This window comes from Tachypleus tridentatus, chromosome 8 (genome assembly GCF_004210375.1).
Source record: "Tachypleus tridentatus isolate NWPU-2018 chromosome 8, ASM421037v1, whole genome shotgun sequence".
In the NCBI taxonomy this organism is placed as follows: Eukaryota; Metazoa; Arthropoda; class Merostomata; order Xiphosura; family Limulidae; genus Tachypleus; species Tachypleus tridentatus.
In genome coordinates this window covers 132,877,474-132,942,195 of record NC_134832.1, presented here as the reverse complement: position 1 = coordinate 132,942,195, position 64,722 = coordinate 132,877,474, and the positions used below count along the sequence as shown (strand labels likewise).

Here is a 64,722-nt window from a genome sequence, read left to right as displayed (position 1 = left end):
CCAATAATCGTATGCAGGATGCTGATGTTCTATGAGATGATACGTTTTCTTTCTACTTATGGTATAGGAATCATCTGTGGCTATGGCGGGTTAATGTTTACAATGGTATTTAAATAAGAACTGACAGACTTTTTTTGCTTAACCTTATGCCCAGTCTCTACTTTTTCTGTTTAGGCTAATTTACACATATTCCAGTGGTACCAGATGCTTATTCAACATGAGGGATACTCGATTGCTAGTAATTATGTCAGTAAAGACTGTGTGTTCACCTATAACTTCTCCTGAAGTACCTTTCAGATAATCCCTTGTTTAGTTAGCTTCTATGGGATCTTGTGAAAGTGTAGTGTCTCAAGTAAAAATGGCAGTAATTTGACGTTAGAGTATATAGATAGACCTTAAATTAACAGGCATTCGTGAAAAACTTTTGTTTGTGACTGCTGTTAGTGTTCTGCAGTGCTGCTGTTGTTTTGGAATATAATAGGGCCTTGATATACGTGGCTAAGTTACATATTGTGACTACTTCTACATAGGTTTTCAGTTTTATCTACCTGAATAGCACTTATATCAATATACGGTAGTGCATAATCCAGGTAAGGACAAATAATGGTTTTGTGGAACATATGCAGTTGTTATTCTTCAGATTTATTTCTTACTGCAACCTCGGTGGTTCTGTTTCTCATGGTGTTAATGTGGCTGGTGAAGTTGAGTTTTCAATCAAAAGTCCCTAAGGTACTTGAGTGATGGTGTTTGCCCTCATAAGCATGTCTGTTTTTAATGTGCAGAACATAGTTGTGGCTTTGTCAGGATTGATAGCCATCCTTGTGTCAGTGTATCTGTTTCATTATCCTGTTAAAAATTATTGTAGCTTTCTTTCAATTTCCGCTTTGCCAGTTTATCTGCTGTATACCAGATTGTCATAAGCAAAATTTGTACATAATATCTTTTCGACTGTCAATGCAGGTTAAATTCATAGTGTAAATGTTGAAGGGGGCGGATGAGAGTGGTGTTCCCTGAATTAGATTGCCAGCTTCTATGCTTCATGATACATACTTACTAGTTAGAATTATGACTTATTTTACACATGCTACTCTGGAACTCATTCTGTGAATTTTATGTGCTAGAGAGACAACTGAAGTCTGTTGTAAACATCTTCCAAATCTAAAGCTATTACTAAGGCGTCTATACCAGCAGCATTGGTGATTTCTCGCCACCTTATGACGACATTACTAATGGTACAACTTAATTACAAGCTTTCTAGTTAAAACCTTCTCTGGGATAATATCAATATGTTCTGTATGATGATAATCAAATAGTGTTTAAGATGAGAAGAGTGATTTGTTATGGATTTGATAAGCTCACCAGTACGTAGTTCTGAAACTACCTGTTTTATAACTGTGATACTTTGACAAACTACCTGTTTTATAACTGTGATACTTTGACAAACTACCTGTTTTATAACTGTGATACTTTGACAAACTACCTGTTTTTTATAACTGTGATACTTTGACAAACTCACCTGTTTTATAACTGTGATACTTTGACAAACTACCTGTTTTATAACTGTGATACTTTGACAAACTACCTGTTTTATAACTGTGATACTTTGACAAACTACCTGTTTTATAACTGTGATACTTTGACAAACTACCTGTTTTATAACTGTGATACTTTGACAAACTACCTGTTTTATAACTGTGATACTTTGACAAACTACCTGTTTTATAACTGTGATACTTTGACAAACTACCTGTTTTATAACTGTGATACTTTGACAAACTACCTGTTTTATATACTGTGATACTTTGACAAACTACCTGTTTTATAACTGTGATACTTTGACAAACTACCTGTTTTATAACTGTGATACTTTGACAAACTACCTGTTTTATAACTGTGATACTTTGACAAACTACCTGTTTTATAACTGTGATACTTTGACAATAACTTCAATAAGTTAGACTGTAATCTTCTTAAACATGAACATTTATACACCATCTGACCTTAACTCTATTATTAGATACAAAAAGGCTCTACATATTTTATCCAAGCTAAAATAGTTTCCATATTTTCACACAATTGATCTCAGACATGGAGAGGCTTAGAGATGAGACTGCTGGAAAGTTGCAAAGGCAAACCAACGTTTTGGAGACGCTACACTGATAACATTTGGGTAAAAGATAAATATTCATTACTTTCCTTTCATAGACATATTAATACCTTCCACAGTTTTATTAAATTGATTCCAGATTATTCCACTAACCAAATAAGTTTCTTAGAAGTAAATCTAAGATTAAAAGATGGTGTTCTACATACTGATTGTACCTAAAACCAACGGATAAACCAAACTACTAACATAACCAAAGCTGTCAACCCTATATACAAATAGAATATCACATTCAGTCAAGCACTTAGATTAAAAAAAGGTATGTTCTGACAGTAAAAACTATGACAGTCACATTAATTTCTTAAACAGTTGAAATTGATCTTAATATTTTATTAGATGGTCATTAAAACAAATCAAATGTAGCAGTGTCCATAGAAGTTTAATTAAAAAAACAAGCAAACGAGTTTATTATATGTAAAAGTTGAAAAATAATATGGAATCAATATGCCTAGATTTTCTTCAGGGAGGCTGGGCCGCTTTCCTCCCTCTCTCTCCCTTACCTACGGCTCTGGTTTGATCTAGTACATTCCAAATGATTTTGGCCAACTTTTAAATTTCACCACAAGGATACAAGGTTTATATCATACTTTAAAAGTTTTATTTTTCAGTGCCAAACAGCTGTTGTAAACCAAGGGTTAATCTTGATATTAAAGAGGGAATTATAAGACAATTACCAAAAACGTTTTTTTGTTTAAATAAAGGTTTATTTGTCTAAAATTTCATTTGGAAAACAAGAAATAAATATGTAGGACATAAAACTTAAGGAAAAATGGATGCCAAAGAGAACATCAAAATTAAACTTATTATAATTCATGTTTCGTTTTGAGCAGCAATTATAAACAAGAATAACGACTGGCTACTATTTAACATTCACACCTTATATATATGTCATAACCATAACATGGACACACGCACCTCTTTTATTTATGGATCTATGAGTTTAAAATTCAGTATTTTGCATAACATACAGTTATTTTTAATAAAATGAACATTATTTCCTGATTACATAAGGTTTATAAATTGTGAGCATGGAGCTTTTCATTCCTTACTAACACGTTTCTCACTTCATTTAACACGTTCCATCGTTGGAAATAAAAATAATAAAGAATTAACCTGTTTTTTCTTCTGGTCGTTAAGAATGTAACTATGGAAAAATTATGAGTTTTTCTTTACTTTCCAGTTTGTATAGTATGTCTTTTCATATAACGTGCCCCCCGCTAGTACAGCGGTATGTCTACGGATTTACAACGCTAAAATCAGGGGTTCGATTCCCCTCGGTGGGCTCAGCAGATAGCCCAAAGTGGCTTTGCTATAAGAAAACACAAACATATAACGTACAGTCTTACTTTCACTCCCGCCACCTGTCTGATTGTTTTGTATTTAAACATAGGTAAGTAACAAGAATACTATAAATGACAGAGAATTAGAAACATGGTATTAGATTTAGTATAGTTTTGACTCAGATACAGTATGATTTGCCACTTAATTAAGATCGTACCCGCACACGTTTTACTTATTTAAATAGAGAAAACAGACTAATCGTGCAATGTTTCATCCGATAGTTCCGACTTCATAAACGTTAGATTGTAATTTTTGTCATCAAATTCTAGTTAAAGCACACTACTTAAATAAATCAGAGTTAAAAATGTATATCCAGTAATTAATGATCTAATTTAACGTCCTTCAATAAATACGTTGGTAACTCTAGGGACGTCCAGCGTTAAAATCGGAGGTTCAATTCTCTGCATTGGATACCGCAGATAGTTCAATGTGCTTTTGCTATAAAACGAATAAACGGACAAAAACATAATCTAACATGGAGCTGCAACTGTATACTTTGTCATTTTATGGTTAATCTGTGAGACAAATAAAAGACGCAAACATTTCTCTGACTTTGAAAGAGGTATGAGCAGGAACGCTATTAGTAAAGACCAACCGTTTCTAAGAGACTGTTAAACGCTACTTAACGTCATAGCCTACAGCTTCTTTGTTTCATTGTTAAACACAAAGCTACAAAACGAGTATCTGTACTTATCTAAACCTAGCTTTTAGCATCATAAGCCTTAAGACTTAACGCTGAGTTAATGTGGGCCGAAGATTATATACGGCTGAGCATGTTATATTAAAACGATTTTGGAGATATATTTCAGCAAATCATGTGACATCCACAGCCGAAATAAAGTTGTGACCAAATAAGAAATATATTTAATGTTATTTGTTCTACGTAGTAGTTCGTGTGATTACACCAAAAATTATTCTCTAGAATATGATTGGTTAGTTCTCAAGGCTAACTCTCATTGAACATTTGGTTTACGTGACGTTGAAATCTTTGCCAATGTATTTTACTACACTTATGAAACGTAACCCTCTATTTTCCTGAAGAAGAACTACTCGAAACACCTCGAATTTTCGGTCTTATTTGAAAACCATTACAACTTTTGTATGTGATTCTGTGTACTCACTTTTTAATCAGAACTAATAAACAGTAATGATATACCCTAGCGGTGACCTTAAAATAGACTTGAACTGATAAACAGTAATGATATATCATAACGGTGAGCTCAACAATAAATAAAAAATACACTCAAAGGTTGATTGGAAAGATTATTCTTATTATTAAACACAAAGCTACAACGGACCATCAGAGTTTTGCTCCCACTGGTATCGAAACCCAAAGCCTACAGACATTCAACTTAATCATTGGAGGGGTTTCAACATTGAGGAAGAGCTCACGCAAAAGAAAAGTTGGAAAAAGTACTCAAATATAAAACTCAGAGTTAACATAATTAACAGACAAGAAAAGGCGCGTAAATTGTTATTACACACATATGCACACATGTATATGTAATAAAAATTGACGTGCCTTTTTTATACACATGTATAAATAGAAGTATATCTTAGTAAAACCACAGAATACAAAGAGCTATTTTACAAAAAAGTATCCTGGAAATTACCATGTTTTAAGAAAATGACTTCTCTAATGAAATCTACCATTATTCTGAAGTAGAATTTACTGAAGAATGTGGATCAGAATCAACAGTACCTTAGTAATAAACCGAGTAAACAGTAGAAGTTACTGAAGAATGTGGATCAGAATCAAGAGTATCTTAGAAATAAACCGAGTAAACAGTAGAATATTACTGAAAAATGTGGATCAGAATCAACAGTACCTTAGTAATAAACTGAGTAAACACTAAACGTTACTGAAGAATGTGGATCAGAATCAACAGTACCTTAGTAATAAACTAAGTAAACAAAAGAAGTACAAGTTACTGAAGAATGTAGATCAGAATAAACTTTACATTAGTAATAAACTAAGTAAACAACAGAAGTACAAGTTACTAAAGAATGTGGATCAGTTCAACAGTACCTTAGTAATAAACTAAGTAACCAAAAGAAGTACAAGTTACTAAAGAATGTGGATCAGAACCAACAGTACCTTAGTAATAAACTAAGTAAACAAAAGAAGCACAAGTTTCTGAAGAATGTGGATCAGAACCAACAGTACATTAGTAATAAACTAAGTAAACAGTAAAAGTACAAGTTACTGAAGAATATGGATCAGAACCAACAGTACCTTAGTAATAAACCAAGTAAACAGTAGAAGTACAAGTTACTGAAGAATGTGGATCAGAACCAACAGTACATTAGTAATAAACTAAGTAAACAGTAGAAGTACAAGTTACTGAAGAATGTGGATCAGAATCAACAGTACATTAGTAATAAACTAAGTAAACAAAAGAAGTACAAGTTACTGAAGAATGTGGATCAGAATCAACAGTACCTTAGTAATAAACTAAGTAAACAGTAGAAGTACAAGTTACTGAAGAATGTGGATCACAATCAACTGTACCTGAGTAATAAACTAAGTAAACAAAAGAAGTACAAGTTACTGAAGAATACGGATCAAAACCAACAGTACCTTAGTAATAAACTAAGTAAACAAAAGAAGTACAAGTTACTGAAGAATGTAGATCAGAATAAACTTTACATTAGTAATAAACTAAGTAAACAACAGAAGTACAAGTTACTAAAGAATGTGGATCAGTTCAACAGTACCTTAGTAATAAACTAAGTAACCAAAGAAGTACAAGTTACTAAAGAATGTGGATCAGAACCAACAGTACCTTAGTAATAAACTAAGTAAACAGTAGAAGTACTAGTTACTGAAGAATGTGGATCAGAATAAACTGTACATTAGTAATAAACTAAGTAAACAGTAGAAGTACAAGTCACTGAAGAATGTGGATCAGAATAAACTGTACATTAGTAATAAACTAAGTAAACAAAAGAAGTACACGTTACTAAAGAATGTGGATTAGAATCAACAGTACATTAGTAATAAACTAAGTAAACAAAAGAAGTACAAGTTACTGAAGAATGTGGATCAGAATAAACTGTACATTAGTAATAAACTAAGTAAACAGTAGAAGTACAAGTTACTGAAGAATGTGGATCAGAACCAACAGTACCTTAGTAATAAACTAAGTAAACAATAGAAGTACAAGTTACTGAAGAATGTGGATCAGAACCAACAGTACATTAGTAATAAACTAAGTAAACAGTAGAAGTACAAGTTACTGAAGAATGTGGATTAGAATCAACAGTACATTAGTAATAAACTAAGTAAACAAAAGAAGTACAAGTTACTGAAGAATGTGGATGAGAATAAACTGTACATTAGTAATAAACTAAATAAACAAAAGAAGTACAAGTTACTAAAAATGTGGATCAGTTCGACAGTACCTTGGTAATAAACTAAGTAAACAAAAGAAGTACAAGTTACTGAAGAATGTGGATCAGAATAAACTGTACATTAGTAATAAACTAAGTAAACAGTAGAAGTACAAGTTACTGAAGAATGTGGATCAGAACCAACAGTACCTTAGTAATTACCTAAGTAAACAATAGAAGTACAAGTTACTGAAGAATGTGGATCAGAACCAACAGTACCTTAGTAATAAACTAAGTAAACAAAAGAAGTACAAGTTACTGAAGAATACGGATCAGTTCAACAGTACCTTAGTAATAAACTAAGTAAGCAAAAGAAGTACACGTTACTAAAGAATGTGGATCAGAATAAATTGTACATTAGTAATAAACTAAGTAAACAAAAGAAGTACAAGTTACTGAAGAATGTGGATCAGAACCAACAGTACCTTAGTAATAAACTAAGTAAACAGTAGAAGTACAAGTTACTGAAGAATGTGGATGAGAACCAACAGTACATTAGTAATAAACTAAGTAAACAGTAGAAGAACAAGTTACTGAAGAATGTGGATCAGAACCGACAGTACATTAGTAATAAACTAAGTAAACAGTAGAAGTACAAGTTACTGAAGAATGTGGATCAGAACCAAGAGTACCTTAGTAATAAACTAAGTAAACAGTAAAAGTACAAGTTACAGAAGAATGTGGATCAGAATCAACAGTACATTAGTAATAAACTAAGTAAACAGTAAAAGTAAAAGTTACTGAAGAATGTGGACCAGAACCAACAGATTATCAAATAAAGAGATTTTTGTTGAGAATGATTAAACTACAATGTTACAATGATTGGATCTTTTTCGAAGTGAATTTATATGTGTGTTTGAGAACGAAGCACTGAGTGTCAGTAAAGTAGGTATCAACCATCCAAGATTGGTAGAACACTGAGTGTCAGTAAAGTAGGTATCAACCATCCAAGATTGGTAGAACACTGAGTGTCAGTAAAGTAGGTATGAATCATCCAAGATTGGTAGAAGGATATTTAGCATTACTATGAAAAACGGTTGGCTATAGAAATGAAGGGCCTGGCGTTACTTAAGGGTCAAGCTGCGAAGTGAGATGTCATATGTTCAAGACATGATACCTCTGAATATGCTCTACGTTTTTAGCCGTTAAAGCATTAAAAATTTAAGCCTACGGTGCTATTTGATTTGATTAAAAGAATCTACCCAAAGTTCTTAAGTGACAGGTGGTACTGACTAATTGTATTACATCTGGTTAGTTCGTCAAAATTAATGATGGATAAATGAGATTAATAGTTTCTGTCGTGTACATAAAGTGGTATTCAAGTTGAAAATTCTAACTTACAACTATTAAATGATAAAACATGTGTAAATATTTCACACAAGCATACTGTGTGATAATCAGAAAAAATGCGAAGTTTAAGTGTCATTAAAGCCAAATTTCTCTGTTCATGATATTCATTTCTTACATATTTCTTTGTTTTTCATTCCCTGCGTATTCGATAAAAAAAATCGTTCTTATTCAATGAATAATGGAAAAGGCATCAATATTGAATTCCAAAAAAGTTAGTGTTTTTTTCTGGTTAACTTATATCTTGTTTTCTGGACTGTAAATTGTCAGTTAGCTATCGGTATGATCATTTATCATCAGAATGAACAGGATGTGAGAGTGAGTGTGCTTTCTCGTAACTCCTTCTCTTTAGTGACACATAGAACATGAACTAAAACCTGAATGTATCCCAAAATGCCACTCTTTACATCTGGTAGCACTAACGTGAAATGATTAAATATCACGGACTATGATAAACGGTACAGCCACAAATTAACCTTCAGTTTCTGACGCCTATACAAGCAAAGTGCGTGCCATTTCAGCCATAATGTATTTGTAATTAGAGTCTCTGCTTGTTCTAAAGAATGATTTTGGAAATTAGAGCAGATCTATCTCTAGTATGTCAAGCTCATTTCACAGTATAATGCCTAATAGAATTTCTAACACATTTTTTTGTATATTTGTCATAATACAGACGAATCAATAAAAATAAGAGTGTTCTGAAAAATATATGTAGTTTGTTGGCCTGTAACTGTAAAGACTGGATTTTAATCCCAAGATAGACAGACAGACAGACTCGCGGAGAGATAAATTCCCATCTTCTTAGAAGTTTGTTCATTGTGAGAATATTTTAAAAATACATCCATGGATATTTTTAAAGTATACTAAACTATCAAAAAACTCTTGAGATTTGACGACATGAAACTAGATGTTGACAGGTATTCAATTACCTAGGATCTGCTCAGGTGTTTTTTTTTGTCGTCAAGGTTAAAATAAATCACTATCATATTTTGTCTATGCTTAATATTATTTTTTGTTTGAAATAAAGTTTCGTGTTTTCAAACTTGTGTCATATTGTTTTCTTTGACCAAATTATTAAAAGGAATTAATGATAACCAATGACAAAGCAGTAGTTAATATTGCTTATCAAATTAGTTACAGATTATTTTGTGAGAAAAGTAAGATACGACTTTACGAGTTTTGGATTTTTTTTATTGTATATACCAGAAAACGTAGCGCTAAGTACTGCTAGAGTGAACATTTTAAACGTGTCAGATCTATCTGCACTATGTTCTTCTATCAATCGATACAAAAAGCGCCAGTGAGCTAACGACAGGCAAAAAAACACAAAGAAAACACAAACCACTTTTTTAATATTTTGCAAGTAATAACGTGTTTTCTAAAGTATTTTCATGACGTATTTGGTACTTGTTATATATTTATTTTTTACGTCTGATGTATTGCATGAGTATGTTTTTTAGCACAATACAACACAATGAAGTATCTGTACTCTGTTCATTTCATGGAATAGAGCCCCGGATTTTGGCGATGCAAGCCAGGAAACTCATAACAAATCCACCAGTACTGATCGGTTCTTTGGAATAAAGGCAAAAGGCACCAAGAAAATTTGCTACACTTCCTCAGGAGCACCCGTAGAGGCACAGCAAAATGCCTAAGGACTTATTACAACACAAGAAATTGTGTTTGCTTAACTGCAAACAACAACAATCCTTGTAGTGAAATATTTATTAATATATATTTTTTTATGTGATGATAATAATTATAAATCTGAAAGTAGGCTTAGTTCAGAAAAGAGATTTGCTCTGATACCATTCTACAGCACTCATCATTTTATTATTATTATTTTAAAAATAAGTATTGGTATTTTCAACCTGAACAGCATCTGATGCGACAGCTGGGAGAAGAAACTAGTTCAAAAAACATTGAGTTTTAAGCATTCGTCCCTAATTTAGGACTGCTGACTGTAGGAAAAGCAACAAGTCAGAAGCTATCGCTTCCTTTGAGACTACTCTTAACTAACTAAAAATGGAATTAACTGTCACATGTATAAGTACGAAGCGTGTTCAATGACACAGGGCGGCTGAAAGTGGGACTTCTGAAACGCAGCCCAGCACGCCAGCCATCAGATCACTCAACATTCTGCTGTAAAATATTTTTTCTTAGTTTATAATTATTATAAATAAATGATAGTTTCATGTATTTTAGGAGTTTCTCACTTTCTACTGAAACGTATCCAGAAAAATTAATGTTATTTTAATAAAAATTTACAGAGTTAACAAATACAATCTCATGCTTCAATTTCGAAACAAATTGAACGTTTTATGGAAATAAAAAATTAATTTATGCATTGTGTAAAATCAAATGGTAAAATAGAGCTAATACACTCAAGATGTCGCTTTTATTATTAGCTCTCTTTTGATGACAATATAAAATTCCCTAAAGGTACGCTAATTCGTGTCTTATAAAAATCTTTTTAAAACATTCATTACCCGATAAATATTTTCAATTACAACATCTTGAGATTAATTTATAGTTCTAATAAATTAAATAAATTTGATAAAAATTTTCAACAACAATAACAAATATTCTTGTTTTAAAATTTCTGCCAGATGGTTATTACACTCAACTCGTAGTCTGAAGGCCGCGAATTCAAATCACCATACTAGCAAACGTGTTTGCCCTTTTAGCTGCGGGGTCGTTATATCTTTCACTCAATCCTACTGTTCGTTGGTAAAAGAGTAACCCAAAGAGTCGACGGTGGGTGATGATGACTAGCTGCCTACCCTGTAGTCTTACACTGCTAAATTAGGGACGGCTAGCGCAGACAAACTTTTTGTAGCTTCGCGTGAAATTAAAAAACAAACAAACAAACATTCAATTTAGTAACATTTTTCACTTTGTTTTCAAATACAATGAAGTTTTATACTTTAAAACTATGTAAACTCATTCCCTGTTTTAGCCTTTCGAATAAAAAACATATTATCACAAATATTACAACATCACTGAAATAATAGTATCTAAAACAGTAATTCATTAACTAACCATATCATCGCGATAGAAAGATTAAGACATGAAATACAGTTATTCGTTTTCTCATAGTGGCACAATAGTATGCCTGAAAAACCTGCTGGGCGGAACAAAATTAGCCCATTGTAAATCTTTGTGCTTAACTACACACACAAAACAGTTCTTATAATGATTTGATGTAAACGACCTGTCTCCCCAGTAGATGAGTGGTAAATTTAAGGACTTATAACACTAAAATCCCGAGTTCAATCCCTCGTATTAAAACAATCAAGCTACATTCAAAATAAAAGAAAATAGAAAGCACCAACCAACGAGCACTAAATAACAAAAGTATTGTAAACGTGCTTACTGAGAATGGCCTATTAAAAGGCGGAGAGTGGCGCTATGTTCGCGTGGCCATACAGTGAATCTGAGAGTTCAAGGTTCGAGATATATTACCATAAAAAAAGCATTACACACTCTGGGGATGTCAGCGAATTATAAATAAGAGTGACGTCAAATACAACATTTCAATTCATGCAAATATAGCCCAAGGTTTGGCAGTGCTTGTATTTTCTTATAGCAAGGCCATATCGGGTCATCTCCTGAGCCCACCGCGGAAATCGAACCCCTGATTTTAGCGTTGTAAATCCATAGACATACCACTGTACTAGCGTAGGGCAGAGGGTACTGTTTGCTAATTGCCTTCCTCTTCTAGTTTATCACTTAAATATTAGAAAATAGTGTGCACAGATGATCATTGGGTAGCTTCAAACAAAATTTTGAAATACAGAAACAAACCTTCTGAGAAACTTCTCAAATATTCAATTATTGCAACGCCACCTATGCTTTTGCTAGATCAACTAAATATAATACACATATTCACGTTGAATTTGTTCTTAAAGAAAATCAAATATTGTATTTCCTTCGGAATGTAAATAAATTTAGAGGAGTTAGAAACAATATACAGCGCTATCTACTAAATAAGAAAACGTCTTAAAACGCGTTATCTGCCTGATTATGAATAAAAAACTAAAGATGTGCGTATACATTATAGAACTCTTCATCGAGTGTAAAAAAAATAGCAAAAAATATAAAAGACATATATTTATATGACTCAACTTTTTTTTAATGGTTATTACAGTAACATCAGCTCTACTTATGACACTTTAAATCAGAGTGAGCTAAACATTTATATTATTATTATATTTTCGGAAAGTTGATAATTAGTTAGTCTGATATTATTTTAAATCCTCATTTGCTCCCAGTAAAGATTTATTGGTCTTCACTTAACCAGATGCAGTTGGTGGTAATGGAAATTAGCTGTTATTTCCTCGAGAGGAGGCTGATGGTTGCCTGCAAGGGTCCCATGTTTTAACCATTGTAAAGTAGCGTGTTGTCTGTCATCCAATTGGTAGACAGTAAAAAAATGTCAGATAAGATATTTTAAAGTATTTTCCGTTATAACCCCGTAATTATAATAAGTTTTATTATACATATGTGTTTGTGTGTGTGTATAAATGTAAAATATATAAAGGATGCATTTTATTCATATAGCAAAAGTCCATAACAAATTTCTAAAAATATATTAGTGAGGATTGTATCCATATAGTAAAGACTTCCAACTTGCGTGGGCTTAATAATACAACAGTACCAACAGTGCAATTTGTACTGTGCTGACGTCAGTAAGACGTACGCATTCAATTTATAACGTGAAAAAGTATGCACTCTATGGCCTACAACATAGCATGTTATATGATTTTCAAGCTTAAGAAATAAAAATATATATTGCTTTTAATTTTGATTTTATTTTCTCTAGAAACAGAACACTTTCGGGGACGCTGTGGAAGTGCATAGTGCTGTTTTCATTCTGAGTGGGACCTAGACGTAGTCTAGACGTGAGCATGTCAGGTTGCGCATCAAAAACGGACTATTTGACATTAAGATATTAAAATGTATCTTTGAATAATATTTAAAGACATAAAAGTATTCCGTCTTAAAATAACAACATCCATAACGGTAGTGCTCAGTGTAAAATCATAAAATTTCATTATTTCATGTAGTAAACATTGAAATGAGTAGAAAAAAGTTATAATTTTTTTTTGCTACCATTGTTAAAATTGGAGTGAGTGTGTGTTTTTCCTTATAGCAAAGCCACATTGGGAAATCTGGTGAGTCCACCTAGGATGATCAAACCCCTTATTTTAGCGTTTTATAATTCGTAGACTTACCGCTGTATCAACGGCAGGCGAATAGGAGTGTATAAACATTACCTTTTTAATGTAAATAAATGTGGGGAAATATTACTACAAAGAAATAAGATGAACTGAAACGTTACATACTCTTGTAACAGAAAACAAATATGGGAGTAAAGTTACCATTCAATTGACAGCTTGTTACTAAGTCACTATATCACTCCATCTCACTTTCGCTGGTTAAAGAGTAGCCCGAGAGTTGGCGGTGGATGGTGTTGACTAGTTACCTACTATCTAGTCTATCACTTCCAAATTGAGAATGGCAGACGTAGCTAGTCCTTAAGTAGCTTTTCGCGAAATTCAGAAAAACAACAACTAATATTTACTTATTTATTTTAAACTGTTTAGTCACCAAGTCGTTTCAGTGCTTTTCTCTGCTGTATATTATTATACGGATATGAGATGACCTCTTATGCTTTATCATTACTTTTCAAGAGAATCCTTTGGTTTTTTCATCCTTGATGGTACTCTGGAAGCGGGTTTCTTCAGCAGATTCACTGAATTTTAGCAAATTCTTCTGTGAAGCCAAACCTTTGGTCATTTTTTCATTGGAATGCATCTAAAGACAAACTTGACGAATAATCTTTAGTTTGGACCACTTGTTTTCCTTGATTATTTTCTATTCCACTTTAGGTTAATTTATTTAGTATAATGCGTTTTGATCTTTGTTATTACAAAGTTTCAGCCATTTTTGTTGAATTGTCAAGTAACACAAAGGGTTGATTGGTCATGGAGCGTGAAACTACTTGAATCGAGTCTAATCTACATTCCAGCAAGAATTCAAATCCTGATATGCACAATTCCTCTATGCCATGTAGAGAAGTTTTCATGGTAATAAGAGTGATTTTCAACGTTCTTGTTATTAGAGTTTTCTAATCACTTGTTGTTTGTATCAATCCACCCTTTTGCTTCATCTCTGTAGACAATTTCACAGCTTTTATTAAACATCCAGATCGAACAAGAGTAGGGTAAGAAAACCAGTGTCAATAAACACATTGAGAAGCTTATCACAAGTCAAACCATTGACCAATTTGTTTCACTAATAAACTCATCTGAAAGGTGCAGATAAAATATGTCCCTTTTCAGGTTTATCATCAGTGGTTGGATCATTACAGTCTCACTTTTTTATCGATCAAATCGATACCTACACTTTTAACACTCATACTAACAAATATGAAAATGAAAAGCTGGTAATTAGGGACTTAAATGAAATATTTGACGAAGCCAATTTTAGATTTTCCAAAGAAAGGTCAAGTTGTTTGTAGATTTATTTTAGGTCTAATATTTTTGTTGGAACTTATTATTAATATGTACTATTGTTTTAATTCTTTAAGAAAGTTACAAGTTATAAGTTGCTTATAGTGTCCTATAGATTGTTTGTTTTGAATTTCTCGCAAAGCTACACCAGGACTATCTGCGCTGGCCATCTCTAATTTAGTAGTGTAAGACTAGAGGGAAAGCAGCTAGTCTTCACCACCCACAGCCGACTCTTGGGCTACTTTTTTTACCAATAATTAGTGGGATTGACCGTAACTTTATAACGCCCCTACTGTTAAAAGGGCGAGCATGTTTGGTACGACAGGGATTCGAACTCGCAACCTTCAGATGACGAGTCGAGCGGCCAAACCACCTGGCTATGACAGGGCCGACTTGTAGTTATCGATTTTTAGTGTATTTGTTACAGGTCTAAAATATTGAACCTTTTATTTTTTAAGCATAATTCTCTCACTGGGGTGCTTTATTTTCATTCGAAAAACTATGCTCTTTTCTTCAGTTTTTCTCTATAAAAACGGCTTTTTCAGGAACTAAAACATTTCTAAATAACAGTGGTTAAAATAAGTAGAACAAGAATATAGAATGATCAAGAAAAAAAAGGACGAACTTTGTTCGCTTCGTTTTTCTTATGTTTTACTTTCCATTTTAAACTTGTATCCATCTAAAGGGACTTGCTGACAAAGCGACTTCTAGAGGCAACCTCTTTAAATCAGTTGTACAGCTATATATCCTGTCCGTACAGATCTTATCTACAGAAACAGGAGTTAATATTAACAACGCAGTTCCTTCTAACGACTGGCCGAAATAAAATGAAAAATGAAGATGTTAAAGATTGCCACATAAGCCCTTTAAATTCTATAATAAAACATAGCAATTTGTAAGAAATGACTTTCTTTCCAAATCAATAATGAGAAGAAAATTCAAAATATAAATATTTCTTTCAAATATTTAATATTTTTTATTAATATTTAAACTGTGATTACCTTGGTATTTGTTAGTTTGCATCTGAGCGACACCTTTTGTCACATGTATGCTAAACAGCTGGGTTCAAGCAACATACATCCCTTATTTCTCAGCTGCTAACTTGAGAGACAGTAGTACCCGCTGTCTACTCTGCTACTATTTTATTCTTAAGGTAAGATTAACTTTCACAGTTATAACTCTCACAGTAATAAAAGTGTTTGTTTTTTTTGTTGTTTTTTTTAATTTCGCACAAAGCTACTCGAGAGCTATCTGTGCTAGCCGTCCCTAATTTAGTAGTGTAAGACTAGAGGGAAGGCAGCTAGTCATCACCACCCACCGCCAATTCTTGGGCTACTCTTTTACCAACGAATAGTGGGATTGACCGTAACATTATAACGCCCCCACGGCTGAAAGAGTGAACATGTTTGGCGCGACGGGGATGTGAACCCGCGACCTTCAGATTACGAGTCGCACGCCTTAACGCGCCATGCCGGGCCCAAAAGTGTGGAACGTCTTCAGTAATATGTAGGGACTCAAATCTTGGACCATTTTATCCACTAGGTCACGCCTATTTCAACTATGATTACCAGTGAATTGTCTAAACATTGATTTTTTCTGGTGTCCCTTTTCTTATTTTAAAATTCATTATTTCAGATTCAAACGCTTGTCAAGATAGTTGTACAACTAACTAACTCATCAATACATTTTTCAAATAGAAGCTTTTTCATATCTAGGCCAGACATAGCCAAGTGGTTAAGGTGCTGGACTCGTAATTTGAGGGTCACACCAAACATGCTCGACCTTTCAGCGTAGGGGCGTTATAATATTTCGATCAATCCCACTATTCGTTGGTAAAAGAGTAGCCCAAGAGTTGGCGGTGGGTGGTGATGACTAGCTGCCTTCTCTTTAGTTTTACACTGCAAAATTAGGGACGGCTAGCGCAGATAGCCTTCTAGTAGCTTTGCGCAAAATTCAAAACAAACCCAAAAACCAATCTTCATGATTAATTCTATTTTTCTTTTATGCGGCACTTGATAGTCTGAATATTATGCTATGGTATGAAAATGTTAATTTCATCGATGTTCCAATATAGTTTACCAAGCAAAACGCTACACAATGGAATTTTTGTGCTCTACCCATCATCGGTATTGAAACCCGATATTTAGTGTTATAAGTCAGTAGAGAAGCCGCTATACCACTGGGGATAAAAATAAAAGAAAATACATATCTACATATTGTTTTACACAGCTTTGAGAGCTTTTGAGTATTTTAAATTGTGAATAAAAGCGGTGAACACTGAAAAAAATGTCTCTCGGTTTGGTATGTTTTGAATTTCGCGCAAAGGTACACGAGAGCTATCTGCGCTAGCCGTCCCTAATTTAGCAGTGTTAGACTAAAGGGAAGGCAACTAGTCATCGCCACCTATAGCCAACTCTTGAACTATTCTTTTAACAACGAATAGTGGGATTAACCGTAACCTTATAATGCCCCCATGACTGAAAGGGAGAGCATGTTTAGTGTGACGAGGATTCGAATACGCGACCCTCGGATTACGTGTCGAGTGCCTTAACTACATGGCCATGCTGGGTTTTCTCGGTTTGGAGGCCTGGCATGGCCAAGCGCGTAAGGTGTGCGACTCGTAATCCGAGGGTCGCGGGTTCGCGCCCCCGTCGCGCTAAACATGCTCGCCCTCCCAGCCGTGTGGGTGTATAATGTTACGGTCAATCCCACTATTCGTTGGTAAAAGAGTAGTCCAAGAGTTGGCGGTGGGTGGTGATGACTAGCCGCCTTCCCTCTAGTCTTACACTGCTAAATTAGGGACGGCTAGCACAGATAGCCCTCGAGTAGCTTTGTGCGAAATTCCCAAACAAACAAAACAACTCTCGGTTTGAGTTTACGCTAATCACATTCTAAGCTTGTGGGTCATTAAACTAATGATAACGGGAGTTATATCATTTTATAGCTATAGTGAGTAAAAATTACATATAAAACAATAACGGTTTCTTGATTCATTGTGTTTAAGAGTGGAAAATTTGTTGGTATTGCACAACATAAGTTAAAACTATATTGAGCATTAATATTAAAACAGTTATAACGGTAATAAATGTGATGATTTAGAAATAAATTAATTCCTATAATGTGGCAACGAATAATTTCTTTTTTGCATTCAGTTTCCTACGGAAGTTAACCTTTGCCAGTTATGTCTTTTCTCTTGCGTCACTAGCGAACATAGTGACGGCGTGATGAAACAGTTCAGAGAATTTTGTTTAAGACGAAGTGTTTGTTTAAAATTCGCTCTAAGCTACTCGAGAGCTAGCCATCCCTAATTTTGAAGTGATAAACTAAGGTGAAAGTAGCTAGCTGATGAACACTACCCACCGCCAAACGTGACCAATGAAAGGTTATAATGAGATGTCTCTCCGGCCCCAAACGAACTGGCCACTATGATAAAAATGGGATTATTTGTGTGTGGGAACATAATCAGCAGCTGATTTTAATTTTGCAACCTGCAGATTGTGATACAAGTGCCCTAACTACCACATTATGTCATATCTATGCAAAAAGAACGCCCGCTTTATTCAAGCATAGACTGGGTTAAAAGTGAGAAGACATTTTCGAGTTTCCTTCCACAAAATGCTGCCCCATTGTTATGCCAACACATGCCATACTAATTGAATTATTCTACATCAACAGGTTTTTAAAGTTACTGTTGTTTTATTTCAGTTAAAAGAAAGTATAATATAATAACTGTGGGATAGTCAAACCAATAAATTCTGTAACAAGCAAAACTTTAGTTGTCGCTCAAATGACATGTCTCTTTTTATTCATTTTAACATCACGCGTGTTTCAATTTCGCCAAAGGAAAACAAAATTTCTTGACACTATAGTTTAAAAAAAGAATTGAACGTTAAAGTTGTGAGAAACCTTTACACAAAGCTGACAGATGAATATCAGTATCTACTGCGTATAAGCTGTCTTTCTTCCCACTAATAATCTTCCTTACTGTTTGGCTTTAAACTACGACACATTTACTCAGACTCTGACGGATACACAAATATAAATCTATTATAATATAGATGTGTATTCAAGTTAATTTATATTTAGAAATATAACGCTTATACTGTTAAATCAGTATCGCGAAATTTCCGCCAATTCACTGAAATTGTAGAAGATTATCGACCGTAAGAATCAATAATATATGTGTGCACATAAACATTAGTGTATCGTCAATATTAATATACAGACTAAAATTTCTAGACTCTCCTTATTCCTATAAGTGCCACCAGCGCGATCCTCCAAGAGATAGTATATATTATTGGTCTGCTACAGCTTGTATACTATACTTGTGAAAAATGGTTGTTAACCGGGAACTTCAGATATATTGCCCAGTGCCTTAATTTGTAGATTTCGAACATTACACACCATTTAACTCCAGTAGATTCACACCATATTTTTGCGTTTTCACGAAAACATTGTACAACTTCGTCAGCATAAAACTCGACGCAGAGCTAGCTAGTTTCTTGTTAAGTGAATTACACCCATATCGAGTCAAAATTAGTTCGCTCATCGTGAACCCTCGATAATATATCCAGTTCCAGACCTGATTAAAGATTCAGTATTGTTTGTAAGTTTGTAACACTTTTATATTGTTCCTCAGTAGTACAGTGGTATGTCTGCAGACTTACACGCTAAAAACCGGGTTTCGATAGCCGTGGCGGCCAGAGTACAGCCCATTGTGTAGCTTTATGCTTAATTCTAAACAAACAAACAAACTCTTTTATAAATAAATCATTGTGTGCAATAACCATTGTTATAAATATATCATTGTTTGTACATTAAAAATATTTGTATTAAGAATGAAAACTGTGTTTATGAATCTTGTTGGCAAATATTAGAAATTTGATACATATTAAGATTTAATCAGTTTTAGGCTATTTGAAATTATAATATGTAACGTAATAAATTTGGGCGAGTGTCAGAGCTTTATATATGAGACAAAATTTTATCTAAATTCAAATCATGATTCAGTTTACATTTACCAGTGACAATAAGGTTTAGTCATTTCTGATTATCAATATTTTCCTTCATCACAACTAGAAAGACATGACAAAAGTGAGTTGCTCGAAACTGCCAAATTTTAGAACTAGATGTTAAAAAATAAATGAGAACAAATGAACTAGAAAGGGTATTAATGAAATACTAGTCAATGATAATTTATTGTCTGAGATAGCATTAGGAGAACACTCTAGAGTTCCCACTAACCAAGTTGGGTTGAGTGATAAAACCAAGTTAGATATCCTGTTGAAACTCAAACATATGAAGCTTTAACAAGCTCGTTTCGAAGCCGAGAAAGAACAAGCTCATATCAAAGCTGAGAAAGACTAAGCTTGTATCGAAAGCACGAAAAAACAGGCCTCTATTGAAGACAAAAATGAACAAGCTTATACTGAAGCTGAAAAAAAGAAATTAGGCTGAACGAAATGGAAATTAGATTAACTTCGACAGACCAAGGCAAAAAGACAACATCGTTGAACTGAACTGATATATTAAAGTAGCACCATTCAATGAAAGTGAAGTTGATAAATATTTCCGACATTTTGAGAAAGTTGTCCAAACCATGAAATAGCCCACCAAAAATTGTTATTATTATTACAAAGTGTTTTAACTGGTAGATCACATGAAGCTGGTGCCGCTCTCTCTCTAGAAGACTGTATGAATGATGATATGGTTTAAGCAATATTCTCCAAGCGTATGAACTAGTACCAAATGCTTATTGCCGCAAAATGTTTCAAGATTTTCACAAGTAAGATAATTAAACTTATATGGAATTTCCCCCCGAAAAATGGGTTTATTTTGATCGATAGCATAATTTTATGAAAACTGGCAACAGTTTCGACAAACTACGACATTTAAGTCAAATTAATTGACTTAAGCATTTTGCACGTGACGATTTCAAGACTTACATAAATGAAATGAAAGTGTAAACTCTCCAGGAAACACTTGCTCTTTCCAATGACTACACTTTATCGCATAAATCCACTTTTCATATAAAGAAATTCCTTTCATCTTAGCAAACACCTGTATCTGTTCAATCCATTAAAGCTGAGGATTGTTCTAAAAACTCTAGTTCCTTTAATTCGAAATAATTTAACATTCAGGATTAAACGTCATCAAAAGGATCAAGACCTCTGATATTTTTCATAAAGTTGGTCATTTTATATCTGCCTAAGACAACGCTGGGTCGAAACAAGGCGATATTGCAAGACGATTTGGTGTATCCAGGCAGACCGTCAACAGAGTTCTCAGAAGAAGAGCTGCAGCCGGAAGTATGAGTCCGAGCAGAACCACGGGCCGTCCACGTGCCACTACAGCACGCGATGATCGCCGGATCCTCACCATTGCTCGTCGAAACCGTACGATGTCCTCCATGTTGATTGCTTCTGAGTTACATGCGCAACAACTGATCTGGATTCAAGGCCAGACAGTTAATCGACGGTTAGTGCAAGCTGGATACAGAGCAAGACGGATGATCAAGAAACCTAAACTGACAGCTAGACATCACAATAGCAGGCTGCAGTAGGCTCAGTGATACCATAATCTGACGATCGCACACTGAAATCAAGTAGTTTTTGCTGAGGAATCCAGATTTCTGCTCTACCCCACTGATGGACGGATATGAGTTCGCAGGCTTCCTGCAGGACAGCTTAATGATGAAAATGTTCAACCCAACATCGCAAGAGGTGAAGGTTCAGTGCACATCTAGAGTGCATTCTGTTCTACATCACTGGTGTTGTGTATCAGGATATCCAGGATCGTCACTTACTGCCATTTGCCCAGGGTATTTTCCAGAACAATTTCCAACTGCAGCAGGACAATGCACCGGCTCATAATGCTCGTAATATGTAAGATTTCTTGCAACAACAAGATGTGTTGGTCCTTGAACAACCACCTGTAAGCCTGGATACCAACCCGATAGAGCATCTCTCGGATGAACTTAGCTGTGCAGTCAGGAATAGGAACGGTCCCCCTACAGCAGTTACACCAAGCACTGACTGAAGAATGGAACAGAATTCCAAATCAAACACTCGTAACGTTAGTTGAGAGCGTGTCACGTCGCCTGGCGGGCATTATTGCAGCACGTGGGGGCAACACACGTTGTTGAGTTTAAATATTCTCATGTGAATGTAATTGTTGCACGTTTACTGAAAGCTTCAGATTGAGTCTAAATAATTTTACAAAATGGCGGTCTTATTTGTTTTGACTTAAAAGTTGAGAAAAAAGTCCATTTCTGATGGTACAGATCTTAAATTCTACAGAAATTTCCATAAAAAAAACATAATCATGAAATATTACACGAATGTTCATGTTCTAAATATACCAATAATTATCAAAGAAAAGATATTGCACTCATTAAAAACACAAGAAAAATAACAAATAAGCTGAAAATATCATATGTAACAACCTTTTTGAGGAAGAGTGTATATCTATGTGTTAAACGATGTAAATGCTTATTACAAGTGCAGGCAATCAGCATGAATGTCACATCTTTCTGTTTTACTTCCCTATATGTCTTACATTAAGGTGTACACACAAATTTATAATCACTTTGAAAGAGTATTTTATGTTTTTTTTTGCCGTGGTTTGAGATTCTGGTTTTTCAGAATTTGTTTCCTGAACATATCTTCGTATTAACATTTAGCTATTTGTTTGGTTGGATTTTGCGCAAAAGTACTCAAGGGCTATCTGCGCTAGCCGTCCCTAATTTAGCAGTATAAGACTTGAGGGATAGCAGCTAGTCATCACCACCCACCGCCAACTCTTGGGCTACTCTTTTACCAACGAATAGTGGGATTGACCGTCAAATTATAACGCCCCCACAAATGAAAGGGCGACCATGTTTGGTGCGATAGGGATTCGAACCCACGACCATCTGATTACGAGTGAAACGTCTTAACCCACCTTGCCATGCCGGGCCAACATTTAGCTATATGAACTTTGTTTTTTCGAACTGTGTGTTTATTTACTTTAAATTAAAGTCCATAAATTTATTTATCTTATTTAAATGAACTCCTTTTCTAGTCTTAGGTGTTTTATCAGTATATTGATTCTGTTACTTACAATTATGCATATCCCGGAACATCATAAACAACTGGAGTTTTAAGCATATAAAACTTTTCAAATGAATAAACATTTTAATACTTTATTTACGGGGCTTGAAATTCGTTTGTATATATTTCCAAGTAATATAAACGAGTTTATTTTGTTTTTTAATTGTAGTTTTTAAAAGTACACAATTTTCTTTGGTTACAAATGAACATAACCACACGTCCAAAGCATTTTCTAAAGTTCTTCAAATGTGGTGGTGCTGGTATGATGTACTGACTTGAAGTTATTTTTATTTCTTTTTTACTAACCTACAACTTCCACACTGATGAATTGCATAGTGGACAACCTGTACCAAAGAGTTTAGTAGTTAATCCAGATTTGTCAGGGCTGGGTGGAGCTTGGTATAAACTGAAAAGAATACAAGAGGAAGAAACTGAGTTCCTGGTAGGCACAAGAATGGTATAAACCTTTATGAATTTTGTGATATTTCAAGTGTTCACCCAATGAATATTGACTTCATTTAGGCAAGCTGCGATATACTAAAACATTAAAAAAGGAATCACACCTCTGACTCAGTCTAGGAGGAGTCACCCTTAGAATAAAATTAATAATTTACAATTTCAGATCTGGAATCGATGCATGGATCCTGCCTATAAATTTACCTGTGCACTGGAAAAATTACTATTCCACAGAAGACTCATCCAATACCATCCAAATCGATTTCAGTAACAGTGGACAACATAAGTGTATACAACCAAGGGAAAACTAGTATCTCCCTTTAAAGAAACGGCAGTTCACTTAATCTGAGCAGTTCAGATGTGTTGGTGTCATAAATCAAGGACATAAAAATCACGCGTGAAATAAATTGTTTCTTCCTCCAAAAAATCGGACACCATTAGCTCAAGTAGTGATCGTTCTGACAAGGCATAAAGTACCAGTATTGATTTGTACTTTAGGACAACTGGCTAACCAGCTGGACATTGGATTTGCCATAGATGTGGTACATATAATGGAAGTAAATTATTCCAGACATAGTGCTAGGATTACATCTGTTGCACTACAGCCAAAAAACAAATGCGAAGCTACCAACACATCTGAGGCAGTGGTTGATAGCTGTACTAATAATCTATATACCTGATGTAGTTAAAGCAGCTCATTGACTTGTTGGGTGAATATGCCAGTGGTTTTTTGAGATTAAGATGATCAGCTGGGTTGAAAAATAATGACCCAGAATCATATAGGTACAGCCAATGCATTTCTGATAAAGCTCCTGCTACAACGATTTATTTAGAGTACGTTGCTGAGAGGATAAGTAAAATTTACAAATTGGATAACAGCATTGTAAGATCCACTATCTCACTGCACAGTGAGACCATGTGAGGGTTGAAAATATTGCCATTTGAACCGCAGAAAGGCTGGCGATAAAACAGAATACTCTACTGAAGAATAAATGCCAAAATAATGTTTCAGGAGTTTCAGGGCAAGCAGTTGAAGGATTCTAACCTACATGTGGTGCTACAATAAGCTCAAGCCTGGCCAACAATAGTGAAGAAGCATAACACAGATATACATGACAGTGAGACCTGTACAAGTAGGTACAAGTGTAAGAAAGTGGGTTGCTATCGACTCCTAAAGCATGGTGCAAATACGCATACTATATAGAGCTCGAATAAGAAATACTCTGGACTTTGCATAACACAAAAACTGGGAGGTACCAAGGTATAACCTGCATTTGTGCTAACATTTCACGGCAGTCGTATGTGTACATGAGTTATGATATTCACTGCTGGCGTGAATGTTGTACAGTGTGTATGTAGGGAGAAAACTGGTAAAAACAGGATAAACGCGAACAGAGACTTACTGGGTCTCCTCTGCAAAAGGTAGCTCTCGATATTGCTGGTTCGCTTCCAGAAACTGCACTGCTACATATAAATACTTCACAACGTGAACCAAAGCTCATTCATTTACTGATACATGTTAGATGTTAAGGTTTTGGTGCTCACCAACTGTCATTTAAACGCTTTTACTTATATGTACGTCTTTATGGTATATCTATATACTATGTTGTTGTTACTGGGCTTAGGACTCTTCTACGGTAGGTGTCTGTGATTCCTTGGCGATAAATTCAACTCAGCTTGTTACAAAATAATATACGTATATATAACACTATGTAACAAAATTTTTACTTTTTCTTGTTCTTGGGCAGAAAGTGTTATTTTCCAATTGTTTATGCCAAAAGTAAATGGAAAAAACCTATTTTTCTCTTCAAATTTTGCGTTTGATGACATGGGTAATGAATTTTTGAAATGTACCCATTTTCCAGAACATCCCAGTTAGATTCACTGCTGAGTAGCTGATAGAGAATTTTCTCGAACTTATTAGAATTTTCAAGAACTTTCTAGAATGTTGTGGAAGTTACAAGAATTTTCAAATGCAAGTCGCAAGTCAAAGGAAGCATCACCGACATTTTTCAAGTTACTTCGCTCGTCAAGATGGGCTCTGCTTTTGCCACAATATATCTGGTCTGTGCGAGGCAATAGGAATTGTCTGTAGCCCGAACGAGTGGCGCCTCTTTAATCTGTTGGCAACAGATCAAACTGGAATAGTGTGTTTGTTTGTGTTTTTCTTATAGCACAGCCACATTAGACTATCTGCTAAGCCCACCGAGGGGAATCGAACCACTGATTTTAGCTTCATAAATCTGTAGACATATCGCTGTGCTAGCGGGGGGCAAATAGGAGTAGAAGAAATGGGAATAAACTGAAAATATATACAATCATCATGTTGCCAAGTATATATAGAATAAGGTTTAGATATAAAGATCCGTTTTGGTACAGTTTTGGAAACAAAGTATTTTTTTTGTATTATTACTGTTTGCAATACGGTAAAATAGACTTTTAAACCATTCACAGATTAATATTTTTCTGGCCTGGCATGGCCTAGCGCGTTAAGGCGTGCGCTTCGTAATCTGAGGGTCGCGGGTTCGCGCCAAACATGCTCGCCCTCCCAGCCGTGTGTGTGTGTGTGGGGGGGGTTATAATGTGACGGTCAATCCCACTTTTCGTTGGTAAAAGAGTAGCCCAAGAGTTGGCGGTGGGTGGTGATGACTAGCTGCCTTCCCTCTAGTCTTACATTGCTAAATTAGGGACGGCTAGCACATATAGCCCTCGAGTAGCTTTGTGCGAAATTCATAAACAATAAACAACAATTAATATTTTTATGTACGTACGCATATACACCACAAATATACCACATAAAAACATAACTTGTTCTCAAGAAATTATAACACTGCTTTACATTTTTTACTATTAATAAGGGAGTGGCATACCAAGTTTAGAGAAAAATAAAATAAAGCATTTATTTTAGTTATGATTATATTACAGTAGGCTTAGTATGAGTAGACGAAACGGGAATAAACCTAACAGATATGGTGTGGTTGCTATACGTTTTTCCTAAGATCTTTCACTTAGAAGTTCTTAGAATAGCATTGCGTTTTAGGATACGAATGAACTGAAAAAAAAACTGGCATATTGGTAAAATTGAATAGTTAAGAATTTGTTATTTGCTAAATATTTTATAAAAACCTGAACGTGTATTTGCTAATTACCAGTTGCACATAGCACATCATGTGATTATGTATACTAATGAATTCTGAAAATAGCTGATCATTCCATAGGTAGCGCTCAATATACTTGCGGAAATACATGCATTTGTTTCCGGATTTGTAAAAGTGGTGTATAAGTAGTAAGGTAAGAAAGCAAATTGGAAATTATTTTTATATAAAAAATATCTTAGTAACCGGACAATTTTTTTTAGAAAAAACAGCAACAACGAACGCGCGAGGAAGGTTTATAGATTGACAGTTTTTATTTACTACTGATCATACCCAAAAATATTCAGGATAGCAACTTAATAAAGTTACAGAAACTTTTAGATTTTCTTTTATTAGTTTTAAATGTATGTTAACTAGAGGACAGTATGAGACCTAATCTGTTCTATCCACTAAAGATAAAAACTTTCAAAGCCAGTCCATATAATATAGATATTTATTAAACCTTTCCTTAAACCCCATTAAATTAACTGCATACATCACATGTAACTGAAAGTTTCCATGCAGAGACTAAACATTTAGTTTTGTGTATGTAGAAAGTCATTTCCATAGGCTATCATGATTATATTAAAACCAAATTTTGACAAACAATTTATTGATTATATTAAAAGCAAAATTTGGTAACTACATTTGCTTTATTTTATGAATGAAATTCAAATTTTTCAAATTAACATTTTAAAGTCGATCAGTTGCATGGTAAATAAAATTCCAAATATACATATTTAAGCGTAAAAATTGGCTAATGGAAAACATGCTGTTGTTAATGTTATTGACAATTATAAGTTTTCTTTATTGAACCAGTGTACTGCTATTAGACTAGTATACTAAATAGTTGCTAGGTTGATTTTAAATTACATGGAAGTAATTAACTCTCAATTGAATTTATAATTCCAAAAATAGGAAAAAGATTTGATCAAACCAAAAATGTATTACTTGTGTAATACATTTATTATACATGTATTACCTAGGAAGTAAGAATGTGGGAAACATCAGACACTTCCAGTAAAATCAAGCCTAACTTATTAGAAATAACTTTATTTTAAAGTTTAATTCAGGAGACCTAGAAAACTCTGTGATATCAGAAAAGTGTGCAGATTTGAAGTTTCAGTGTTACCGAAAAAGAAACAACAACAAATAAAAAGCTGATTAAAACCAACACATTACTTTGAGCTTTTGCTTTATCAACAACTGGAGGAGATGAGTAAAAAAACTTTGCAGTTGAACTTAAGGTTTAACTCACTTGATATTTTTATTAGCACTTCTTATTTCTTTATAGTAACTAATAACCACATGTATTCAGCAAATTACAGATTTGGGGCTTTGGTTTATTCAGGTATGTTTCTGTAAGCAATTGTGTTTCTTTTGGCATGTTCTAATAAGTACTGAAAAACTGACACTGGGTCTCATTTTAAAGTACCATTGTCTTAGAAGTGGTTTTTGTTCTCTTTACTTACATATACACAGAGCAAAATTTTAGATCACAAACTTGAGTAATATCTGTGAAGCATATTTTTCACTATAAACTGAGAATGGGTTTTTCCAAGAGTTAAAAGTAGAGGAGTTCAAACAGATTTATTAACTAGACCTAAAAGAAAGATTAAACCTTTGTTTCTGAAATGAGTTAAACACTACTGAATTACAAATATCTCTTAAGATTAGTAAAAATGAAAATGTTATGCATCAGTTGAATGTGTTGTAGTAGTTTTTTTGGCAAACATATAAGAGTTTTCCCAGCAAAGCTCCATTTATCATTCAAATAGCTCTCAAGCACAAAGAATTAGATACAAGTTCCCCAAAATGTTTTTTCCTTCTTTAATACAGAGGTGTGAAGCAAGCATTTATTATGCAATTTCTCCACATAAATAATAAAAATAGTGGAATTGAAAATGTAATGGGAGTATAAGATCAAAAGAAATGCTGATAATTACAGGTACATATTTGGAAGTGTTCTGTCCTGAAATTGCCTCAATTTAAGTTTAAAAACAAAACAAAGTTCATGTGTTTAATGTTTTTAAATAACAAATTCCATTTTTATATTAGTTTTTAAAATTAGCCAGGCAGTATTATATTGCATTTCAGATAAATGAACAAGATATACAATATTTAACTATCCATTTTAACTATACTTGTATATGATAGAATGTTTGATACAGGTTGGAATCATGATAGTATCAAGTTTTTAATAAATGCAATTAATTTACATGCACATCACTTATCTTGCTGTTAACAGTTAACTACAATGTGTGATGAAGAATGTAATTTTCTTTCTTCTTTGTGTTCAGATAAACCATGTTAAAGGTTTTGCTCTGTATGTTGCTAGCTGCTGTTACTGTGGGAACAGTCAGCTATAAAGATGTTGTTATGGAAGAATGGAAATCCTTTAAGATTCATCATGGTAAGTAGAAATAGGTTTCTAGTTTTGTTAAGTTGGCATGTTTTGAATACTATACTTAAGTGCCTGTGCATTACCAGATTGAAAGCATTAGTTGTGGTTTTTCCTTTTGAATAAATGTAATGCAAAGGACTATTTTTTTAATAGACTACTGTGGATGTATATAAAAGACACCAGTTTTGTAACTAAGAGACCAATTCAAATCAAGAGGAAATTGGATACATACTTCCTTATGTTTTTGTTTTTTTTCATGGAATAGGTGTTTAATCAGTTTTAGAAACCAATTTGTATATAAAATGTTACAAATGTACATTTTCATTATATTTAGTTTTATGTACCTATATACATATATAATGTCACAATTTTGTATTGACAAATTTTGAAAATATATACTTTGGGTTGAATTATTTGATTACTTTTTAGGATTATGTGGAGAATAATTGTGTAATTATACAAAAAAGTTTAAAATCCTTCAGAGTATTTTCAAATGTTAGGTGCTGTTGTATACACATTAAATTGTTATTAACTTTAAACAAACATTTTGAATTTTATCAAACTAGAATTGGAAAGGTGAATTAGAAGAAAAATACTGTCCTTTTGTAAAAGTTTATGCAGTATAGTAACTCAATTTTAATTTTGTATTACTTACCAGTTTGAGAAAAAAATATGAATAAATTAACTTGTGAAAAACATTTAATAAAATGTTTAAGTTCCTAAGAATTGTGACCAGTATCTTGCTTTGATTGTAAATAGTAAACTATTTGACACATGTATTGTTTGCATAAAACCTTGCATAAATGTTATTTTAACAACTCATTTCAAAGCATGACTTGCACAAATTAAAAGTTATATTTTGCCATGTTATGTGTAATGCAGCAAATACTGAATCCTAATGATATAGTTCTAAAGCAAGATTGGTATTCAAACATTGAAAAGTTTGAAATTTAACTAATACCATTTGTTTTTTTCAAATTGTCATTTATGTTTAATATAATTACAATTAATAGTAGCTTTTGTGACACTCAAGTCATAATAGCTCACATTTTACTGCTGTTACAACCATTAGCAGCTGCACTATTTTTGACATGTTTACATTCAGAATTTACCATTGACTTTAGGTTTTACACACATAAGTTACAAACTCCATATTTTAGCACATACTGTTTTTACCTTCTTTACTTTTGACTATATATTTGTTCTTATGTTTTTATTATTGTTTTGATTTTTTTTTTTTTACATTTTGCAGGGAATTATTTTGCTTCAAACAAGAAGTGAAACAATTCCTATTTGTTCAAATTGATGGTTTGCTCTTTATCGTTTGTTTGGCACAGATAGCTTCATCACTTTCTGCTATTAAACACCAACCAACCAACCACTACTTCATTCAGTTCATGGTGTTGAACTTGAGCTAGCATTTTTTAAGCAGAAAAATTTTATTCATCAACAAATCTGGACTTAACATAGGTTTCCAAATCTTAAACTTATTACCTGTAATGTTAAAGTTTGTATTCTCCAACTTTTTAATTACACCACTTGGACTTTCTGTAGACAGATGTTTGAATCCACCAGTGGTTTTTAAACACCTGATTCAAGTCTCCTCTTGTTTTTCAATATTCAGTTTTTCTTTGAGAGAGAATATTCAAATAATAGATTAACTAGAAGTAGAATATGCAAATAAGAAATTAGTTCAAAGTAAAACTACTATTATTTTATGTAAACTTTGTATTAACCACATCTGTAAAATGTAAATACATATGTCACTATGAATAGTAATCATATAGGAAATATTGAAGTTGAACTATCATTAAGAATTTTCTGTATAGTGAGAAACATAATTACTAATGGATAGAGAAAGGTAATTTGATTAAAGCTACAGTTGATTTTTGTAAAGGTTAAAGTTTTTAACATGACATACTTCTAATTAGCCTTAGTTTTACACAAATTGCTTTGTATTTAACCACTGAAAAGTTGACACAATCCAAAGAAGGAAGTATACATTTCAAAACTGTTTCATCATTGAGAATGATCATTAGGATTTAAATTCATTCTTAAAATAGTTCTGTGTAGTCTTAAACTGCAGAATCTCCTTTCCATATTGAAGAGTAAATTTATATGAATTTATAACTGATGTAGTTAATGTTAAAGAATTTTTATCAAACTTTAGGTAAGCAGTACAATGATGAAACTGAGGAACAGTTTCGTTTGAAGATTTACATGGAAAACAAACGAAAAATTTCTTATCACAACCAGAAGTTTGTCGAAGGGTTGTATACATATAGTTTGAAAATGAACAAATATGGAGATTTGGTGAGTATTATGATAAAAGAACAATGATTTTAGCTTAGAAGTACAAATAATTAGACGGTTATACTATGTAATGAATAGAAATTGAGATGATAATTGAAATAGTGGACTTTGATCTCTTTTAACCCTCTATTACACATTGTAATGTACAGGTAATAAATTAACACATATAACAGTTCTGTAGTTGAATGCTCTTGTTACCAGGTAACAGGTTAATTAAATCCTGGAATTATTTTAGCTGGTTTTACAATTGAATAGTTTTATTTCTTTATAAATAGCTGTTTATAGCATGCCAAATATATTTTACAAAACCATTTTTTGGCAATACAGACTTGTTTAAGTAAGAAATTGAAGTAAAACTTTTTTTACAACATGTAAATAAGGAATAAATAGCAGGACTGCTCTTGTAATGTCTTGCCGTACAAAGTTAATTAATATGTAATACAGAAATATAGCTCTAATATATATAGAAATCAAAATTTTTTTTAGTACATGCTAGGAATTCCACATGCCCAGTATATTGAATGCATCCCAAAATTAGATGAATAGGCTTCTGTTTGGGTGAGGAATGGAAGTACATGTCTCTCTGTATGTGTATATAGCTGTGGTAATTAGAAAACATCAATAAAAAAGAAAAAAAGCTTTTTTTGTACTTTCTAAAAGTTCTGTAGTCAAGTGGATGGAGGCTACTGACTTGGAGAGTGTACAAAAATGTACGTGTGTGCAGATGAGTGTGTGTGTGTGTGTAAACCTTTTTCACATTAAGAGCTTTCAATATTTTCAGGTTTATTTTTTGCATTGAAGAACTACAATATAGTATATCTGTTGTTTATAATTTTTAAAAACTTTATTCTGTTGACTGAAATAACTTGTATCTGAAATCATGATACATCATAATATTGAACTTTCAAGATGTGTTTTGTGCTAATGTTCTTAGCATGAAAGATCACTATATGAACTAATCAAAATGGATATATTATACTGTTTTTAGATTTCATGTATTTTCTGAATTGTAAAACAGTGGTGATTTCTCAACTACATGTTTTTTTAACCATTTCAGTAGGACAGAAATGAATCTACCATTATTAAGATTTCACTCAAACATGCTGTCTTGACATATTGAGCTGTAAGATGTTGCATGTTAGCTTAAAGCTAGCTGTTTTTGTACATCATAAGATGTTTTGGAATAACTGTCAGCTGTGATTTTAAAAGCCAACTTTTTTAACTCCTGGTTGTGAAATGTCTAGAAGTGTATGGGTGTAATGTGTATTTCATGCACTACTGCTATATAAATCCTTTTTTTTCATGTTTAATTTTTTCCTTTTATTCTATCACACATCTGCTAAACTTCATTTTTTTTCTGCAATGCCAATAAAAGAATATGTTTAGTTACATATGAAAGGTGTATCTCAAAACATTTAATGTAAGAAATTGCTAAATATTTTTCTGTTAATTTCCTTAACATGTTTTTGAACTTAATTTGCCAGTTGTATATATATATTATTAAATGAAGCTGTTTCACTGTTTTATTTTCATGTATTACTTTTTTCTTAACTTGAAATACAACATAGTAATCAGTAAATGCATTTTCATATTAAATAATTGGTTGAGGAAGGTTTCCTTTAACTCAGTGTACAATATACAAATCCTTTTCAAATCTGTTTTCTCTAATGTTTTTACTTGCATATATTAATACTATATTAAGTATTTCATTTGTGAAATTACTCTTGTGTGGAAATTAAGTCATTGTTTTTCCAGTTTTCATGATACTACTACCAACAGTGATCCCAAATCATACTATATTTACACAAGTAGATTAAAAAAAAGTGTGTGAAAATGAAAGATTCTCATCTTTCATGCTAAATGCAAGAGCAGTAAAGTTAATGGACTTTTAAAGTGTGACTAAAAGCAAGAGCAAATGAAGTTAATGTACTAGTGAAAATATAACTGTAAATATTGATAATTATGTAAAGTGTGTGTATGTATGTTGTTTAATGCAATCTTTGTGTAGAAATGATAAGAAAATTATACACTTTTGTTTTATGTAATATCAAGTGTCAGTGTTACCTACTGACTCCCTAAACCTCATTGTCTGAAGCATATATATAAGTTAGAAATTCTGTGCTAATTCTAATACAGTTAACATCTAAAACATTGTTTGGTTTTGAGTAATTTTATTAAAAGTCATTTACTAGTATTGCAGTGCATATGAGGGAAATATATAATTCTTTTTCGCATCTTTTTCAGGCCTCATAGCTGAAGTTGCAGAGAACTTACTAGTTTTAGCTTTTTTAATGTTTGTACTTCTATAACCTTGAATCAGATTAAACATAGTAGAATATTAAAATATACTTATAATATTGGTAATAGGAGAACAAAAGGAAAGCTACTATGAAATAGAGATGTAAAGAAAAAACGAGAACTACTGATTTTAATCACTTAGGCCTAAGAAGCTTATTTGCTTCACTATTTTGGACAGTTTACATCAATGCAATAAAAACTTTATGATTTATATTTCAATTGCTAAAATATCTCAAAGTTTAATTCTTGTAACTGTTTTGAATCAGATCACTAAATACATTAATGGCTTGAGTTGAAGAAACTGGAATATTATTTAACAACCATGTTCTCATTTGTTTTTTAAAATGTTAAAACCAATTTTTTTATGACAGAATAATTTAAAAAAAAATTTTTAACTCTGAGCCAGTTACTAATATTAGTTGATTGTATATACATCTCATAGCTTCATAGTGAGTTTGTTAAAATTATGAATGGCTTGAAACGGAATTATCGTGACCTCCAAGCTGTCCTATATAGAAATACAACCACCTATCTTAGTCCTAGTAATGTGGTATTACCCAAAGAGGTTGATTGGAGAAAGCATGGTTATGTGACTCCTGTCAAGGACCAAGGACAGTGTGGGTCTTGTTGGTCATTCAGTGCTGTAAGTTATCCTTTGTTTTCAACATAACGTTTTATGATTTTATTTTAATAGATTGCAGTTTTCTTAAAATTGAAGTATATTTTTGATACCCATTAAAGTTAAATTGCATATATATATATATATACTGTACAATTGTGATTACATAGGAATATCAAACATCAGATAAACTGGTTTTCAGGTTCCTGTATAATGCAAGTTTTTAGATTGTATTTTCTCTTTGATCATTACATAATTTTTTATGTTATTTTTTTAATGTTTCCCCTTAATCTTCATTTCAATGACCTAACAGTACAAGTTTCATGTTATATTTTTTGTTTAAATAGGCTACAATGTTGGTGTTTGGGAGTTTCACAGTTTGAACTCTTTAAGTAAATTAACTCTTCCTCACTAAAACACAACACCCTCTTTCCTTATATACTTTATAATATTTTTGAGTTGGTAAGAATAATTTCCTGTGAGGGATAGTTTACTTGGAGAGACTATGCCTTTCAAAGCTCCTGCTTTGCAGCAACAATGCTTTTGAGATTGTATGACTTTTTATATCACATAAGAATTTGGACTGGTCAAACAGGGTCTATTGGATTAGTAAAAATCATTCCCAAATGTATGTATCTCTTATGAATAAGGTATCCTATTTTTAACAGTGTAATAAACATATATATTAATAACGTATTTATGTAAAACTGCTTCTAATTGTGGATTCAAGTGAAAGGCAAAAAATTATAGCCGATTACAATACATTCAAAATTTGACTAATTGAAAGGAAAAAATTTGTGCTAGTATGTTATTACTATGCATATGTATTGTTGCATTGTTTTAAACCTTACAAATTGGCAATAATCTCAACACACTTGTAGGTATGCTAGATCAAAGATGTGGAACAAGTTGTTAAAGTATAATCAAGTTAGAAAAGTTTGAATTTCTGACAAGAGTTCCCAGGCTTTTGTAAGAACTACATAAAACATCTAATAAGTTCAGTCTTGGTCTTAAGTAAACTTTATTTTCTGTTCTTGCTTTTATATTTTTAAACTTATCAAACACTTTTAATTGCTTTTTATTGTCTGCAAAGACTGGAGCATTAGAAGGGCAGCACTACCATAAGACTGGTCAGTTGGTGTCTCTAAGTGAGCAAAACCTGATTGACTGTTCAACTAAGTATGGTAATGAAGGCTGCAATGGTGGACTAATGGATCAAGCATTTCAGTATATCAAGGATAATCATGGTATTGACACAGAGAAGTCCTATCCCTATGAGGCTGAGGTTAGTTTCTAAAAATAATGTGTTTAGGTGTTTAAGGATAGTTAATTCATTCCTTGGGACTATTACAGCTCGTACACACTTCAGCAATACATTTTGGACATCTAGATTTACGAACATGATGGCTTGACTAACATTATTAAAACAATTTTTTACAGGCATGCATGTGTGTAAATCTAATATTTGTCAAAATATTTATTAACAAAGTTACTGCAAATGAATTTTTAAATTACAAAACTTCAATGTTATTGCAATCGTAGTAATATGTATCTTAAATCCATAACTTGCTATCTTATTATTCTGTTCCTTTTTTTCTCTTTAATTTGTTTTCATTTAAAAATTTAAACATCATAGTATCTTTTCTACAGTAATATCTGTTTGAAATCTATATAATTGATATATTGGCATGATTTTCTGTTCTTACTAGTCTGTTTTAAAAATATATGTACATTCTTAAATATACAGAATTTTTCAAAGGAATGCTGTTTAGTCACAGTGAAAAGTTGTTTTTTTTCTCTTTATCATTCATAGCAATTCTAGTTTCTTCCAATCTATTGTTTTCAGTATTTTTATTTCTCTGCTCATACCAAGCTGTCTTGAAACCTTTATGTAAAATGTCAACATTAGTCCTTCCTGAAGTTATCCCATGATTCTAGTGATATTAGTTTCGTTGTAAAGGACTTATATTTTTCACTTGAATCTACCTTTAGTTCTCATACAATTACAGAGTACCCTGTAGTTTTTTTTCTTCTCTCTGTCTCTTTCTTTTTTTAAATTTAAACATTTCAACACAGTCAACAAGTTAATGCTTTAATGCAACGTGTTTTAGGATGATAGGTGCAGGTTTCATAAAAAGACTGTGGGAGCTACAGTTACTGGTTTTGTGGATTTGCCACATGGAGATGAGATGAAGCTTCAAGAAGCTGTAGCCACTGTGGGACCTGTTTCTGTTGCGATTGATGCTAGTCATGAATCATTTCAGTTTTATTCCTCAGGTTTGTATTTTGTAATTAGCAAGAATACCAGATATAATTAAATTGGTTAACATCGATCTATGGTATTTATTTTGTAAGGCAAATGAAATTAATATGAACATGACATTCAGTGTTAGGTATAATTATTTGCACATTGAACAAAATGTGAAAATAAAAAAGGTTATAACAAAGTTTTTATTTCAGGTTAATAATCTTTATACTATTTCAGAAGGAAGAAGTGTAAGTAGATAAGAGCAGGGCTACAAATATTGCTGATATGACACTTGAGTTTCCAGCTTTAATTAACTGTTTTGCTATGGGTCATGGGTCTAAGGCCATGTTATCTAGTTTGTTGAATTACATTCAAAAGTTTATTGATCTACTATTTTATGGATTTATGTCAATAAGTTTGGAATCAAACTGTAGATTTTAATTTAAACTTTAATATATATTAGTAAATTTCTTAATGTTAAAAGGACACCTAAATATGAATTTTGGTGAGTCATGTGATGTGATGAATGTAGTACTGTTTAAAATTAGATGTTTGTAATGTCTAAGTACTAAATCTCTAGTTTCGTACAAATTAGGAACTCAAATCACTGATATCAACAACCTAGAATATAAAACAGGAACTTCATATCTTTTTAGTTTGCTGACATATGGCTTAGGTACTGAATCAAACACAGGAACTTCATATCTTTTTAGTTTGCTGACATATGGCTTAGGTACTGAATCAAACACAGTGACCTCATTCACCTCTTTCCATTTTTGAAAGTAATTTGTTCCTTATGTACACTTACTTTAACACATGACATGTGAATAACCAATCAACAGCTTAGAATGTTGCCCTAGTAATTTCCTCAGTCATTTAAGCCTGTGAAAAGGCTACCACATTCTTTTGAACCAATATTTTAAGAATGTAGATTGTTTTTTTTTAGTCTGCTCAAAGTTTCATATTTTTTTAAAAATCTAAATACATATTAGTTACTAAATTTAATAAATCATAGTGGAACACTATAGTATAAGTATAGTTATTTGATTTTTTGGTTATTCAACTGTGTGTGTGTGTATATATATAACCTAAATTTTTTGTTTGGATACTTTCCATGTGCAATTTTTTAAAAGGTTTAGCAACCTATGTCCAGCAGCCATTGAGTTCAGAGGTTGTAGCAGAAATGATAGTAGCTTGCTTTACTTCTTGATTTATTGTTCTGTATTTTAAGAAAAATAAATTTAATAATTTATTTCTAAATAGTAATACTCTTGTATACATATATAACCTATAATAATTGAAATGTGACTGTATATTCCAAAACACTAGTCCGATAAAACACAGCAAAGAACGGGTCAGTTTTATACTGTTGGATACTACAACTCAGGTGCACGTGCACTGCATCAGTGAAAGTCATGTAACATTAGTTAGGCATAACTGGAAGGTCAATATAATAAAAAAATAGTAAATATTTAGCATTATGAGACTTAAGCTACTTAGACTAAACATTTGTATTTTTGTGGTAATAATATATTGTCGTTCTAGCATGGAAAAAGCATAATTTTTTTTTTATGATGGCTATGAGGTTGGTCAAAGGACAGACTTCACATAGTTAGAGCATAACAAATAAGTCTTACTGAAAACAAACGTTTGAAATGTATTAGGGAGGTTTCAGAGATAACACAAATATGAACTTTTGGGATGAAGAATAGTTTTTTTTTAATTGTAATATGAAATCACTTTAAACTCGGATTAGCAATGAAACAAATTTTTAGTAAAAATAATTCATTAAAATTCTAATTTTTTGTATACAAAAATACTTATAATCTTTACTAAAAGTCTATCAAATTTTGTGAAGACACACTTACTGTATCGAAAGTTATAGTGCAGATACTTAATGCATTCAAATATGTTGACAAACTTGTGTATATCAAATCAAGCTTGTCGTGAAAGGGTTTAGTAGACAGTTTAATTTTCCTTTTTTGGAACTTTTTGCATTTGTGTTGAATTATTTTCTGTGACTGCTACAGACCGGACAGAGTTGCAAAGTTTGTTTTAAATTAGAAAACATCGGTTTAAGACACCATTTGGCGTGTTAACACACTGCCTAAAAGGCAATGCCTGATTTTAGATTGCAGAACTGATTTTCAAATAACACTTGATATTTGATCTTTGTCAGTTTTTCACAAAAAGTGAAACAGTAAGGCTTATGGTTTTCAAAAGATGTATAATGTAAACAAGTGCTGACATTACTTGTACTTCAACTACTTACTAAAGGACCAAAATTATGGTTTAATTAATCAACAACCAGTAAATGTGAATATCAGATTTACACGCAGTATTTTAATTGGAACAAAATACTATACACAATTAACAGCTCTTGAAAACTTGAATATAATTTTTAGGAAGCCTTATTTATTCTGTTTATGTATATCTTTTAATCAGGAGTGTATGATGAACCAGAATGTAGCAGTGAGGAACTAGATCATGGAGTTTTGGTGGTGGGCTATGGTGAAAATGAACAAGGCCTTCAGTACTGGCTTGTTAAAAAACAGGTGAGTTAGCTATAAGTTGTAATAATACTAAGTTAAAACAACTAGAAATATTGGAAATAAAATATAGCAATATTTTTTTTACAATTGTTAAAGTTTCAACTAGCATTTTACTGGGTATATTCGAATGTGATTTTCATTTACCAAACCTTTGTTTATTCACCATGATAGTTCAATTTAGTAGTCGGTGTTCGGAAAGTGATGTTAAAATTACACTTTTTTGGTCATTATGATAGTAGTACAAGAAACTCTGGTTAGTGTTCTAGTCTATCAGCTCAACATTAGAGTTGGCTATATGGAGATAGCCTTTGGGTAGTAAATCAATCTAACTTTATCTTTAATGCATGCAGCTGATTTGTATTTTATTTTATTGGAGTATATGAAAATGTCAGTTATGAGACTTACAACTTAATTGAAAATGTAGTTTAAAGTATCGTTAATATATCAAGGTAAAGCGAGATTAAACGGGATATGTGATTTCTGAACAAGTAGCCCATTCTATCTAAACAGTTCACTATAGTTAATTACTGTTATTATAGCTGGAACACAACTTGGGGTGATGAAGGTTATGTGAAGATGAGAAGGAACAAGAGCAACCAATGTGGAATTGCCAGCCAAGCCAGCTATCCTCTGGTGTAATAATAATAGGTTGGAATGACGTTCTGAATGAAGCTGCATTTATAGTGCTTAAATTGTTATATGAAGGAGCATTTATATATAACTCCAAAGCTTTACAATTTATCTTTGCAAATCTTATGACAAGTTAAAAGTATTTTACATGTCACAGGAAGTTCAAATGCTAACTTGTGTAAAAAAATATTTGCCATTGTTGCTGAACCATAAATGTGCTAAAAATGATTCTCCAATATTTATTTCACATTTCGATGAGGTACACTACTACTGTCAATAAAGCTTTTGTACATTTTTTACATGGAAGTAAATTATTTAAAGAAGTGTTGTTGTTTTTATGAAACACATTTAGATGTAATTTAGGGTTGCATTCTTCTAAACTTTTTTCACAGTTTCTTTTCCATCATATATACACAAAGTACTTGATCTTTGATTAGAAAGAGTTAAGATTAGTTTATACTTCATACATGCATCCTTTTATAAATTCATTGGATTGGTTTTTGAACCATTAACAACTCATATGGATCTTAATGTTTTAAGTTGAATATGTTAAAAACTTGTTCTACAAAGAAAGTTTAAAGGATATCCTGCAGTGTTTTAGTTTTGTGATAATTTAAAAATTACAATCACTATCTTAGTGACAAGTTTGTAGAAATGTTAACTCCTTATGCAGTAAATTTGTACTATTATATGAAGAGGTGTTAAAAAGTTAATATAATTCTGTTTATTCTTATTCAATTCAGAATTAAATTATGGTAAAATAATTTAATTTTTTTTCTCCCTTCAGTGTTCCCTAGAAAGTATTGCTTTGTTGACATACACAGTAACAGAAAAAAATATCTTATATTTTGGGTGGATTCAAACAAAATTTTAGTTTTGAGTAGAAGCATGATTCCAACTATGTAAAAGTAAAATGGTTAAAGACAAACAAGAGCTGATTTACGTAAGATTTAAGGAACTTCTTGTAAACTTTGCTTATTTTGGAGCACTTGGCAACAGAAATTATGTACCTAAAAGATTAAATTAAGAAGTTTATTAAGTTTAGCTCTACTAACATGTGGTTTATATTGACTTTAAAACTACTAGAAAGAATAGTAGCAGTCACAAATGTGAGGTAAGGCAAAATAATAGAGATGAAGACTGAAGCCAGAAATACCTTCTCTTATTGGAATTTCTATATTTAAATAATTGTAATAGAATTCCATAAAAAAAAACTCACCCAACTTAGATTAATTTATTCTTTAAAAAATACTGAAAATATGAAGAACTTAAGTTGTACTGTGCTAAATACTACAGTGAAAGACCATCAAAGCTTGCAAGAAAATTGCAGAGATAAACAGTGAAAATAATTATAATAAAAGGCCTAAGAACAATACAGTTAAGATAGGTTGAAAGTCAAAGTAGTGAAATTAATAAATACTCTAGTACTTTCTCTTAAAATAAAAGTACTGCAAAATATATTAGTGACCATATATTTAAATAATCTTAAGCTGAAACAGATTTCAGCCTGCTGCTGGAGGAAATCAATTTGTGAATTATAACTTTTAGTAAAATAAAGTATAGAAGATTTTCTGCCCCATTACTTGAAATGCTTATAACTATTTTTGTGTTAATAAATGAAGGAAGCATTTTTAATAACTTGCTTTTTGCATATCTTAAATTTTATAACAAACTTGAAAATTCTACTCATGATAAAAACAACTACATATTAATTATATTAATGAATGATGAAGGTATTGAGTTACCAAAGTTCCCTAAATCTAAAGAATTAACATACTTGTGAATTGAAAATGATAATTATGACTTGAACATCATCCTACAATCTATGGAAGTTTTGTTATCAACATTATCATTAAAAAAATGTTATGGAACCTCTAACAATTGTTTTTAATACTAGATCAAAAATCTTATGCCTGGTTATTAGTACTATTAAAGATGTTCATAAACTTCCAAAATGTAACTTTCTCTTTCTTTGACATTATTTCTACTCTAGGGTTAAATGGGAAAATATCTGCATCACCATAAAAAATCCTTCCCTCTGTTACATAAAATTATTTGTAAAGGTTTACATTCAGTGTTGAGTAACAATTAAAATAGCACCTATATCTGAAAGTTTTTTGTTTTTTAATATAGTTTTACTGTATTATTTTTTAATCAAATTATGCATTTGTATTAAAACTACTCGGGTAAGGTTTATAAATAAAATGTATTATCTGTAGCATTTACTTCAGTCTAATCTTAACAATTATTCACTTGACTTTACATATATGTAAAATGAATACTAATACTTCCTCTTTTCCGATTGTTCTTATTAAAGACAAACATACTGATTTTTACAATGATTCGAAGCATGCTCAATTAATGTCTTTTTTTCTATCAAACTGAAGAAATATTTGGAAAAATACAACTAGTATTACAAAGAAAAAATGTCTGTCATTATAAATATTGGATCTGATGTAGGTAAACCTAATTTTAACTAACCTTTAATAAAAAAAAAAAAATCTTTTAGTATTTATTTCAAGAGCTTCTTGGTATGAATGTATTGACAAAAAGTACTGAAATCCAAGACCTAAGAGTAATTCCCTTTTTCATTGCTTCAAAACTTTTTTCATTTATCTTCTGTAAGAGAACTTGTGCTTAAGAAAAGGGCATCTCTTAAACTCAATCATAAAAAAAAGTGATTTATGTAACATATTACATGTTTCACCTTCTTGAAAAAAATTCCAAAACTTTATTTTTCAATTAAATGCTGAAATTTAAATTTAAATATATAGGTAAATTTTAATACCTTTATGTTTTGATCTTTAACTACTAAGTTCAGTATGTAGAAATATTTTTTAATGTATGTAAAAGTGACAATTTCAGTTTTGTACATTTAATACACATTATATTTCACTGAGATGGTAAATCAATCTTTTTGTTGCTTGAAAAATTTTAATGAATAAACTTTGTGTAGTTCTGAAGATTTAAAAAAAAATATGTTTTGAAACTGACAATTCAATTTTCTAATTTTGAACTGCTGCTTGGTTTTCTTCGAGATTGAAGTCAATTTTAGCATACGGGTTTAGTTTGCATTTGCTATGCCAGAAAAAAAAGTTTTAAAAAATATACACTCATCAAAATATTTGTTTAAAAAAAAGCTATTTGACTTTTATCAATCTGGGAACAAGAAACATCGATTACTTATGTTATCTTTGATGGTGTATTTAAATTATTTTCTTCTGAAAACGTTTTGTATATAAAGCTACTTCTGCACATACAGAGTAAATACTCTTGCTAATGTGATGATGAGAAACCCACTTGAAGTAAAAAATGTATCTCAGGAGATTCAAGCAGTCAATTCAGCCTTACACTATACTGGTACAGGTATGTTGACAATACAATCGCTGGATTCACGTCTACAGAATACACACTTAGTTTTTACAATCATGTTTACTCAATACACCCTAACATTAAATTCACCTGTGAACAGGACAAAACTAACCAAAGAGCATTTCTCCACCTTAAGATCATGATAAATGATACACAATTCAAAACAGAAATCCACAGAAAAATCTCCCACACTGGATTATACATTCCCTAGGACTCACATGAAACAAAACAAACACTCAACATATTAAGAAACTAAATAAACACAGCCACAAAACTATGCTCACCTGATAAAAATAACACTGAAATCAACAAAATAAAACACTTCAACAATAACAAATTTCCTCCAAAAAACGTAGAAACAATTATATGCACACCCCTAGACCAACAATAAATCACAAGATACAACAAACTACAAAACCTTATACTGCTGCATACCACATGTTCCCAACATCAGTGAAAAATAACCAACATTTGGAAGAAAATCTCCAAATAAAACAACATTCCAGTAAACACCAAATTTAGTCAAAAACAGGTACAAAACTATAGTCCATACTATGTAAAAACTTCACTGACAAACACAACAGCAACATAATTTATAAAATACAATGCACCAACTGCCATGACTTCTATATTGGAGAAATAAGCAAAAAAAAGCGTAAAACAGATTCAAAAAACACACAAAAACACGTTTTTATGCACTGCAAATCAAACACAACACAACCATAGAAAACACCCAGATACAAAGTTAGGAAACATGCAAAATCAAAGTCCTACTTGTACAGCAACTAATACCAAAATTACACCAATATAAAGGAACACCTTTATACCTATACTAATTAATAACCTGACATCCAACTGCAATGCTCCCTACAATCCTGTACCCATTTACAATCTCATCCCTAAGACCTGTGCTTGGAAACAGTAAGGTACAAATTCTCTCTTTGTTAACTTGAAGATGACCTAAGAAGGTCGAAACATTGTTCAATTTTATTTTGGTAAAATTGTTAATACCCATACAAGCCATCTGAGATGAACTCTGGCTAATAATATTTGAAGTTATGCTTACCTTACAGGTACAACATGCACAAATTTACTTATTACATTTTAATATACAGTAACAAAGATGAATCCATGTATTATTTACATCAGTTTTGGTAAATACAACTCTGTCACCAACCTATTGAATCAATTGATTAAATAGATAATTAAATCTGTCTTGGGTAGTATTAGATAAAAGTGTGTTTAGTATTCTATAACAATGCATAAGTTTAATATATGAAACATTAAATGAGTTAAGAAAATTACATGGAATATGACAACAGTTAAAAATTAAACATAATACTCATAAAATTTTTCCAATGTAATACTGTAATGATCTGTCAACCTCTCTCCTCATAAATAATTGTAGGTTATTGATCTTAAAAGCCTTTGTAAATTTGTTTATAAATTATTAATTTACTTTAGTAAAAAGTCTTTTGCACCTGAAAAGATTGGTAACTATTTTAATAGGCAACTATTTTCTTCCCATTTTTCTCAATAAACTTGAGTATTTGTTTTGCATCATTTCTCAAGTTTACTGCACTGTTAGTTTCATACAGGAAGTTTTAAGTTCACAACAAAGATTATTATATATTAAACAGCCCCACAAAATAAAATCAATATGGTTTTGAACTTAAAATATTTAATGAAATGAACAGAAATTAAAATTAGATTATATTTTAGGAACACTGTTAAATAGCTGACGAGCTTCATAGCCAAGAATCCTAAAATTTCAGGTAACTGGGGAGTTTTATGTCCATTTGTCTAACAAAAGTTCAAACATTTTCCACATCTAGACAGCTGATTCTATCCAATTCTACTTGACTCTTCCATACCATACAGTGTTGAGGCATTATATCAGAAGTGCCATGAGTTTTATAGTATTAAGATAAAACTTCTGAAACCTAGTTTTATCTTAATATCACGTTGTCATTTTGTTTTTATAAAGTTCTGTACAAGTTCATATTTTTGTTCATTACTTTTCAAACACATCACTTATTTTTTCCTTTATATTCCAATTCATTTTGGTGAACAAGTTGCATCTCCAAATAAAGGCTGAAGAATATTTTTAGACTAACAACATTAAATTAGTATATTAGAAAGCATGACTCCTAATTTTTTAAAAGTTTCATTAAATATTCAGGATACGTCAACATTTATAAGCTACATTTACTGAAGTTGAAAAATCATGGACACTGCTCCCAACTCAAGTGTACAACAGATTTTATTGCAGCAAATAAATGTTTAAGTACAAGAAAGTTGTGGTTACAAATACCCACAACTTATAAACTTGAACAGCTACAAAACTAGAGGTATTTTGATCTTTACAGAAAAAGAGAATGTTACATGAAAAACAAGTAAAAATACATTCTTGAAAAACAGTTAAGTCAAAACATTAGAAGGCACTTAAGTCTCAACATTTTGTAAAACTTGCAACTGTACTAACATAGCACTTCTTCTATTAACACCACTGAGATATCTCTGTTAGGTAACAACCTGTTACAAATATTTTTCAAAATAACTAAATTCTGATGTTCAACCAGTACTAATGAATGGCTATGAAATTCACACAAGTTGCTGCATCAGTTACATTGGACAAATAAAACTAAACCTTACTCTTCCCAATTTTACAATGTGTAAAAAGTTGACATTCAGTGTCCCCCCCCCCACAACAGAAAGAAAATTAAGAAAAAAAGTTTTAGTATGTAAAACCAGTCATCTGATTTTAATCAGATCTTTATGCAAAAGAAATTTGAATTTCTATATTTTGCTAATAAATTGAGAACTATTACAAATAAATAACTGTTGTATAAATTTATATACACATTTCATCTGTATTTTGAGACTCCTACCACATTCTAACTATAAAAACATCCAAATGTCTAAACAGAGTAACAAAAAGATGTTACAACAATTCTCGAGTATTACACACAGATCATTTAAAACACCACATTTCTTGTAAATTCCAAATAAAAAATGTTAAAGAAAATAATTTTTATAACTCACAGCATACTTAAGTATAACCATTTTAGTTTTAAATGCTGGGTAAGGTTTAGTGCATTATTTAAAAGAAGTTTCACTATGAAAAAATTCACCAACATGTAACTTAGTTAGCAGTTGTGAACCTTTTAATAATCAAATAATTGTGGCAATCTTATGTTCATATTATTGTAACAGTGCATGAATTAGACTATATATTAAGAAAAATTACAAACACAAGTGTACCACTTCTATTAAGGAAAATCCATACTTGTTTAACACATTTTCACAAACAGTTGTTTTGTTTACACTTCTAAGAAGTGCAATACTTAACTTTATTACAAAGAAATACAATCAAGAAAACTAAAACAACTTTAGTAAAATTCTTTATATACTAGTACACTTGTGTACCTTTATGTGTGAGCTATATAGTAAAAACAAGTACATGCACACATCTTAATAACCTCTAGGTTATGATGTGAATACAATATTATTTTTAAAACTTCATATGTATTGCTGTTGCTATAACTTATATCGCAAAGTTTGGCACAATGAACACTTAACAGCCTTAAACAGTTCTAACAAAACCACATCATGGCACAGGAAGGGAAGAGAGATTCTAGTACAAAGTTCTAACAAAAATGTACAACCTCAGCCACAAAAAACAATTCACTCTTAAGGATAATAACTGTCAAAACCAAATGCTAAACACACAGGTAAACAACAAAGTGAGAGAGATTCTTCAAAATGTAACCTTCAAAACAATAGTAAAAAGTATTCTTTACTTCTCTCATGTGGAAAACTAAAAATTATTTTTGAAAGAAAATGTTTGTACTCAAGTGTAATAATGAAATGCAAGAAAGGTCAGTGACATATGAACATTTTCTTTAAAAATTGTCTATTTTGATGCATTAGGAATAACATGTGCAAGCGAGAAAAATAATTGTGCTTTCTATTTTTTTCCTCTGGCAGTAAAATATGTTCCATACTAGTGAATATTGTAACTATAAACTCATATATGAAATCATGCTAGCCTTATTATGAACTTCAAGCATGTATCCATAAACTGATACTATTCCTAATAAACTAACTTTCCATTACATAGCTTTTAATGATGGAAAAATATTATTACTAATCCAGTATGTTTTTTCCCCCCCCCCAATTGTTGCAAACTTATTTTATGGTCATTATAGTTTAAATGTTGCTATACAACTAGAATTACACAAGACAATCAAGATTCAGCAGTCATACTTAAAGTTGTTTTTTACTGATTATTCTAATATTTTGTTAATTGTGTCTTTAATCTTTTTGTCAATAAACTGGAGGCTTTCTAACATTATCTTAAATGCAAAAACAAACTGGATAGGCAGGCAAAGTTCTAAGTCATTCTTAATTTTTATTTGGCATACTGTCTGGAATTGTAATTGTACTAGTAAAGTGATCTATTATTTGAAGTACATACTAATTATGAACAAAAAACATGTCAGAAAAGCAGTTACTTTCAATTGTAAAACAGTTTCAATAAACCAAATTGCGCACTATCCACAGTGCTAATAAATCCCATGCCATACTGTGAAAGTTGAATTTAACATCACAGTAATTTTAGTCAGCTATACTTCATGCTAATAAACATGTTTATTGCTTGTAAAGAAAGTGTTGTGCAAATTTTTGGTCAGTTGAAAGTTCTAAGCAAGTAAGGTTTTCCCAAAATGTAAAGAAGCAAGAAGCAATATTGTAATTGATGTATACTTTGACAAATCACAACATACCACTGAATCCAAGTAATATGGCCTATTTCAAACTGGTAATATTTATCTTGATACCACAACACACACATTTAGTGAAGTTATTAAAAGGATTTAAAAAATCCTTAATTTTTGCATGTTCTTAGTTGAAAACTACTAACAGAATAACAATATCTAAAAGGAATTACACACTTAAGTACAAATTGTTTTGAAAGATTCCTTTTTAGTTATGCTCAAAACATTTTCTGTGTGTATTTTAAGTAATCTTATGCAACTGCTGTTTTTAGCAAAAGGAAATCAAATGTCCAGAAAAATGATTTACAACTGATCCACCTGAGAGGTAATGTGGTGAAAAATTTATCCAGTAACGTCATTTGTAATATGCAACAAAAATGTTACTTCCTCATTGTGACCCATGGGTTTTGCCAACTAGCAGTTAAATGTTAAGACTTGAGTGTTTTAAGTATAAAAGCGATCAAGATATTTCACTAACACAGTTACTTCTGCCTCTATAAATTCTATTATTCTCAGTAGTCGTGAACTGAAATTTGTACATATAATCATTGTTACCTGGAGAATAAATATAACATTACAACTGAAGGAGGACCCTTAGATGTGAATTTCATCTGGTAATCAACAACAAAAAAAAAGAAGATGGAAACTATACACAAAATAAAAAATTCCACTCTATCAAACAAATGTTTAAAGTATGAAAGCCATTCCACAAAACTTACAATAACAGTTGTGCTAGAAGCTGCCACATTCTAAACCAAAAGGGGATACTTCTCCACACCACTGGTTACTAGGGGACAAAGGCTTTCACCTCAGTCCACTTTCAATATATTATTGAATATTCAAAAACTTTGTAGTTTTATCACCAACTTGAATTAATTTTAATCATTCAATGCTGAATCTAACTCATATCTGTTTATATATCTTCAGAAAGTTGGAATGATAAAATAATTCCCCTTCCCCTATTACATACATCTGATAAGAGGCTTCCTCATGGTTATCGAAACTATTTCTGTGATGTCGGTCTGAGCTTATAAAAAGGCTTCTGCTGGACAATTCACAGAAAAAAAACAACTTAATTTTTCAGCTTATAGAATAACTTTGAAGAACTCTTTCTTTTATATTTTGCTGCACTGATTTTTTGTAGAAAATTTTATGAAGTTTTTGAAACAATTTCACTATTTAAAAAAAATACCATAAAATACCACAAACTTAAAAAAACAAACCAGATTCACTTATTAACAAATACAATTTCTACAAGTCAGGTACTTTAAACTAAGATATTTAATGCAAGAATTTCACCAAGGATTTTAAATTTTGGAAACTGTTTTTATTTATAAAACTAAAAATGCAAGGCGAGAAAGATTAAATAATGTATTTTGAACTTAGTTAAAAACATGTTAATCATACCAATTCTACCAATATTTACATTGTTAAGTACAAATATGCAATTTAGCCAATATTACACAAAAACCTAAATTTGTTTTGGTGAAAGTTTCATTCTGTAAGTCTCGCATTGATTCCTAATAGCCCTTGGTAAAATATCTGCAAACAATAGTCCAAGCTAAAACTATATATTTACCTTATCTCTTATGACCCAAGTAATATGACAGTTAGTGCATGAAAAAAAAAGCAAATGCTGTTAATGTAATCTTAGATTTTAAAGATGAGTTGTGGAAGCAGTTAGAATAAAAGTACTAATCTAGAGTCATCTGAAATTAGAACACAAAGTTAACATGTACTTGTAACACAAACATGAAACAAAAACTACACGTTACCACCCTGGAAGAGCCACCTGAAGGAGTTTTCCTAGCTGGCTAAGCACACCAAGTACTGGAAGTTGGTTAGTGGCTAATCTTGACAATCAAGTCAAAAGAAGATAAGGTGCACTGACCGTGCTAAACTGGCTTGTGGATTGGCTGGCAGCTTGTGTGCCTTGTTTGAAAGCATCAGATGAGGGAGGGTTAGTCTTGGCGATCAAATCATGGAGTGGTGGTGTGGTGAAGCTGGGTTAACAAGATTCAAAGAGAAAAAAAAATAAAAGATCATGTTAGTTGGAATGAATTGAAGAGTTAATTGTGATTCTTTTGCACAGTTTTAAGTTTTGTCTTTTTCTGCTCCACCACACATATTAATAAAATGGTTTTAATTACAATAGCAGTAGTAGTTATGGTCATAAATCTACATTATGATCAACTTGATCCAGAGTCACATTTAGAAAAAGAAAGTTATCAGAGGTATTTTGTTGAGTAGAAAGATTAACTTTTTAATGTTTTCAAATATTGTTATGATTTCCTCTGCTATGTTATACACAGTTTATATATGACACACAATAACTGCTAAAAAGGCCATGCTTAAACTACTAAATTTTCCAGTCTATTTCTACCTGTAACTAATTATTTCCGAGTTACTTCACAAGCGTTAACAAGGTTTTAATTTCTAGTTTGGCTCTGTACCAAGATTTTTAGGTGTATATAATTTATTCATTAGTTTGACTTTGCAACATTTTACTAAATTAACACTGTTTTATTAGTATTAAGTATTTAAATCCCGAGACGACAAATGAGCTGTAATAATGGGATACTTGGTTACAAAAGCTTTGAGTTTTAATTTAACATTTTTTGGTCAGTGCGATATGAAAATATTCTTGTTTATTTTGCTCTTACACAGTAGACACATATACCAAATACTACAAATACATGCTACTATGATAGTTGTACATGAACCTGAGTGTATACAAGAATGTCTTGTTGAAATGGTATGGTAGTTTTTGTCAAAAACATCAATAACACCAAGAAGAACTAAGTATATAAAACTTGTATTAAAACTCTTTCATTCCTGCAGGCCTTATACTTTCCTGTTATCTGATGAAGTAACCTTTTCTCGACAAGTGTACGCAACACTAAAATTAATAAAATAATGAAGTTTAGGCCCAAACTACCCCCTCCATTTTTGAGTCAGTATTTTGCTTTGATGATCATGTTGCAACAATTCACAGTGCCATTTTTGTACAAAGTACAACAAATGTGACATCATCCAAGAAGATTAGTTCACAAAATGTATATTAGTTAGTAACAGCAGTGTTATACATGAATGATATTAGGTTAGTCAAATTATAAAAGGTTTGAATCTTTTTCTTTTGCCTCAAACCTGCTCTTAACTGCTGTGTCCATCCTGTACAAATTTGTTATTTTCCTTTATTCTTTACCAATTTTTACACTAGTTTTTTTTACAATTGTACCTCTAACTGTACATCTGTAACCCTGTCTATTGCTTAATCTTCTATCTGATATCTTTGTTTATTGTGAAACATGTATAAACAATTCTTTCTCCATTTTTTCTTTCGGCACTTCATTTGTTCAACTTTACACTTATATTCAAGTTATGTACAGGTCTGTCCTCCTCCTCTTTTGAGACATTTTTGTTCTAATCTGAATCTTTTCTCTCTTCTCATATCTTTCACTCATCTTCTCTTCCCTTTGTTTATTACACATTTGAATTCTCTTTATCAACTTTTATTTCATCTACCTCAATCTTCCAAAATCTTGCTGTTCCAACCATATTTAATACTCAACTTGTTCTCATCCACCAGTCTTTTCCTCTCCTCCTAACAACTTCTGCTTTTGGTTTCAAATGACTTCCAAAACCAAACTGACCCTCATCTTCTATTATCTACCTTTAACAAATTTCCAGTCTGTCTGTTCCATTTGTTTTTCTATCAACCATCGTTTCTTCTCCAACCTATTTTATTTTATAATACATCCACTCTTGTAAAATGTATCTTACAAAACTATTTGGTCAGTGATGAAATACATAAACTGCAATCTTTATTAGCAAAGTCGGCATTTTTTGTTGTCTTTTCAAACCATTAACTTCAAGCTTTAAAAGCCACAACTGAGACCTTTCAACAAAACTGCTTAGAGTTTGTACAAAACAATACAGAAGGTACTTTAAGTTATTTCTAGCTCTGAAGCAGTGTCTTCTGAACAATCCTAGGATAAATATTTACTGTCTTCATCATGTGGTTTACTTAGTTGTGTAATGCTTTGCTTAAAATATTCATCTTTGACAAGATATCAAAAGAATGTAACATTGTAAATCATGATTTAATATTAATGTTTGTGAAAAAATAATATTGCTTGTTGATAACAATTTGAGGTTATCACAAAACAACAAACAAATTTCTAACCAACCTTGGACAAAATCTATGACAGAGATCCAGTTCGTGTATACGGGTGATCTCTTACCCCCAAAAGTCTTCGCTGCTTTGCCACTGCACCTATTACGCATACAGGGAAAAGTTATTGGATAATGAATGTTTTTCTTGTTACTGGTATTCTGGATTCACCTTTGTTAAAGAGCAGAAGTCTGTATTTAAGTCAAAAATGGATTATGAAACATAGATCAGCAAGTGTTATTTTTATAATTAAATACAGCGTCAGATTTTATAAAGCACACATAGAACAAGATATAGTTTCAAGGAAAAAAACGTCAAGTGTTAACATACACCTTTCCTTTTTCAAATTCACAAAATATCTCAAAGTGGATACTGTTAGTAATTACTTTTATAATTATTCAATAATTTTAATCACAGCAATTATTGTTTTTTCTTTGGTCTTACAAGGATAAGCTGAACTGCACTATGTGAATTCACTGGCTTACACTTGCTACCATTTGGATTATTCCAAACCAGTCTTCAACACATTGCAAGTTCAATGTATTGACCTTCAAATTATTCTTTTTTTTTTCTCTCCTCTCTTTTAAATACAGTCTCAGTTATTTATTGTGGCTTACACTGCATGAGTGCAAAGTCTACATTAGCATTTGAAGTCAAAGAACAGTTTGGAATTTCAATTACTCTAATAAAACATTTTGTTAGGAAGGAACAAGTGAAAATGATAGAATGTTTTAGAACATTAATGCAAATAGAAAGAAGAGATTTAAAACAAAGTTGTAAACAACATGTATAATATGTTTAAGTTTGGACATACAAACAGACTAAATACACTCTTCCTCAGTATTACCTACAAAAGTTTCTTCAAGAATTAATAAGCAATATCACTACATATCAATGTAAATAGTCTGAAACTAACACAAGACAGATCTTAAGAAATTTATTTTTGTAACAAAATTAGCAAGGAGTAGGGTACCACCATTTGATAGCTAGCAAACATTAAAAGTTTAAGAAAAGCTAGAGAAAATTAACTTTCATTAAAGTAAGAAAGATTCGTCCTCTATACAAATAACAAAATCTTGGGTGGTTCCAAAGTAGTTTTTCTTAACCATTTCCAAATATGCCAATAATGAAGTTATCACCAACAATGTTGAAATTCAATGCTTTCATTGATAACAAAATTTTAAACTTACAAATGAATGGTATATCTAAACATTGTGTGGAGTGCAACATTTGGAAAACTGACCGTCACCTGACACAAGTTACTACCAGAACTTACCCCGATTTTTCAAAAAATCCTAATTACTACTAATTATGATCTTTATCCACATACAAGTTATGTTTCACAATGAAACTGATATTTAGCTAAAATCACTAGGTACAATTATTAATTTGGTCTACTTTAATACACTACCAAATATATTCTTTACTTTTATACACCATTAATTTACTACTAGTTCTAATATTATAAAAAAGTGATTCAAACTACTATATGTAGCAACTATCTCAAGTTTACATCAAGTAATAGTGTGGATTAGGTGTTTATCAGTAATGCTACCAATAACAGTTGATGTTATTGATGTTTATCAAAAATACTACAACCTTTTATAATGATCCATGAATAATTTAAGCTACTGATTACTATAATCCTAATTTCTGTAACCAAAATTACTAATGGTACTAAATTGCTACTTACTAAATCTATCTTTAATGTAAAATACAACTTGCATGTTTCACCTTCCTTGAAACTTCAGTAATTTCCAAATACTGTTTAGCCACAACTGCATATCATCAACAGTTAATAGTTAAAATCCCAACTTACTGTACAGCTCAAACTTTAATTTTCATTTTACTGATTTGTGCACAATCCTACTATTCATTGTACACTACAGTTGTACACAAGCCTAAGTATCATTACTTTCAGAGTTATACTTTAAGTAAAGAACGTATTTAAGACCTACAAATACGTGTTTCTGCCATGCTGTAGAGAACAGTAAAAAACTAAAATTTTTGAATATTCAAATACTAAAATTTGATATGCTAGCAAGCAAGGTGTGAGGCGATATTTGAATATTATAATCTTTCACTGTCAGAATGTGAAGTTGAGTGTACGTATGTAAGAAACTGGCCAGATTCATATCAGTCTCTATGGAATTAGGGCCTTAAAATATCCTATGTTATCAAAAAGCAATTAGTAAGCAGGTTTAGCAGGAACTTAAGTTTTATCTACATGGGGATTAAAAAGACTCCTATGAATATGAAATGTTACAACTGTTGACCAGAGACATGTTTAGCTCCTGGTCACAAGCATGAAAATGAAGTACAATATCCTCAACAAAGAGAGTGGGAGATGGAAAAAGAAAGAAAGAAGTTCCACAAGAGAAGAGAAGAAAATCAATTTAGATGTGCAAACCAAATCTTAGAATGAATAGGGGAACAAGAAGTACACTGCTACAATTAATAAACTAAAAAAACATTTCTAAATCAATGTGTAACTGTACGTGTTTTTCTTATAGCAGAGCCACATTGGGCTATCTGCTGTGTCCACTGAGAAGAATTGAACCCCTGATTTTAGCGTTGTAACTCAGAAGACTTACCACTGTCCCGGCAAGGGACATCTGTCACTTTTTACCAGTAGTAAATAAATTATGTTTACAAACCACTTTACAATACTCTCAAAATTTTGTCTACAAAATCAGAATTCAAAAGGTGTGGAGGTTATTCCATGTAATGGTAGCTATATAGTTTGTTTGTCACAATGTGATATTTTCTAATTTACAATTCAAAGTTTGGCTTCATGTATGCACTTCTAAAGATATTTAGAAACAACACCATATATGCCAGAAATGGCTATTTTAAATTATACATTTTTTTGACAAATTATCTTTTACCTACTAATTTCACTATCCTTAAAAAACAACTTGAATTAAATCATATTTTGGCTAGTTACTGTTTTTGTTCAGCTCAGATAAATTAACTGCCTTTCTTAAAAGGATGAACTCAACCTCATCAAGTGACTGCACAATATGAAATCAAAAATAAAACCCATCAACTTATTGTGCAATATAAAACTATCAAATGACACTCGTGATTGATAGAACTGCATAACTGTCATTCTTGGAGTAACTTTTTTAAATAAACAAATATGCATATTTACAAGAGCGTGAAACAGTGTTGGGCAATGACATTCTAAAAATAATTTCACTATTAATATACTACTGCCTATATTTCAAACAATTCTTATGTAGCTTTTACTACTGTGAATTTTAGACTAAGAAACTAAGTAACTAGAACTCACTTTTAAAGCAAATGTACAGTTACACCGGTTATGAGCATTCATTACATTTTTTACACTTACTGATTCTTGCACATTTTAATCTGCATGATTTCATTTTGTAAGCTGGCAAGTATATAAGCTCCTATAAAATATGGCAAAACACAAGTATATAAAGTCTATAAACTTAATACAGTGTTTTAGAACTTTCCCCAAATACAAAAAAAAATTAAATACAGATAAAACTGAATCTATGTATATAATAACCAAATAAACTCTTATAACAATCTTAAGACCCATAAAATGAAGAAGCATTTTCATAAAACATGCTTTTGTGCACTGTAACAAAGTAAAAATCTAAATTACATAACAAATGTTTTTGTTGCTCCTACACTCAAACTATACAACTTCATATTTTTAAAAAGGAGCAGTAACTACAAAAGTGCATGAATAAACAAAAGAAATACACACAATCTTTCCCATACAAACTGTAAGCACCACTGCTGCACCTATGAGAGCTGATAAGACTCAATACTGCAGTTCTTAACTGTTTAATCACTGTCAATTTTCCATTAACTATTTTGAGCTTTAATGTTTTGCAATGTAACAGTTAATAACACTTCATTCTACCTTTCTCAGAGAATTACTGCTTGTTTAAATTTTCATTTGTCAATAAAAATTAGTTCCTAGTCTCTGAACTAAGTGTGAACTAATATAACAAGATCCATGTTGAATTATTACATAACTGCTAACACTAACGAGTTGCAGTCTCAACCCCTCGCTCTTGATGAAAACGTATTCACAACCATTCAAATTATCGTTGATTTTTTACTACAATAAACAAAGAATTACATAATTCTTAAGACAAGTTCATCTGTTGACAAATAAACAAACTTATATGTCACCCCAGGTTCATAACCAATTGCTATGAATAAAATTATTGAAAGAATGATCATATTTCCACATTATAGAACTAATAATTTGATAAAGATGTACAAACAGTGAATAATACAATATTTATGATACTGATAGGCACTACAATCACATTTTTCTTCTTAAGCTTAAAGATCTATTGGCCCCAAAACCCAAACCACAAATATATAACATTGATAAATAATCTAGACATTTCTATGTTTACAAAACTGATCCACACATTCATGTATACTCATGTTGATTGGCAATAATAAGCATAATTGTGACCTTTTGAGCACGAATTGTCACGAAAAAAGCTTTATATATATATATAGAAATGCCCTCAATCCATTATATAAATTGGAATTATGTAAGAGTCTAGTACTAGCAAAACAAAGTATAGTTTTATTGGATTTTTAACTTTAATAAACAAACACTCCCACTTCTAACTGTTTGTGCATATATACATATATGCGTACGTACACACACACACACACACACACACACAAGTATAAATAGAAATATTGATAAATCATGTCAGTAACCTATACTAACAGTTAAAATGTGCTTGCATCCAGAGAATGACTATTACATAGCTTGCTAAGTTTATTAGCTTTTAGACAGGAGAGTTTTTCCAAGTTAAACTTCCTACAGTATTAACTAGAAACAAAACAAAACTTCTGTGCCACACTCAGACCTCAACTAAAACCAAAATAAACCTGAGAAATCAGCAAAGTTTATTATTGATACAACTATTTAATAATAGTCTTAACAGAAGAGCAGGTGTTACTATAAAACCTTACATAACTCTTCCTGTTGTTACTGTAAGCTGAATATTTATACCAATATACTCCAACAATAGCCATCAGTGGCCACATCCTTACAAGTCAGGCTAATTTTAATTTAACCCTATGCTTTAGACTAGGGTCAAAATGAGCATGTTACAATTTAACAGTTACATTCAAAATTTAATAAACAGCTTTATTATCAATAAACTTAGTATTAAACTAGTGTGTAATTTACATTTTAATAATATACAAATTTCAATTTCAAAAAAACTATATGCAAATTCTCAATTTTCACTCCTCTATCGCATTACATTTTAAATTTTGACTATCCCTGTATGATCTTCTGGGTTTGGCACATATTACACATTTTTAGTATAAATATTGTTAACCATTGAGTAACTTAACAGCATCCAAGTTTCTTGATTTACCAAGACAAATGAGAAAGTCATACTTGCATGCCAAAGCCTTCTTATCACATCCTGTTTCTCAAAATGTGTCATTAATTCTGACATTTAACACTAACTTTTTGTCATAACCAATAGAAAGAATGTATTTTTCTTTACTAAATTTCTTTTGAGGCTAGTTCAGTTTCATTGTTGCCTTGGTTTCATCTTGTTTGGTTCGACCAGCTAATGGAATTTTTATAATCTATTTATATAGCTTGGTTTAGAAGTCAATACTTTAAAAGACGTTTTTTTTTTATGTGAAAGAATTTTATATTTTAAACTGCACAGTAAAAATAAAGTATTGAAACACCAACACTGTTACAAAAATGTAGGTTTATAGTGCTTTGTCTTCCAATGGAGGGAGAAATCTAGATGCAAGTATGATATGTTTTTTTTACTTTGTATTTTTTTACTTGTTATAAAAACAATTAAAATGTAAAAAAAATAAACTTATTAGGTTAGGTAAAAACACCTAAGTGAAAATATTAACAATTTAATTATGATTCTACATCATAATTTTCAGTGTAATCTGAGGGTCCAAGTTAAGCAATAAAACCAGATATATCCAGAAAAGTATTAGCTTTGGCAGTAAGGATGAACAGTATATGTCTGTTGCAATATGCAGTGACTATTGAAATAAAGGATAATTTAGAGTTATTTCATATTTTTCAACTTTCATTTTATCATTCTGCTCACTTCACTACAGAGTTAAGGTTAAGATAGATAAAACAGGAAATAGTTTTACTGAAAAATTTTGTATTCAGAAAGTTCTACATAATGTTATGCAAATTAAATATGAACATAAGATAATGTTTTTATTCCTAACATTAAGATCACCTTGCATTCCCAAAAATATATTTTTGTGTATTAGACTTGTAATGTTTACTAATAACTTGCAAGCTTCATAAGAACAAGCTCAGTACATTTAGTTATGGCATTTATAATTTCATGGTTATAAGATAAATTGAAATGACCACATTAAAAGTCACACATAGCACAGACTAATTACATAAACTTGTATTTTGCACTACAATATGTTGCATATGCACCTTATTGCAATATGTATTACTTAATGATACAAAGAGAGGAAGGGAGGGGGGGGGGAGGAGTTTTTTCTTCACATATTTAAACTTAGAGTTCATTCTCTTTTATGCTACACATGCAGATTAACCTTTGCAGATATTTTTGACCCCTAACCCAAAACAACAGGCTTAACAGACAATAAACACTCATTAAACTTGCACAGAATGTTAAAACAAAATCAAGTTACCTGTGCACTTTCCACATCACAATAGCCACAATTTATTCCCTTAAACTTATAATTGATACCAAAGTATTTCAGTTAACATCTATATGCACAATCTTTTATAATTCTCTAATAAAGAATAAAGAAGTTATACTGATAAAATTGTTGTATTAACACACTAATTACAATTTTATCCATTTGTAAGCTAATATCACTGGGAGGAATCTTCATTATCTAACAAAGTTTTACCTAGCTGAATAACATTTTCAGTTGAAATTGCATCTTTGCAATCCAAATCACTTTACAGTAATTAACATTATTAAAATGGAAGAACTTCTCCATTGTTTAAAATCTTCTGTGAACTGAATTTAACTTTAAACATTTTCCATAACACTATTACTCAAATTAATATATAAACCTTAAAAACAAATAATTGGGCATCATCAAGATTAAGTTCTTCAAATAAATAAAACAAGAAAAGTGTTGATTCACACTTTAATTTCACATAAAACTACCGAAAGTGTGTGCTAATTGTTCATAATTTAGATATGACAAACTAGATAGAAAGCACTAGTCAATATCATCCATTGCAAACTCTTAAGCTACCTCTTTATCAATAATGGGATTGATATGTAGAAAGAGCAAGCATGTTCAACAACAGGTTTTGATCCCAAAACAAACATACCAAAATGAGTTCCTTAACTTCCAGGCCATGGCAAGCCTCACATATGAAAATATTATTATGCACATTGAAACAAATCTTGTAAACATTTCATATGTATAAAAAATAAAGTTTCATAGCCCTAGACATAATGCAAGCCATACAGTAGGCAAGAACAATTCTCATCACACATCACTTGAAGTAGATGCTGAAGTCTTGACTGTTTTTAAAAACAACCCTGAAACACATAATTGTCAATATGTCAAGAGAGAGCTACCTAAACCTACTGTGTATGCCAGCACTGTATCGAGGACTTATTCTTTCACAAACAAATATGAAAGCTTGATGAAACAAAAGTTAAAATGCCTATTCACTCTCATATTTTTAAGTTCTCTGGCTTGTACAAGCTTGGATAATATCACCCATTACCACCAACAATGAAATAAGCCAAATCAAGACTTTTAAACAAGCCTACCATCAAATTCCTCATCACCAATGCAAGAATTTAAAACCTCTAGCACATCAACAAATTAAGAAGTGGTTAATACATGAGCCCTTAACATCTTATAAAGAGCAACTGTCGTTGAAAGAAAAACAATAAAGACACTAGCTGGGTGAGAGAACAATCCTTGAAATTTATAAAATGTATGAAATAGCCCAACAGTTTTAGGCATATACATGTAGTTCCTAAACAAATATTCAGCATGGTTTGTTATACAGTACACTTATGCTTACCCAATGTGCCTTGATTTCCTTGATAACTATGCATGTTCAGCATTCCTAATCCCTGCATTACAGTTGCTAGAACAAGCAGGCAACAAAGAATTGAAAACTTACATCCAAGTCTAATAAGATTATTTATGACTATGACTGACTGCTATTTACTATCTGCATCTGAAATGTAATGATTTTTATCCCTGAGAATAACCAAAATTGTCAAAAGAACATGGGTGATTATATATAACTAATAAAATACAAAATTCTATTCTTTCTGTAATGAGTTTTTAAGAATAATGAAAAAACTACACAACATTACTTTCCTTAGACTCATCTCATGAGACATTACTAAATTGAAATTTCTGCTAGTTCTTTTTTCTTCTATAGCAACTTTTCACTGTCATACAAAGATGTTTCAAAAACCATATAATTTTGTTATACATTATATACAAGCAAATAACAATTGTTCAAATCAGTCTCTTATGAATTTTAATAACTTGAAATATAAAATATAAAAAAATTCAAAAATAATATACACTATTTAACCTAATAATAAAAACAAATAAATACCCATTTTTTCCTCCAAATTTCAAGCAAGCAAAGCCAATCTTGATATAAATATAAAAGAAATGAGCTAACAACAAGTAAAGAAAATCATGCAATTTTTTTTCCATACTTCACAAAACAATAAAATAGATATCTGCACTAGTCTTTTTCTAATTTAATTGATAGACTAGACAGAAGTCAGCTAGTCAACAGCACCCACTGCCAACTTTGTGGCTACTTTAATCGTATAGTGGGATTTAACCATTACTCTTATGCACCCATGGACCCCAGAGTGCAGAGTGAGTTTTTTTTTTGTTGTTTTTTTTGGAGACAATGATACAAACCATGACCCTTGGACCAATAGTTCAGCTCATTTAATAATTAGGTCACACCCAACCCTCATGCAAAATAAAAACATTCACTTAAAAAAGGCAATGAAAACTGTCACCTATAGTTCACAAATACAGAAATAAAAATATCAAATCAAGAGGTTAACTTAAACATTTCTTTAAAAAAAGAATAATGTCTTTTTAACATTACAGCAACAACAAAAAATAACAATTGTTTAGACTCAGAAAGCAGGACTATTACCATCAAAGTATAATCTGCTGCTTAAGGTGAGTAACTAGTCTTTATGATGTCATTGCATTTTACAATTTTATAAAACAAACAAACAAGAAATAACATAATCAACCACAGGAATGAATTACACCAAATACAAGCCTTATCGACCAAAAAACCCACCAGCAGTGGAAGGGTCAAGCCCTGGATACTCTGCCAACAGTGGTGATGCAAGTGTGGCATATTGATAATCTGTGTATGGAGAGTAGATTAGACCTGCATCTGCAGGATTGATTAATGGTGGAGGTGCGCTTCCATTGATCAGAGAATTAGATGTTGGTACTGAAAGCCGAGGAGAAAGGATCAAAGGTGCTCCAAGTGGGGTCGGCATACGGAGATGGTTTCCCAAAGTCATTTGTGGGGTCATTAACCGTGGAGTCTCTGGTCCTGAAACAAAGTTATCACACCAGGTTATTTTTTTGTTTTATTCTTAGTATAAAGTTAAATAATAGGCTATCTGAATTCTGTCCACCATGGAGAAACGATCTCTTTACATCAAATAGAAGTGCAATAATTAAAAATATGAAAGATTTAATATTAGTATTTTTAGATCAAAATATAAAAATTGACACTTAAAAAAATTGGGTAAAGTTTCCACTCCTACTTAAATAGCTGGAGATTAAGCAACAAAATGAAGTTCCATGCATGTGTGTGTAAATTAAATTACCTTCATAAATCTAATTACTGTGCCCACTTTAAAGTACAGCTCTACTACCCAAGCTATGCATTTTGATATCAAAAATAACAAAATCTTGTTTTTACATTTAGCATTCCTTGATATATAATAATTACTGACATTTTGTGAATAAAAGTATTTAATTTCTTACATCGAATAACCACAAACTACAAGTCAGGAAGGAAGCAATATGCACCATGAAATCTGTCAACCAAGTAAACAATGATATGGAAGGTGTGAAGTGCATTACAAGAACAACCCTTAAATTTGTCAAGTGTTCCAGATATACAACACCTTGAATGTTAAATGTACTAAATACACAACTGCCTAAAATTTTCCACATGAACTTGAATAACTGCACTAAATATGTTATGTGTAATACGTTACCCATTTAAATCTGTTTACTTTAACAATAACATACTGAAATGTGTTAAAATACATTAAATAAACATATGATAGAGCTTTCAAGTATACTTGATGAACAACTGCATGAAATGCAAATGTATTACACTAATACTTAATTTGCAAGATCAACACCATCCTGAAACCTGTTGCATATTACATGAGAAAATCCATGAAATGTCATGTTTACTAGGTAAAAGAGTTAGTTGGTTGGTTGGTTGATCTGGTATTTTACAGCACAAAGCAACTAAGCTATCTGCACCTAACATCTGGTAAGAAGTTAAAATTAAAGTAAATTTTGCAAAATTCATAAAAGGAAATTAAAATAAAACAAAGTTTAGAAAAAAAATAAATAGTATAAAACCAATGTTTACATTAGTCTACAATGTCAAGAGAAAAACTACAGTAACAAGTTGTAAAGGACTTTCTGTAATATAATTGTAATTATTATAACTCGCCATGAAGACTAACAGGTAAGTCTGAAAACTGTCAGTCACCTCAAGTTGGCTTTTCCAGTCCTGGTTCTGAGTTACTTGATGTTATGCACTTTTTGAAAATGGCAAGCAATAAAAGTTTTAAAAGACTTCTATAAAAATTTTAATAACTTGCCAGGATGACTAACAGGAACAGAAGTTCGAATAGCAGTGGTACTCACCTGAAGTTGGCCTTTCCAGTCCTGGCTGAGTATTTTGACATGATCATTTTCTAACTTCAAATCAAACTAGATGGACTGTGATTCTTAAAGGGAATCACATTAAAAGGTCTAATGTATAAATTAAAAAACTTAAATAGCATTAAAATATTAATGGCCTTTAAAACTAAAAACATTTCCAATGTAGACAGTGTCACCATCACCAATAACACTGACATTATGAACAAACCTTGGGTGGAAGATGGTTAAAAGGGTACCACTGTTGAGAGTCATAACGATGGCAAGAATATAAAATGTGGCTTATAGTAACCCGAGTGTTACACAGATTACACATTGGTGCATTAGTTCCAGATAAAAGAAAATGATGAATTAAAAAACTGTGACCAATGCATAGTCTAGTTAGAACAACCTCCTCTTTCCGATCCTTACGGAAGCAAGATGGCCAAAGTCTAATATAGGGTTTTATTTGGAAAAGCTTGTTTTCACATTACTCACTCCAAGTCAAATGCCAGCTGCCAAATAGTGACTGTATCAGCAGGTTTTAAAAATGTTTCCTGTAAGAAAAGACATACAGGATGATAGAAAGCAATCAGTGCTTTAACGTCATCCAGATTAGAATGTAAACCTCAACAGTTCCACTGTATAAAAGGTGGCCATTTTTATCTGTGTAAGTGAATTTGGTGGAAAACTCTTCTGTTTATGACCACATCATTTTTCTTTACTGTCTTTATTGAAAACCATTTATTTAGTGGAGAAACTAGTGAGAATCTCCAACTATGGGATGTTCTTTCAAATCCCTCTCAACAATAACTCCTTGTGATGAATTCAAATTAGCATGATGTGTAACCTCAATAGATATATCCCCAATCACCTTTGAATGCAAGAGTTCACTGTGTTCATATGGATGTTTCTACCAATATGTCACCAGACTGAAGCTTCTTTACTGATTTGAGAGCCAGCAAGTCCCTCTAGTCCTTTCTGAATTAAAAAGGGAGACATTTGCCCTTAAGGTTTGTCTGAAAGAGAATGTAGTATAAGAAAATGAGGTACAGGTGTTACAGATGTTGAAGATTGCTGCTCAGAATCTTCAATATGTGATGTTACCTATGGGACTTTTCACTATTTTATTTAAGTTTTTATTTGAAGGATACATAATTAAAAAAGGAATATTTCAATGCCCACTGATCCCACCCACCATGGAATGCAGCAATGCCAGGGTTTTGTGAGTACTATACCCAAACACCAACATCAGATATAATGTCCACAACACCCACTGAGAACATCCAACACTGGTACTTGGTTGACTCAAGCTTAAGTGGACCAGCCAGCTGAACCCACCCCCAAGGGGAGGCCACCCCAAGGCTACCTGTTTACAGGGAATTCAAGGTCAAAGTGATGCATGATGGTTGGACCCCTCAACCACCATGATCCTCTCTCCTCCCCTTCACAGGTTGCCACGCGCTGACAAACACGTGAGTGTGGATGTTTAGATCCCAGAGGGGTAAAGCTGAAAGAACAGAACCTTCCTGGGAGGTCCCCCACCACATACAGGAATCCACATCAAGGGTTAAAAGTTAGAATATGTTTAATGTATTGAACAACACAAGAAATTTTGGGGCTATTGTGAGTCCTGAAATACAGAAAGGAAGATAATTTCTGCAATGTTCATTGCACAAAAAATATGACGTGCAATTTCCCTCTCTGACAGCAGTCAACAGTAGCTACGCTACCCAGAAACCCTATATTAAAGTAATGCTCTAAACAAGTCCATACTGGTATAAAAATTTCAAAATTAGTTATTTTGTAGATGCTACTTCCAGAAAGAACACTATGTATAATGCTCAAATAACAGAATTAATAAAACAAAAATTTCATAATATAAAGTTGAATGAACACTGTTTAAGTTTTGTTCCATACTGTATGTGCCTCTGATGGTGACATGCTCCATCAGTT

The 64,722-nt window shown here is 31.8% G+C and overlaps 2 protein-coding genes across 3 annotated transcripts; one reads left to right on the top strand and one right to left on the bottom strand.

Moving 5' to 3' along the window:
• The first annotated feature begins 26,240 nt into the window (after positions 1-26,240).
• Positions 26,241-41,725, top strand: LOC143223525 (procathepsin L-like). Its single transcript, XM_076451605.1, has 8 exons — positions 26,241-26,600; positions 28,744-28,856; positions 31,018-31,160; positions 33,901-34,101; positions 35,171-35,362; positions 36,189-36,354; positions 38,771-38,875; positions 39,413-41,725. The coding sequence occupies exons 2-8, from the start codon at positions 28,751-28,753 to the stop codon at positions 39,514-39,516; spliced, it is 1,017 nt and encodes a 338-aa protein (XP_076307720.1). The 5' UTR covers positions 26,241-26,600; positions 28,744-28,750; the 3' UTR covers positions 39,517-41,725.
• Positions 41,726-45,124: 3,399 nt separating this feature from the next.
• On the bottom strand, positions 45,125-61,919 carry LOC143223524 (protein held out wings-like). 2 transcript variants are annotated; one of them, XM_076451603.1, is made up of 4 exons: positions 61,163-61,891; positions 59,891-59,956; positions 51,848-51,933; positions 45,125-49,660 (listed from the first exon to the last, which is right to left on the bottom strand). In XM_076451603.1, the coding sequence occupies exons 1-3, from the start codon at positions 61,404-61,406 to the stop codon at positions 51,860-51,862; spliced, it is 384 nt and encodes a 127-aa protein (XP_076307718.1). In that variant the 5' UTR covers positions 61,407-61,891; the 3' UTR covers positions 45,125-49,660; positions 51,848-51,859. The 2 variants fall into 2 exon arrangements, with proteins under 2 accessions (XP_076307718.1, XP_076307719.1); XM_076451604.1 differs by lacking the exon at positions 59,891-59,956 and having other exon boundaries at positions 61,163-61,919.
• Positions 61,920-64,722: the final 2,803 nt, after the last annotated feature.

Excerpts from the sequence above, each read along its gene's own strand:
- LOC143223524 (XM_076451603.1), bottom strand. The coding sequence starts at position 61,406 with ATGACCCCACAAATGACTTTGGGAAACCATCTCCGTATGCCGACCCCA. Across the intron at positions 59,957-61,162 it reads GCTTGACCCTTCCACTGCTG|CAACTGTAATGCAGGGATTA; the intron begins GTGGGTTTTTTG and ends TGCTTGTTCTAG. Across the intron at positions 51,934-59,890 it reads AGGAAATCAAGGCACATTGG|GTGCAGTGGCAAAGCAGCGA; the intron begins GTAAGCATAAGT and ends TATGCGTAATAG.
- LOC143223525 (XM_076451605.1), top strand. The coding sequence starts at position 28,751 with ATGTTAAAGGTTTTGCTCTGTATGTTGCTAGCTGCTGTTACTGTGGGA. Across the intron at positions 28,857-31,017 it reads ATCCTTTAAGATTCATCATG|GTAAGCAGTACAATGATGAA; the intron begins GTAAGTAGAAAT and ends ATCAAACTTTAG. Across the intron at positions 35,363-36,188 it reads CCTATCCCTATGAGGCTGAG|GATGATAGGTGCAGGTTTCA; the intron begins GTTAGTTTCTAA and ends AACGTGTTTTAG.